This window comes from Eurosta solidaginis, chromosome 1 (genome assembly GCF_040869045.1).
Source record: "Eurosta solidaginis isolate ZX-2024a chromosome 1, ASM4086904v1, whole genome shotgun sequence".
Taxonomy (NCBI): Eukaryota; Metazoa; Arthropoda; class Insecta; order Diptera; family Tephritidae; genus Eurosta; species Eurosta solidaginis.
The window spans coordinates 263428720-263500808 of NC_090319.1; the positions used below are offsets into that span (position 1 = coordinate 263428720).

The 72089-nt window shown below is 36.5% G+C and overlaps 1 protein-coding gene across 1 annotated transcript; it reads right to left on the reverse strand.

Annotated features, from left to right (window-relative positions):
* Positions 1 to 6184: 6184 nt before the first annotated feature.
* Cyp12e1 (Cytochrome P450 12e1) lies at positions 6185 to 33604 on the reverse strand. The gene is made up of 12 exons (XM_067766693.1): positions 33309 to 33604; positions 33138 to 33237; positions 31978 to 32224; positions 31760 to 31876; positions 30310 to 30760; positions 29659 to 30243; positions 16402 to 16539; positions 16222 to 16321; positions 9239 to 9485; positions 9047 to 9163; positions 7087 to 7537; positions 6185 to 7030 (listed from the first exon to the last, which is right to left on the reverse strand). The coding sequence occupies exons 1-12, from the start codon at positions 33420 to 33422 to the stop codon at positions 6449 to 6451; spliced, it is 3249 nt and encodes a 1082-aa protein (XP_067622794.1). The 5' UTR covers positions 33423 to 33604; the 3' UTR covers positions 6185 to 6448.
* Positions 33605 to 72089: the final 38485 nt, after the last annotated feature.

Below are 72089 nucleotides of genomic sequence, written 5' to 3' on the forward strand. Positions count from 1 at the left end.
GTGTTCTCAGATCATATCAAAACTTTATACTCCAAGTATTTTGGCATTGAGCCTAAAAATGCTGAAAAACCATGGACACCGAACACTTTGTGTACATCGTGTCGAGTAGAATTGATTCAGTCGGAATCAGGACAACAAATAAAATTTGATACACCAATGATATGGAGATAAACTACTTGCCATTCAATATAGTGTTATATTTGTCAAACAAAAATACTTGGCGTTGGAAGATCAAGAAGAGTAACCTATGCCAGCGTACCTACAGTGACATTACCAGTACTACATTCAACGGCAGTTGCGGATCCAGTTCCATTGTCAACAGTAATATCTAAGTGCGGGGAATCAAGTTGTACTGAATTTCGCATGGGAAACGAGAGAAACGTTCTGACACAAGCACAACTTAATGATTGGTTAAGAGATTTGGGACTATCCAAGGAAAAGGCCGAGATCCACACTTCTCGTATGCAACAATTTAAATTTGTGTCATCCGATGTTAAGGTGATATATTCTAGAACTCGTCACGAACCATTTTCCAAACACTATACCAAGAAAGACAGTATATGCTACTGCAACGACATTCCTGGTTTATTCAAAGAGTTTGGTTAAACATATGATTCAAAAGAGTGGCGATTGTTCATAGACAGCAATAAACTGAGTTTGAAGGCTGTATTATTGCATATTGGTAACAAAAAGACTTCTATCCCGATCGCACATGAAGTAAATACAAAGGAAACTTACGAGGAAATGCAAAAACTACTCAAATTTATCAAATATGAAGAGCATGATTGTAAAATATGTTCTGATCTCAAAGTCGTTGCAATGCTATGCGGTCTACAAAGTGGCTATACCAAGCACTGCTGCTTCCTCTGCAAGTGGGATAGCCGAGCTCGTAAGGACCACTACGTCAGAAAGGATTGGCCGGAAAGAGTCGAGTTTACCATTGGTGTGGATAACATCAAATACACCCCTCTTGTCAAGAAAGAGAAAATCATACTTCCACCCTTACACATCAAGCTCGGTCTCATTAAAAACTTTCTTAAGGCTTTGGACAAAGAAGACGAAGCATTCGACTATTTGAAAACAATTTTTCCAGATATTTCTCAAGCCAAGATAAAGGAAGGTATTTTTGTTGAACCACAAATAAAAAAGTTGATCAACAATAATCAATTCAAAGGACTACTCTCATCAGTTGAGGCAGCAGCGTGGGAATCCTTTGAAAAGGTCGTTGCTTCTTTTCTCGGTAGACACAGAAGCCTTAACTACCAGCAGATAGTGAACGACTTAATCAATAATTATGCGAAAATGGGCAAATATTAAAGTCTTATTAAAATTAATTTCCCAAAATTCTATAACTTGTTTACTTAACTAATATTTTCTTTCCAGGCGTAAATATGTCCTTAAAAATTCACTTTCTGTACTCACATTTGAGCTTTTTTCAAATGAAATTAATTGAGAATCGATATCAAGGATTCTGGAACGTCATAATAGAAACCGATCCTAAACTGAATAAGCGTCAAAGTAGAACACATAATTATTTCGACTACATAGTAAAATCAAATTAAGATAAAGATAGTTAGAATATAGTATAAACATAAATAAATTTAAAAAAAGTTAAAAATATGGGTAATTCCATTCATAAATTGAACTTTTAACTAAATAGAGACAGAGCATAGCTAGATATTTTACTCTTCTTTATACCACACATACGTTTTGAGGTATGCGTTGAAATTGCGCAACCTGGGTATTTTTATTTGATCGCTTATAACTTACGTAGTTTTGCATCGATTTTCTTCGACGATAGCTTATCTTTTTTCTAATTAAACAGAGCTTTATGTAAAGAAAAAGTATCTGGAAAAAAGTTGTGGTTTTGGAATGCTGCCCTCGCAAAAAGTAATTTTTTTTATATTTTTTCATAAAAAAAAAAAACAAAAATTTGAAATTATAACCTAATATCTCGAAAAATATCTGGTTGAGCAAAAAATAATGTATGATGCATTTATAGCAAATTTTATCGTCTTTCCGATTCTGTAAACTCTTTTGCAATTGCTTGACCCTTTCGTGAGATATGCGTAATTAAACGGAGCCATCTTTTTGGTTTTTTCGAATAACGGTAAATTGCAAATATCTCAAAAACAGTACCATAGAGTCAAAAATGAACTCGATTTTCGAAATCAGGGGTAGCTTTACATACGAATTTCATAACGGGGTCTCTGGTAAATTTTGGCCGTCGACCAGTGTTATTGATGTGAATGTTTGTAGTTTACAGTCTCTCGCGCACACATAGGCGTATAAGTAAATGCATCTGTGTGTGACATCTCTCGGCTGCCTTATATATGTGTATACATGATTTGATTATTGACGTAAATCTCGCTTGGCATGGCCTTAGCATCGCCTTAGTGATGGTATAGCTTAGTGATGCTAATATCCGTGACAATATATATACATTCGACTATGCGTTGCTTTGGCGCCTACTTTCCTTCAACAGCTGATTTTGGACCCAAACGTCAAAATTAGTTGCTATGTTCCCAATAAGCAGCCATGTCACAGTTTCAGAGAACAACATTTTATCGGCATATTTACTAGCGGGTCAGTCAAAACTGCCATTATTAATATTGTGACGAATACTAGCAAGTTCGGTTCATCGCTTTGCCGCTAGTAAATAAATCCTGCACTACAACAACAATAACGCAACCAGGCGAAACAACAAAATTCTGCAGAAGAACAATGAAAGCAAATGAAATAACAACTAATCACACAGCAAAGATGTACATCATACCGGGTTCAGACACAGCAACTACGAGCGCAGTCAAATTAAGACGATGCACAGTGGCGCCTTTTGAGTTTTTTCTTTGCAAAAATCATAACTTTTAAACCAATGAAGATATTTTAAAAATTTAAAATGCAAATGAAAGCTAGTTATTTGAAGTTTTATTGTGTGAAAGCTCAGAATGTCACAGATACAGGGTGCTTCAAAAAAATTCGTCAAATTCGAAAATTTTTAGAAAAATGCAAAAACAAAATGTTTTTAGTAAAAAATAAAAAAAATAAAATGAGATTTGTCTTATAATGACGCATTTAAGCAATAAATAAGATAAACTAATGATTATGATAAGATAGCGTGGCGCTGCCTACTTATGATAAAAAGTTGTATCTAAGTAGTCACGTAATCAATAACTACCAAAATCGATAGATGTATTGTTTCTTTTAAATGGCAATACTCTTATAAAACTCAAATGTCCATTTTTGGTGCCACAATAACAAGGTGCTTCAAAATTCATCGTAAAATTTAAATATTTTTTTTTTAATTTACAAGCCAAATATGTATTTTATTAATAACTAAAAGTTATTGAAAGTGGTTCAAGGAAATTTTATTTGAGCTAAAGATTAAACAGCCAACGAATTTTGGAAAAAGGGAGTGGCACTGCCCATTTATGCTAAAAAGTTTGATCTTAGTAACCGCTTTGCCAATTTGTACCAAACTCGATAGACGTATTGATTTCTATAAAAAATTAATACTCGTTTGAAGGCGAAATGCCTAAGCTTTAAAATAAATTTGATAAACTTTAGAGAAATGCAATAACGAAAAGTATATATTTATAAATTACTAAATTAATTCTTTTTTTTTTTAAATAAAAAATTAACTTGTACATAGATATCTAATTTTTCAGTAAAGTAACAAAATTGATTAGTAAATCTCTTTTTCATTGTTGTGATAAGAAGTGGGAAACTAATTTTATCTTAACATAGTCATCGTCACTGGAACCATTTCTGAGCTATATGCATCTGTAAGATCTTTCTGTGTTCTTACATACCTCATAGATTATATGACTGGATCAGAAGAGATAGCTAACATGTTGAAAAGGTCTTCGTTTTGTCTAACTCGTGATACTTTGCAGGTGTTCATACATCTTTATCTTTTGTAGTCCTTGTTCTTAGATTCTTGAGCTTCTTCAGACAATTCTCCTATTGGTAAGCACTGGTACTCTATTAAATCTTTTCCATGTGCTAAAATTTTATGTACCGTTGGTGTAAGTTTCTTCTCAGGTTACTTTTGATGCAGCAACTCTGGAGTTTTAGATGCATATTCTCCAAATTTGGGCCCATTAACTGGTTCATGGCAGTTTAAAATATTTAAAATTACTCCCAATCTTTTCACAATATCTCTATTAACTCCTGTTATGCGAGCAGTCACTCTATCGTTTTCAAAAAATCTTCTTGAGGAGTTACCATCATTTGTTTTTCCGTATCCATATTTTGGACAGTCAACTCTAAGGCCAATCTCTTTATAGAATGCATCCTGATTTATTTTTTTCTCCTGTTTTGTTTCTCCTTACATGTTGTATTGTCGTCGAAAACTTCTCCTTGTTGTGGTAGTGTATAAGCCTGCTTCAAAACAAATTCCATACATCTTATCCTAGCATGCAAAGGAGATATTCCATACTAATAATTTAGTTCCTCAGTTATTGAATCATCAAGATTTTCAAGACTCCTTCTCGTATTTAAATAATATCGGGCGGCACAATATAATTGATGACGGATGTGGATTTTTCCAATATTCTGAAACTTCATCTTTGAGTCGTAATGGAACAATAGAAGGCATAAACATATTACTATCTGTAACTGTTTCATCGTCTACATTTATTCTTTGTTTATATGCACTTTGGTCCTGATGATCTATCACAGCCCCACTTAGTTATCAATGCTAGCTCCTTTGGCAGTGATTTCAACTTTTCTTCAGTAAAACTTTGAAGGAGTCGTGTAGACGTATGACCCATTAGGTTTTGTTGCTCAATTTCAGCTGATAATTCGGTTATTTTGGGACTTAGAGGAACTGCTTCTTTCTTGGCTTGAGTAATTTTTTTGTATTCAGGTAAAATATCGGCATTACGTTGCAATAATGACTTCCGCAATGTAATAAATTTTTTCTTCGTTAAACCGATATCTATAAACAGCGCCAAAGCTTCTTCGGGAGTGTATTTCCTAGGTAGCGCATTTGGTGGTGTGGGAAAGCTGTTTTTGATCCTCGTCAGTTGCACTGGACTTGCTACCGCAACTGCTTCTGTTATATGAGACTTCACGTTTTCTTCGTCTTTTTTATATTTAATAGCCAGTCCTTCTGAAAGATGAGTCGTGGCCATAGCTTTTGTGGTATCAGACAGCTTCTTTTTCCTTGTGTAGGTAGAACATTCTTCTATGGGTTTTGCTGGCCTCCCTCTAGTTGGATTGGTTGACGTGCTATGCGTAACTTCGTCCAAAAAAGTTTTGCCAGCTAGCCACTTTTCATGCTTACTTAGAAATTTTGAATTGTTACGATAAACGTCCTTCCATTTTCTTTTTATCATAATGTATTGTAAACCAATTTTTTCTTCCAGGCCTTCATTTTCTTTAATGCTTGTTTCACTCGCTAATTCTCTCATATAGCCTCAACGAAGTACCTCACAAATAACTACTGTTAATTTGACGGAGCACATATTTTAACATTTTTTTTTTCATCAAAGTTTTAAAAAGGGCCTAAAAATAGGCATTTCGAAAAACAGGTATATCCGCCAACTTTTAACAAAAAAAAAAAAAAACATTTTCTTGTTTTCAATCCTAAATTAAATTGTCTTTAATTGCTATACAAGAACACGACAACCGGCCGCCTTATTTACCCACAAAACCATTTTAAATACAACGAAAAAAAGAAAAATTTCAAATTTTTCCCAATGTTGAAAATTGTTCAACTTTGAGCGGCTCTACCTGGTAAACTATAATTTTCTGTGAAAAAGTAGTTGTATATTCTTGATCCCTGGAAACATGTATTAGATTTAGCGAACGCTTTCATGATTTTTTTGATTTTTGCCATGCTTTAACGGCAGAGGCGCCACTGTGCGACGTTAGATAAACTACACACACATATATACATAGCCATAGCGACAACGAGACACAGAAGAGCGAAATGTTAATGAGCAAATATTCGGGAAGGCGGTGCGCGATAAGTTGAGACCCTGCGGGAAAATAATGACGAAGCAACTGAGTGGTATATAAGCGGCGCAATTTAAGGAATCAGTTTATCAGTTTGATTTTAACACGTTTTAAGTTAATTACGCTAATACTTCAAAATGTGAATTTGAGTTTACTTAGTTTATAGTTAATTGTTGTGAACCTATAAAAGAAGGCAGAGAATCATCGAAAATTGCTAAAATTGGTAAAAATATGTATATTTTTTTTAACAATACCTTTAATGTATGACACTTTTACATATATACATATAAACAGTTCACGAAGTCTCATATTGGCCGTATGTGCTTTGCTTTAATCAAATTTTATATCGGAAACCATGGAAACAATTTAAACTTAAAAGTTGTACATCAATACGACACTCTTGTGAATTGTCCAATAGAGTTTAATAATAAAAATTGTTTTTAAAGAAAAATACTATCCCTGTTCACTTTTTCATATCACATTCCTACTCTTTTCTCTCCTCGAACTTAAAATTCAGCGGTATTGCAGGAACAAATACAAGTTTCGGTTTGAAAGCATTCTCTGTTGAATAATTGAATTCAATGTCGAAATTTCGCACCAAACGTGCCAAGGTAACCTCCAATTCCAAATCAACTATACGTTTACCCACACAAATACGAGGACCAAAACCAAAAGGTAGGAATACAAAAGGATTGTCCAATTGGAATTTTTTGTTTTCAGCATCCTTGCGTAACCAACGTTCGGGTATAAATTTGTTCGGTTCCACGATGAAATTCTCATTGCGCAACAACAAATTCGAGCTTATCGAGATATCAGTACCAGCAGGAATACGATATCCACTCAATACCACATCAGTGGGTAAACGGCGCATTGTACCTGCAATAATGGGATAATAACGCATACCCTCCTTGATACAAGCGCGCAAGTAAGGTAAATTATTCATATTCTCTGTGTTCAGTTTAGAATCCTTTGTGGGCATAATGCGTTTAAGTTCCTCGAGAAGTATAGCTTGTTTATCCGGATTTTTGGCTATAGCGAAGAGTATGCCTGTTAACGTGGAACTAGTCTGTAAATGAGAACAATTTTATATTTTGTATTGATTTTGAATAAATGATAATTTACTGTATCCACACCAGCCATCATCATATCCAATGCCATAACGACAGCAATCTTGCGATCAATACGTAGTAATTTTTCCAATACACTCTTCTCTTTACCCACAGCTGTTGTGAATTTACCATCATTATCCATATCAATTTTCTTTATAGCCTCATCAATATATTGATTACACATATCTGTGAGCGTGTCGAGTGAGTCCATAAGTTTGTAGAATGTTGGTGTTTTAATGATCTTCCAAATTGATGGCTTCACCTCCAATTCTTCAGAATAATCGAAAAAGTTGCGTATTGATTGTAAAAGCTTTTTACATTCGGGTGTATTACGATTTTTGTGTATCAAACCCAAACGAGTGTTGAGCGCAATTCCAACAACACCTTCCAAACTTAAACGATTGAGATCATCGTGAAAGTCGTCGGGCATTTCTAATGTTTTAGGATCGCGTATATCTCGTATTCTGGTTAAAGGAGAAATTATAGAGTATTAATATTAGTTGGGTGAAGTCGATAAAAAAAGTTAATTAATTAAATTCGATTCTAGAATTGTTCTCTCAGAGAGTGTAACCAGCAAAACAGAGCGTATTTTCCTCTTAACTTGTGAGAAGAAAAGGAATGGAAATAACTGGAAAGGAAAGGAATAAATATTTTAAGTCGAAACCGGAATCAAACCGGAAGGCGTGCTATCAATTTGCTTAAGAAGTGTTAAAGATTGGTTATCAATTAGTTGTCGGTTTGTTATAGGTGTGTTGTCGAAGAGCTATAGACGACTAATGAATTTGTTATTGAAGTGTTATAAATTTTCTATCTATAACAAAGGTTATCAATGAGTTACTGCCTTTTTATCGACGAGTTATCGGTTATCGAAAAGTCAACGATTTACAATCGATAAATTTTTGATACGTTGCCAAGAAGCTTTGACTTATCTATTTTCCATCAAAAACTTATCGAGATGTTATAAAAAAGTTGTCGATTTATTGTCGGAAAGTAATAAATTATTTGTCGGAATTTATCGATAAGTTATCAAGATGTTATCGGTTTTTCATCGATAATATATCGATATGTTATAGGAGTGTAACCTATTTGTTACAGGCATGCTGTCTATTTTTATCGAAAACTTATCGATTTGTTATGAAAATGTTATCGAAACGTTGTTGATTCATAGTCGAAAATTATAAATTATTTGTCGAAATTTATCGATAAGTTATAACAACGTTATCGCGTTGTCATCGGCATGTTGTCTATTTTTATCGAAAACTTTTCGATTTCTTTTGAAAATGTTGTCGATTTATTATCGAAAAGTTATAAATTGTTTGTTGGAATTTATCGATAAATTATCAAAACGTCGGTTTATCATCGTTAAAATATGGATTTGTTATTGGAGTGTAACCAATTTGTTATGGGTACGTTGTCTATTTTGAATCAAAAACTTATCGATTTGTTATGAAGATGTTATCGCAAAGTCGTCCATTTATTGCCTACAAGTTATAAATTATTTGTCAGAATTTATCGATAGGTTATCAAAACGTTATCGGTTTGTCATCGATGAAATATCGATGTGTTATCGGAGTGTAACCATATTGCTATAGGCATTGTCTATTTTTTATCGAAAACTTATCGATTTTTTATGTAAAATTTATCGATTCTATATTGAAAAGTTCTCCAAATTATTATAGGAATGTTGTATATTTTTTATCGAAAACTTATCGATTTGTTATGAAAATGTTATCGAAAATTTGTCGATTTATTGTCGAAAAGTTACAAATTACTTGTCAGTATGTATCGATAAGTTATCAAAAAGTTATCGGTTTGTCATCCATAAATTATCGATTTGTTATCGGAGTGTAACCATATTGCTATATGCATTGTCTATTTTTTATCGAAAACTTATCGTTTTGTTATGAAAAATTTATCGATTCTATATTGAAAAGTTATCGGTTTTTATCGTTTTGCTATATTATTAAGCCCACCTCTCTAAAAACTCTTCATTGATTTCCAAGAGCGTATTTAAATAGAGTCGTGCATTTTTAGGCTGCATCAAAACTGGATTCACAGCTGTGCGTATTTTTGCCCAATCCTCGCCAGCTCTAAGAAATTGAAAACGAAGACGATAAAAGAAAATTAGTTTAAGTTTAGTTTATGTACATGCTCCCTTTACATACGTCGTAATAAGCCCATGAATTCCTCGAAAAAAATCAGAACGATGTACGCTACGATGATAAATGAATGTCTCAAAGGCACGACGTTGAGGCCATATACCCTCGTTGCGAAATATTATAGGATAATCAGCTGGATTCATATTTACTACCATTTCGGGTTTACCAAAAAGGGATGGAAAACGATACATCGATCCATATTTTTCAGTTAAAATATTCATTGCTTGAATGAAAGGCGCTTTGTAAAATATTCCTGAAAGGTATTAAAATGTTATCATATTAGTTGTGACAGCGAAAACCCGAGCAATTTGCGTTTGAAAGAGTTCGTCCTTTTTGGAGTCCAGGACAGTTGAGGATCCAGGAGGAGCGAGGGGGCGATCGCCCCTCCGCTCTGATCTGGAACTTATGAAAATTATAAAAGTTTGTTTTAATTACATATACAATTTTAAAATTTTTAGCTTTTATGTATGTATAATCTATAAGATCGTCCTAATCGTCCCCCTGCCAAATCGTGCTGGATCCGCCCCTGGTCCAGCAGGTATGAGGAAGAGACTACGAGTTCGTTAAGGTCGTATTCAAAATATCATTAACTGCAACTTCACCTATACAGGAATTATCTTATCTTAAACATTTGTGTTACTTTGAATCAAAACAAAAATATTTGAAATTTCTTTGTTTGTTTGCAGGTCGACAGCCTTTGAATCAGAGAGGCTATTTTAATACTGAACTGTGATTAGAATGCAGATTACATACATTTTTTCGCTTATCAGTAGTCTAAAGCACTTGTCAAGATTTATGAAAATTTCTAAACCAAGGAAAAAAGTTAACATTATGTTATTACTAGGTTATACCCGTGGGTGCAACCCGACATTTCTATACAAATATATACAATTAATAAAACAAATTTATAACCTGCATATTTTACAGTTTTGTAAATGCGAAATGCTGAAAACCATAGGATATACGATATTTTTTGTAACATGATTTATATTTGTACTAAATATAAATATTTTTCGATGATATCGAGATTTTGTTAAAATAAACTAAGTTTTTACGGGAGCCATAGTTCTGAAAAATCCCATTTATAGGGCAGGTGCCACGCCTCCTTTTTCCAATTGAGCATTTTACTGGAAGTGTTACTACTTAACATCGTATATGTGGCTCCTTACCAATTTTCATTATTCTACCATCACAACATTCAGAGATATGCAGTACGAAATGTTCCATTTGTATGGGAGGTGTTACGCCCACTTCTTTCACACCCCACACTTTCTTGGTGGTGTTGGGGATTGTACTCATATGACTCCTTACTGAATCTAAATGTTCTAGCATGAATATTTCCAGATTTATGCAGTATCAAAGATTCCATTTGTATGTGAATTATTATATTATAAATTATTTTCAGCCTATGACCATCCTTTGACGGTTTCTAGTGGGTGTTTGCAGATTTGGTTATGATCGGTCGATCCGTTTAGGGCGCGACCCTATCATAGCTACATACATACATACATAATTTGAAATATATATTTATAGATACAACAAGTGATATGATCCCAACTTTCTTTCTTGGAATTATGCATCTTGTAAACTTTCTCCCGTAAAATGTTATTTATGTTGGCTACCCTAAAGTGGCTGCAAGGGCTTGATCAATATTTTGACCTTTTAATAGTAACAAATGAAATGTCAATTTATTTTCGGCAAATGTAACCATCGTTCGCCTTCCAAGACTCCGCGATAAAAAATGGAATTCATATATTTTTTTAAATTATATATCGTCGCCCACTAGCCAGAAGCAGGAATGTGCAATTTTTCCGATTTTGTGTTAAAGGCCTCTTTGGATTACCCTTTAGATTATCTAGGTTCTACTTAAATCTAGACCTTCCTACGTACATGGAAACCCCAATAATTGGCAATGCCATTTTCACGAATGCCCAATTCAATCACACAAAGTTGAGCCAGAAAAATGAATGTGGCACATTGTATGACACATTCGTTGATATCGTTAAACAATTTTTACAATTTTTGAAAAAACTAAGAACAGCACATATTCGTATGTTCAATCGTTCAGGAATACGTGCCTGGTATTCTTCAAAAAAAATATACCGATGAAGAATTTTTAATAGCTTAATATCCTAAAAAAATAGTTGTTTAATTGAAGGAAAACCGGTTTATTCGAAGCCGTTTCCTCTTCCCGAATTAAAACTAAAATACTTGGAAAAATTGTGTGAAAAACTGGTTATACCAAAATAATATAATTTTTTTTGTAAAAATCTTGAGGGCAACGTTTTTCACGAACCCAACATTTCAGAAGATTCTGATTCTGATAAGAATAAGATCTAGTTCTATGTTTGCAATAATGTCTTATAGGGTTTTCTTTTCTGGCTAAAGTGGTACGGTTTTTGTACGCCGCCCAAGGGTTGTTGTTCTATTCTAAAAAACAGGCAGCGCCTTCGCGGGGTATTTCATTCTTTTGCGAAAATTGTTGCCTGCTCGCAACGCAAAAGCGTTACACTTTTACCCTGTATAAAATGGCGGTGTGGCAGTGCAACTCTGTGAAATTCTCAATTCGCTCTTAAGTATATACTCTGTTAATATGAGTGAATATGGTGAGTTGAAATGTTCTTTGTATGCACTATAAATGTTGAAAATTTTCTGGGGTAGGAGTAACTCTATTAAGGCTTTACCGTTTACTTAGGCAACAATTTATTTGAGAAAAGAAAACGCTATTAAATAAAAACACATTAGAGTATATGAAATTGAATTGAATGTGTAACTTTTTTCATTTACATACATACTTTCGATAAGTCCCAGCCGCGGATGTTTTCCCAAGTACTGTGATGCTCCGAATCTCAATCTGCCAACGGAATTTGCCTAGCAGGTCTTGGCTTGGACCTAACGTTATTTAAAAATCAATCTGTAGTGATTTTTTTTACGTCTTTTGAGGTTAAGGACATACATTGACTAGTCGGGCCAATTCTTATAGCTTATTCGGATTCAGCGCATCAAAATGCATAGAAAGCATGAGCAGATTAACCTGATCCGCCTACTTTTAATTTTTTTGTATAGATGTGTTAACAAAAAATATATCAGTTTTTTAAATTAGTGTTGTGCCAGAAAAATTAATATGCTAAATATCGGAGAATAGAAGGGATGCGAGCAGAACAATTATCTCAGTTAAAAGAGATAGTGTGAGTATCTACTATATATTTGTGAAAGTATGTCTGTAAGTATGTTTGGACATGCAGCCTAAACCGCAGAATGGAATCGAACGAAATTTTGCCATGACATACCTCGAGTGCATCAATCTATGGTAGACTAGATAAAAAGCTTTCGTCAAGGGGGCGTGGCTCCTCCCATACAACTGGAATTTTTCGTTGTCAATATATCGGAAAGTATTAAGGCTAGAATACTGAAATTAGGTGAGTGGTTGTATGAGACTAAGCCCCACCCCCTCCGGAAAAACTGGGTATAGGGAAAAAGGGGGCGTGGCACCTCCCATGCAACTGGAATTTTTCGTAGTCAATATATCTGAAAGTATTAAAGCTAGACGACTGAAATTAGGTGAGTGGTTATATGAGACCAATCCTTACCCCCTCCAGAAAACTTGGTATAACGAAAAAGGGGCGTGGCATCTACCGTACAAATGGGGGTTGGGATTAGTCTAATATATTTGTCTATATAGTACTGCTTTTATTTATATCCGAACGACGTAACTTTTTACACTGGAAACTAATTCCTCTAATTTTGAGAGAGCAATAAACTTTGCAACTCGAATTCCCAACATTTTCATTTCGGCGACTATCTTTTGATATGTCCAATTTTTTTTTATGATCAAGCCAAAACGCGTCTTTTGGTGAGAGAGGTTTCTGCTGAGATTTTTCGATGCGTAGCAGCAGTGGACCGCGATTTCTCGGCTTTTGTTATCGATTTCTTATAGACTTTTAATCAAAATGAAATATATACGGATAAAACCTCAACATAATATCGGCGATTGCAAGCCGATAACTCGACGATAGCAAATCGCTATCGATAATAAACAGCTCAGTCAACGATAACAAATTGCTATCGATAACAAGCCGCTAATAAAAAACAGCTTGTCGGTATAAATTTTTACCGACACGTAGCTCTCCTCAAATATACCGAAATTGTTTCGGGTAATCTCTGTTGTTGCTGAATGTTTACACATCGAACTTCACCAGTTTTTGGTACACACTCCTTTTTATACTCAGCTGAGCAGAGCTCACAGAGTATATTGTTTTTGTTCGCATAACGGTACCCCGTAACGGCATAAACTAATCGAGATAGATATAGTCTTCTACATATCAAAATGATATGGGCGAAAAAAGAAATTCATTTAGCCATGTCCGTCCGTCGGTCTGTCTGCAAACACGATAACTTGACTAAATTTTGAGGTACCTTAATGAAATTTGGTAAGTAAGTTCCTGGGCACATATCTCAGATCGCTGTTTAAAATGAACGAAATCGGACTATAACCACGCCCACTTTTTCGATATCGAAAATTTCGAAAAACCGAAAGAGTACGATAATTCATTACCAAAGACGGATAAAGCGATGAAAATTGGTAGGTGAGTTGACCTTACGACGCAGAATAGAAAATTTGTAAAATTTTGGACAATGGGCGTGGCACGGCCCACTTTTAAAAGAAGGTAATTTGAAAGTTTTGCAAGCTGTAATTTGGCAGTTGAATATGTAATGTTAGGTTACACCCGAACTTAGCCTTCCTTACTTCTTTAAATTACATTTTCTCAACTTTATCGAAACTCTTCTATTGGTATTATTGAGTTTTGTCATAAGGCGCCTCTTGAAAGTGTATTAATTTTCTTTTGGTACACAGTGTTCTTTGTTATACAAAAATCAAAGTTTTCTGCCAACTTTTAGAAAACTCATTCTATACACAGAGGGGTATTTTGTTGATAAGAGTTGTTTGTATTGATTTATACTGGCATTGTTGAGTTTGTGGAAATATCACGCTAATGGAAATGCGATTGCGTGGATAGCGCTATTTAGAAATAACGTAAATAGTGTTACACAAACTATGAAAAGGGTATTATTATTAAATATATATATAGGAACAGTTAAGGTGAAATAGTACTAAATAGTTTTTTTCAAATGATTCACATTTCATTTATCGATCTTCATTAGGGTGGTTCTTATACGTAAATTTAACGATTTCTTCCAGTCTTAAATATACGGCAACGCCAAAGTCAAAAATATCAGGTATATATATTTGAGCCCGATTAAAGAGGGTTAAAGGGTGAAATTAAAGATTTTTCTATTGAGACTCACGGACTTATTCAGTCTATGTGAAGTCCTCATGAACCGGCAAGTTCAACTTAACCTCACAAGATTCGAATTTATTGAATTTTTGCCATAGAAACTTTTTATACGATTTTTTTAAAGAATGAAGATAAGATCGTTTATTACAAATATAACTGGATTTCCCATATTCAGTTTTTCTTCGATAATCGGTAACTACGAACAAATTCTAGAGAGGCCGTTTTGTTTTCATAGAAAAATACCACCTCTATAGTACAATCCCTAGTTGGAAGCACGAAATAATAGATAATAGAGAAAAGTGAAGATTTGACAGATAATAATCTAGTTCCTAGGGATGAAGAATGAATGTGCCACCCTAATTTACAAATTTGTGCTTTGGTTTTAATATATTGGTTCTTGGATTGGTACTTAATAAAAGAAGTTCTACTTCTTACCCACTTGAATTTCACAACGCAGGGAAAACGAGAAATGCCGATTCTCGTTTGAAGGGACTTCACGTATATTTAATTGATAGTAGCTTGTAAGTTAGGTGTAACGGCTTTTAAGCTTCAATTAGCTGGGATGGAATACGTCTTATGTTCATTTTGATTTTTAATTGGTTAAGCGCTAATTACGTTAGGAGGTGAATAAGTCAAATGTTCTCAAAGCCTTCCAATTTATGATATGCTACTATAGTCTCAACTATACTTCTTTTTGGCATTGCCTATTTGGAGAAGGTCACTCTGCTAGAAATGCACTTGAAAGGCAGAAGTGCTTTTAATGTTATTTGTGGAAGGGATTGCGTTCAGGACTATCTGTATAGAATATAAAACTCTGGGCCCTATAAACGGACCAAATAGATCTGGCGGTGAAAGAGGAAAAAATAAGGTACTTTATGTCATTGATGTCACCGGCCGTTGAAGTTATGTCAGCCATAGAGAAGACTAAATTTTATAATTAAGTCCTACTTTGGACCAAATTAGGCAATTGATAAGTCGTGGGGGTGACATAAGGTACACGGCCATAACGCCAAATGAACTTATGACCACTTAAAATGACCAGAGAGTTAATTGAAATTTTTATCACATGAAATAAGTACAACGCAAAATTTTAAGTGGTCACAATTGCTACGATATTCACGTGGTGATCATCCTGCTTTTCTGTAATGGTCATAAAGTCAACCCGTTTTTTCTCAGGTGGCCATAAGTTCAAAGAGTTTGTTTCGCACAACTGTTGAATTTCAGTAACGCTTTATTGTTTTCGGTATATTTTTACTCAGTCGAAAAAGAAATTTTTTACCTCAAATTTTCAAACACGGCTCTACTTTTCCTATAATTTGGCCACATCCTAGTGCAAAATCTAATAGAAAACTAGCCGTGGTCTGTGGCGCTACTTTTCCTGACACTGCTTTCATTACAGTGCAAAAGCTGATTATTTGAAAACTGTACTGAGTTCAATTAAAGGGCCAACCCATTCTGTGAAAGTCTTTTGATTTCATCTCAAGTTACTGTATACGGTTTTGGTCCTTTTCCGGAATGCTCATAAGGTCAAACGAAAATTTCCTGAATTGTTAAGAAAGGTCGTAAAGTCAATTGAACTTATGACCACTGGAAATATACATAATTGATCATATGGCCATTTGAAGTGGTCATAACGTCACCTGACCTTTTCATCGTTGACATATGTTACCCCACTTCAAGTTTCATACTTACCTCCTGGCATAAATCCGCGTACTATTTCATATTTACTTGGTCCGGGTAGCTCTGAATAAGGACGTGCATTTTCTAAAGTTGTCGCCGAAGTGGGTGCTTCCTAAATAAATTTTGCAAAAAAACATATTAACGTTTAAAAGTGTCTTCTTGTAAGGCAAAAAATGTCATCTTTTAAAAAACCTGCGCTTGTGGCACTGCAACGGCATATCCTCTCAATGACGTCATTGCACCTGATAGCACGCGTCCCACAAATACGTCGCATTGCATCCGATAACGTGATAACATTTTATTTGTACACTTTAAAAATTTAATTGGAAATTAATATAAAATACGTAAATAACATTTGCAAGAAAACCAAAACAAGTAAGCAACGAAGCTATTCGCTCATTAAAAAAAATAAATAACTTTACACATCAACGTTTGTAAATAAATTGAAACAGAATATGCTTTTAGATACTACAATAATATTATTAACTAAAGTGGTCAATGGGTTGCATGTGCAAATAGAATAATTTAAAAAGCTTTGTATCAAGCTTTTTTTTTCAATCATTTTCAAAGATACTCTCAAGGCAGGGCATCACAAACTTTTAATAAAGAAGAATACTAGACAAAATATTGAAATGAGACTGAAACTAAAATATTTTTAAAATAATTTTCTATTTACTATTGTTTGCTTATCGGCCTGCAATGGTAATATTGAACAAATTATCAAGCTCTAATTAATTTTCTATGATATTTGTGGGTCTGCTAATTTTGCGAGATTGTGGGTTCGAAGTCGAGATCGAGACCTAACAAAATTTGTTTATGTTTAAACAGTACAACCTAATAAGAGCCCTTTTGTTGCAACAACGTTTCTATGTTATGTTTCTTTAAGGCCCTGCCATACTTGCCATAGTCGAAACACCTTGGTCAAAATCATATTTTTTACTAAAAAGTGGAATAGTTTCATTAAAAAAGATGAAGATATCAAAAATTTCCAATGAAATACATAAATAATAAGCCTCGTAGCCGAAACGTATCCAAAACGAAAAGAAAAATATGGGTTATTCCGTACAAATGTCAACCATGAGCTCAGCTGTAAACTTTTGCTTAGGAAATCTTTACTTCACTTATATTGAAGATATAACAGATTAATCAAATATTATGCTAAGTTGCTAAGAATTTTTTGTTTTGGAAGCGAGCTTCAAATCGTCCAAAATATAGGCTTAAACTTAGTAAAATAGTGATATCATCCATAATTATATCGACCCCTGTGGGCAAAAAAGGCGTCAGAGCCATGTTTTTCGATCTTTAGGTTTTTACGGAAATCGGTACTTTATCATCAAATGTATCATTTCTCAACATTTTAAAGCTGTGGCATGTGCCGTTATAAATTTAGAGCAAAAACAATTTTGGCTAGAGTGCATGTTTTGTTTGTTTACAACTTTCTTGAGCACGAAGTGGCTGATACATCTTTTTTTATTTTTTGAAATAAATTAGTACAAGCGATTAAACACCAATATGTTTACTCTTAGTGCATATAACGTTACTTTATATACAAATATACTATACCAAAATGTTACTTTAGCGCTAAAATATTATAACGAATTTAGGGAAATTCCGCTTATTCCAAACCTTCTGCTAACGTTCGAATCGCTGAACAGTTCAATAAATCACTCCAATATTCAGTATCGCAATATGGTTTATATTTAGTCTAATTGGGAGTAGTACAATTATACTTCAATATCACGTACTTCACAACAGCGTGTTTAATCAAACTGATGGTCATTCCTCAGCTTCCTCTGCTTTTATACTCTCTGTTGCCTCGTCAGCATATTTCTCCAAAGGTCTAGACGTTTCACCTTCTAGAATCTGCTGCTTGGTTACTAGCGATATACATGTATATTTGTAGCTTATAGCCATATGCGTGTGTATGTGTGAGTAACTACTTCGGCTGATGTCTACATCTGTGTGTGTGAGATAGCTCTTCATCGCCTTCTACATAAGTGTTGTTAGCTTTAATGTTTACACGTACATAAGAGTGGCTGCTTCATGTTTTTGTTGTTGTGTATTTATTTAGTAGCAGCTTAGTGATGATAATATTCGTCACAATATTTTATTATAATGTGTTTATACTTTTTGTGTTAAATTTTTGATATCCATTTATAAAAACACATATTTTCTTGAAAACGCAAATTTTATAAATAATGTACGAATATCATTTTTATTACCGGGACATATTATGATGCCCGTTGACTCAATTTATAGTATCATCGAATCATTTGTTCGAGATAGGACAGTTTGGGGTCCAAGTGAATGGTACACTATTATACATGGCGCAAGAACTAATCCAGTACACTACGAACTTATTGTAATGAATCATTCAGACTTCAAAGACTGGAAACGCTATTCACAAGCACTTTTTCCTAGTTAAAAAAATATTTTTTAAAAATTTGCACTCGGTATCATTTGAGAAAAATAACCCAATTCTGAAACTAAAATACGGATACTTTGATGACTCTGAAATACAAAATTATGATGTGGACTCGGTTGCACGATCCAGGCAGTAAACGGATATAAGTAATAAGAAATGGACCACTTGCTCTGTAAAAAAAAATACGTTGAAAATTTCATTAAAGAAGTACATGCATTTAAAAAAAATTTGCGAAAATAATACAATACCTAAAAAATACACAGCGAATATTTATCTTTGCAGTGCTATGAGCGTGTAAAAGATTGCCTTGCTGAGACAGACCAAGAAGATGTTTTTTAGAAAAATAGCATTTTAAAATTAGTTTCTAATATTAACCTTACTTTATTTATGTTATATAATTATTTTATTTCATCGGAAAAAATGGAAAATAAATATTTTTTAATTTATTCAGTTTGCTAACATAATAAAAATTTAAGCATAATGCGAAACAATAAAAATAAGAGCGAAAATCAAACTTTTCCAAAAGAAAAATTTTAGCGCATCAGCCAAATTATTAAACAGAAGCTTGGTATTTTGAGGACAGAAAAGACGTATGCGCCAAAAACTAGCGACATGTTCTAATATAATAATATAATTTATTGCATCTTATAGAGTGAGTTAAATAAAGGCTGTGTACCAAATTATATGGCAGTATTTAAACTAGCCGCAAAGAAAATTAAAAAAAAACTTTCTCCTGTAAAATTTTGATTCTGGCTCTTACGTCTCGCACAGGGCTCGATATTTTCTTCGAAAGTTCTATGTTTCGTCGAATTAATAATAAAAGCCAATGATGCTTGTGACACTTTTAAAATATGTGATTTTTTGCAAGCTTTCGGGACCATTTTAAATTGTTTGTTTGAAAAAAGTGATTTTACATGTAGAAGTTTTAATGCCTACAATAGTTTTTATAATATTTACTCTATGTGAGGTATTTATTAACCAACCAGTTAAACCATAGTTTTTATAGCCAAAAAAGTATGCCTAGATGAAACGTCCGTAACGTTGAAAACAACAATACGTAGAATTTGAACACAAAGAAGCGGAACAGTTCAAGCTATCGATGAGGTATGTAAAAACTGAACATCTTATTGGTGGAAAGTGGATCGGTGGAATGGTAATTCGGTATTAAAAATAAGTACGATGTCCAAAGTTACTGGTGGATTGACATACTTTATCGAAGCAGCGTTTTCAAAATTTTTGTCCGCGTATTTAATTTTCACTTTAACGTAAGGCATGATAAACTATTTGAGAAGTTTACTAACTAGCGGTAGGCGTCTGCGTTTCAATCGGGCGGTGAGTACCATTAACAAATTGAGAATGTGTTAGTATACACAAAGGCGAAGCGAGTACGACAGCAAAATCAATGATTTTTTCAGTTTGATTGCAGCGCTTGTACAGTGCAAGGGTTTTATACGCATTCTTTAGTACAACATTTAATCTGACAGTTTACAAAATGTTTCGGGTTCAATAGGAACCTGAATTGTTTTTCTTTTAAATAGAGCCATAATTCTTGATTTTGCAGAAAGACGTTAAATGAAGCCTCTAAGCAAAGCTTAAGTCGACATATCAGTTCACTCTACATAAGCGTAAAAGATCTTACGAATGAAGAAAAATTTATTAAGTTATTCGAATTTAAGCTTGTTTGTTTTGAAATATCGAAAACTAATGACATCGAAGAAAATTTGTATGAAACACGATTGCAAGCTTCTTTCGTGGTTAGTTTTGCTAGGGTAAAAAAAGGCAAACCAATAGAAGATAGGACTTTTTTTTTAAGATTTGGCTATATGCGTTCTGGTATGCTTCACCGATTTTGATCCTTTTATGCTCTCGCAAGTGGTATAGGTTCATGGGCTAGCAGCTGCTTACTCACACCTAGTGCGCATCTGACGTTTCTTGCATTGGGTGGTGGTAGCCTGCTCCACCTACCACACGGTAGGCCCATGATTCAAGTACCCGGCAAAACAAAATCAAAAATTTTGAAAACACTTTTTTTATTTACACAAAAAGTTTATTTAAGCGGGGTCGCCCCTCGGTAGTGACTTCTAATGGAGTGCTTTCATGAACTTTAGTTATATAGTTATATAGTTCTATAGGTGGACGCCATTTAGGGATATAGCCATAAAGGTGGATCAGGGTTGACTCTAGAATGCGTTTGTACAATATGGGTATCAAATGAAAGGTGTTAATGAGTATTTTAAAAGGGCGTGGGCCTTAGTTCTATAGGTGGACGCCTTTTCGAGATATCGCCATAAAGGTGGACCAGGGGTGACTCTAGAATTTGTTTGTACGATATGGGTATCAAATGAAAGGTGTTAATGAGTATTTTAAAAGGGCGTGGGCCTTAGTTCTATAGGTGGACGCCTTTTCAAGATATCGCCATAAAGGTGGACCAGGGTTGACTCTAGAATTTGTTTGTACGATATGGGTATCAAAAGAAAGGTGTTAATGAGTATTTTAAAAGGGAGTGGGCCTTAGTTCTATAGGTGGACGCCGTTTCGAAATATCGCCATAAAGGTGAACCAGGGGTGACTCTAGAATATGTTTGTACGATATGAGTATCAAATTAAAGGTATTAATGAGGGTTTTAAAAGGGAGTGGGCCTTAGTTCTATAGGTGGACGCACTTTCGAGATATCGCCATAAAGGTGGACCAGGGGTGACCCTAGAATTTGTTTGTACGATATGGGTATCAAATTAAAGGTATTAATAAGTGTTTTAAAAGGGAGTGGGCCTTAGTTCTATAGGTGGACGCCGTTTCGAAATATCGCCATAAAGGTGGACCAGGGGTGACTCTAGAATATGTTTGTACGATATGAGTATCAAATTAAAGGTATTAATGAGTATTTTAAAAGGGAGTAATCCTTAGTTCCATAGGTGGACGCCGTTTCGCGATATCGCCATAAAGGTGGACCAGGGGTGACCCTAGAATTTGTTTGTACAATATGGGTATCAAAAGAAAGGTGTTAATGAGTATTTTAAAGGGGAGTAATCCTTAGTTCCATAGGTGGATGCCGTTTCGAGATATCGCCATAAAGGTGGGCCAGGGGTGACTCTAGAATTTGTGTGTACGATATGGGTATCAAATTAAAGGTATTAATAAGTGTTTTAAAAGGGAGTGGGCCTTAGTTCTATAGGTGGACGCCGTTTCGAAATATCGCCATAAAGGTGGACCAGGGGTGACTCTAGAATATGTTTGTACGATATGAGTATCAAATTAAAGGGATTAATGAGGGTTTTAAAAGGGAGTGGTGGTTGTTGTATAGGTGGTCGCATTTTCGAGATATCGCCATAAAGGTGGACCAGGGGTGACCCTAGAATTTGTTTGTACAATATGGGTATCAAAAGAAAGGTGTCAATGAGTATTTTAAAAGGGAGTAATCCTTAGTTCCATAGGTGGAGGCCGTTTCGAGATATCGCCATAATGGTGGACCAGGGGTGACCCTAGAATTCGTTTGTACAATATGGGCATCAAACGAAAGGTGTTAATGAGTATTTTAAAAGGGAGTGGGCCTTAGTTCTATAGGTGGACGCCGTTTCGAAATATCGCCATAAAGGTGGACCAGGGGTGACTCTAGAATATGTTTTTACAATATGAGTATCAAATTAAAGGTATTAATGAGGGTTTTAAAAGGGAGTGGTGGTTGTTGTATAGGTGGTCGCATTTTCGAGATATCGCCATAAAGGTGGACCAGGGGTGACCCTAGAATTTGTTTGTACAATATGGGTATCAAAAGAAAGGTGTTAATGAGTATTTTAAAAGGGAGTAATCCTTAGATCCATAGGTGGACGCCGTTTCGAGATATCGCCATAAAGGTGGGCCAGGGGTGAGTCTAGAATTCGTTTGTGCAATATGGGTATCAAACGAAAGGAGTTAATGAGTATTTTAAAAGGGAGTGGGCCTTAGCTCTATAAGTGGACGCCTTTTCGAGGTGACGCAATAAAGGTGGACCAGGGGTGACTCTAGACTTTGTTTGTACGATATGGGTATCAAATGAAAGGTGTTAATGAGTCATTTTAAAAGGGAGTGGGCCTTCGTTCTATAGGTGTTCGCCTTTTCGAGATATCGCCATAAAGGTGGACCAGGGGTGACTTTAGAATATGTTTGTACGATATGGGTATCAAATAAAAGGCGTTAATGAGTATTTTAAAAGGGCGTGGACCAGAACATCATCTGTTGGATACCGCTAATTTATTTATATATGTAATACCTGCCAAGATTTTAAGGGTTTTTTATTTCGCCCTGCAGAACTTTTTCATTTTCTTCTACTTAATATGGTAGGTGTCACAACCATTTTATAAAGTTTTTGCTAAAGTTATATTTTAGCATCAATAAAACAATCCAATTACCTTACCATGCTTCATCCCTTTTTTCGTATTTGGTATAGAATTATGGCATTTTTTCATTTTTCGTAATTTTCGATATCGAAAAAGTGGGCGTGGTCATAGTCGGATTTCGTTCATTTTTCATACCAAGATAAAGTGAGTTCAGGTAAGCACGTGAACTAAGTTCATTAAAGATATGTCGATTTTTGCTCAAGTTATCGTGTTAACGGCCATGCGGAAGGACAGACGGACGACTGTGTATAAAAACTGGGCGTGGCATCAACCGATTTCGCCCATTTTCACAGAAAACAGTTAACGTCATAAAATCTATGTCCCTACCAAATTTCAAAAGGAATGGTTAATTTTTGTTCGACTTATGGCGTTAAACGTATCCTAGACAAATTAAATGAAAAAGGGCGGAGCCACGCCCATTTTGAAATTTCCTTTTATTTTTGTATTTTGTTGCACCATATCATTACTGGAATTGAATGTTGACATAATTTACTTATATACTGTAAAGATATTAAATTTTTTGTTAAAATTTTACTTTAAAAAAAATTTTTTTTTAAAAGTGGGGGTGTTGCTTCTCCGATTTTGCTAATTTTTATTAAACGTACATATAGTAATAGGAGTAACGTTCCTGCCAAATTTCATCATGATATCTTCAACGACTGCCAAATTACAGCTTGCAAAATTTTTAAATTACCTTATTTTAAAAGTGGGCGGTGCCACGCCCATTGTCAAAAATTTTACTAATTTTCCATTCTGCGTCATATGTTCAACTCATCTACAAAGTTTCGTCGCTTTAGCTGTCTTTTGTAATGAATTATCGCACTTTTTCGGTTTTTCGAAATTTTCGATATCGAAAAAGTGGGCGTGGTTATAGTCCGATATCGTTCATTTTAAATAGCGATCTGAGATGAGTGCTCAGGAACCTACATACCAAATTTAATCAAGATACCTCAAATTTTGCTCAAGTTATCGTGTTAACGGACGGACGGACGGACGGACATGACTCAATCAAATTTTTTTTCGATCCTGATTATTTTGATATATGGAAGTCTATATCTATCTCGATTCCTTTATATATGTACAACCAACCGTTATCCAATCAAACTTAATATACTCTGTGAGTTCTGCTCAACTGAGTATATGTAAAAACATCAATCGCAATTTCTTCCCAACACGCACAACCGAGAATATATGCTATATATTTAGTTCTAGCCGAACCTAGGTTTACGTATTTTTTATCTATCTCATTAACTGTTTTACATAGTTGAAAAGATTATTTACTACAAAAACGAACGCCTGGTTCGCTTTGTTTTGTTGCAGTTCTAGGCTGGGAGCGTACGGAAAAAGGGGTGTTGCACAATAAACAGTTATAAATATCTTTTATCTTATACAAACACTGTCGATATAAAGTAAAATTGCAAATAAACAAATCATTGGTAGAAGTACGATATCGCATATCTTGAATTCCGAAATCGGTATACGTACTGCTGCACAAACTATGAAGAGGGGCCAACTATTTTACACAATGATTGCCTAGTGAAAGTCGCACCCATCAAGGCTGAAGCAACATACCTTTAAAAAACGCGCAATATTATATTTTTTAAAAGCTTCTAGTGCCGGGGTTTTATTTTATCGGCCAAGAAACATGCCAATTTTCATTTTATGGGGCCTTGACGAAATTTTATGAACATTTTCTCTATAGCAGGGGACCGCATTCCATAGCACAATTGTACTACGATTTCAAAAGCGAAGGTGCAATCACTTAAATTTTTTGAGGTGTTTACAAATTTTTTAAGTGAGGTTTTTAAAAAATTTTCATATGCTATCTGCTGTGGCGTAGTAAGGTTTTCTTGCGCGCGGGGAAAAAAATAAGTAATTCTAACAGAGCTTAATTTCAATTTCTTTTCTACAGCAAAGTAATATCTTTTCAGTCACATATTTCGATGAAAAGGTCTGTTCCATCGAAATCTGTATTATAAAACTCACCCAAGTTCTTTAAACTTTCTTTTAAAGTCGTTATTATCCCTGTTTAACAAATTTCCAACGTTTAAGATACGTTGGATACGATCGAGAACACTTTTCGTAACGCGTGAAATTTCACATTATGCGAAAAGACCAACATCTCTAGCCGATTCTCCGGGAATTTTGCGGCGCCTTCTTACACGTTTTACTTTATCAATATCCCATTTTTCACAAAAAGACTTCGCTTTTTCTATTGCTTCTTCACAGATAGTGTCCCGAGTTTCAGATAGTTCAGTCGCTTATGATTTAAGATCATGATACGCTTCTCTAAAATTCATCCCCGGAGCTTGTTATCTGAGCTACGCACGATCAATCCTCCTTAAGCTTTCATACCATAAATGAGCTAATGGTATGAAACTAAAATTTGGTATATTTTGCAACAGAACTGTAGCTTCGCTTCGTCACGTGTGGCGTCATTGTCCTCTGCTAATTGTTCTAACTGTTCTACTACATTCTCTGGTTCATTGACGATAACGCTAACCGCTTGTATTCTGGAGCTCCATCGTGTTTCAGATTCACGTTTGACAGTTTTTGTTGCAGCATTTTTTAATAATTCCCAGCGCAACGTTGAACGAGAGAAAATAAGATATATGGTTTCAATTTTTCCACAACCTGTCGCAAGTGTTCCGGATATATGCAAGGATTTTTTAGTGTAGAAAAATTTTTCCAGGGATCAGTTATAATAAAAAGACAAATTATCCACGAAGTTCTGCTTTGCGGACCAATTGGGGCCCCCTGTGAGTACCGCCCAGGGCAATATGCCCCCTCCCCTCTCACTACGCCACTGGCTATCTGACAACTTCAAGTTTAGTACTTTCCTCTTGGCAGACAAACAGGTATTATTTTATACTTACTTAGCTTAAGTATCTCTGAATACGGACAAACATTTTCGAAACTTTTTGATGAAGACGACGATTGCTAAATAATAATTTCAATATAAACAAAGAAATGTATAGTTTTGTTTAACAAAACTTGAAATTACATATACTACAAAAAATCCTCTTCTTTTTGTACTGCAACGCCTTATACTCTTAATGACTTCGTTCGACAAGTACGTCACATTGCAATCGAAAACATGATAACAATGTGTATGCACAACTTGTTAATCTAAGTCGGGAACAATAAGAAATTCATTAATTACAAATACTGAAAAATAAAAGCGAACAAGTAAGCTACTAAGCTTTTCACTATTCAAATCAAACAAAAAACAAATCTTCACACAACAACGTTTGTAAACAAATGGAAAAAATAAACATCTAGAATGAAAATATAAGTTTAAGTGCTCAGTGGGTTTCGCATGCATTGCGAATAATTTAAAAAGCTTTACATAAATCTACTCAATTTTATCAACAAATTAAATTAAGACACGCTTAAGCAGAGACTTACAAGCTTTTAATAAGCTGGAACATTGATTTTATACATTTCGTTCCATCGTTTTGGTATCGAAAAGTTATCGCTTTGTTATCCGAGTGCTATAAATTTGTTATACGCATATTATTAATATGCTATAAAGAAGTTATCGATTTGTTATCGGAAATCTATCGGTTTACCATAGTATATTTATCGATTATTTATTGAAAAGTAACCTATATGTTCTCTCTGTTTTGCAAAAAGATAAATCGATTTCATATCGAAATACAATCGATTTTTTATCGAAAAGTTGTAGATTTTTAATCGGAGTGCTACCTACTTGTTATCAGCGTATTGTCGATTTGTTATCGACAAGTCATAGGTTTGTTAAGAAACAGATACTAATAAAACTTCAATAAAAAATCGATGACAAATTTTTAACCCGTTGTTAACAAGATGATAAAAGCTCAAAAATAAGCCCATGGCTCGGCGAAAACTTGCCGATAACAAACTGATAAATCGAAGACGTTTTCCATAGTAGGCCAATAAAAATCATCATAAGCGACAAGGGGACGACTAGGCTCCTCTCAACTAGTCCGAAATAATTTCTTTCTAGTAGAGTTGCCTCTGTAGTGGGTTCACTTCAATGCGAGCTTAAGTTAACATAAAACTATTTGTTTTCTAGACGTAGACCTGTATGGTTACACATCAAACTTTAGAAGTATGTACACTGGCACCTTTACTTAGATCTATTGTGGTATCCCTTTCACCCTATTATTGTATGTGACTCTTCAGGCTAGAGCAACGCATTTGAAGAGAATGTGAACCATCGTTTGATCCTCCAGCTCACAAAAACGCCTGTTTTATCTACGTTATAGATTTAACTTACTTAGGTAATATCGTAGATTACAGTGTCCTGCATAGTACCCAATGAGAGTTCGTGGGCACTTTTTGTTAGATTAATGAGTTTGGTTGATACTCTAGTTGCTGAGGGTATAACGAATTTAACCTGTTTTTGGCTTGAGCAGTCAGTTTTGTTTCCCACTTACTTATGCACAACTAAGTAGTCTACCTGCTCATTAACTTAATGTCCCTGATGAACGGGAACCCATCCTAACAAAAGCTTGGTCATCTAGAACCCCAATTCGTTCATCCTCTAGCTTAAAAGTAGCTGCGTAAGACTAAAACTTCTCAAGGATAATCCTCTTCATAAACACTCTCTACCTCAACTTTCTATTGCATGGACTTCTGCCTGGTATATAGGGAAGTATTTGAATTTGGTCCATAGATACCATTTCCCGTTTTTCCGTCATTAAAATTCAAGAGTACTTGATACTCACGACTATTTTTTATTTGATATTTGTACTAAAGTCGGTACCTTGAGTGGATTCTTTTGGGAAATTTGTTTTCCTGGAGATATCGTCAAAATTCGTGGGATATTGTGGAAATTGTTGACAATTTTCCTGGTTTCCTAAACTATATTACGGAGCTGCATTAGAACATTTCTGAAGGTGCCATCTGTTTTTTTGTCCGACATACTCCATGATTTACATAAGCTTCCCCCTATAATTATCGCAAAAATTACAAATTCAAAGGTTTAGCAAATTTTGCGTCTTTATAAACCCATCAGTTCTCTGGAAATCAAACAAATATAGAGGGAATACAAGGGAAATAGTGAAAGAAGTTCGAAAAAATATATCACATGATGAGTGTGGTTAGATAAAGCAGGTGGTGAGCGGAGGACCACGTGGAAGTAATCTGGTTGGACGAATGTGCCGCCACCCTGAACTCACTGAGGGCATTCACACCCTCCTAACCCAATCTACCCTAGTTTGGCCATTTGCAACCCTCTAAGAATTCAATATCACCCTCATATTAGGGAGTGCCTTTCTCGTAAAATTTTGGAAGTCAAAGTATGCCTGACTTGGGCCCAGTTTTCAGTAAAAGTTCAATTCAGTTTGTCAGTTAAACTACGCTTAAACTTATTCTGCAGTTTTTCAGTCTACCTTAACTGAAGTTTAAGCTGAGCTTAAGCGGACAATCTGACAGGGTTAAACCCCGGTTAACCTATCGGTGTTTGCGTTCGTTCGAATTGGCGTCGAATATACCCAACAAGCATACCTGTAAAATCTCAGGAGTTGTTACGAAACAGCGGCTAAACTTGAGAATCATAATGTACTCAGCAAAAAAAGGAATTTTTTATAAAGCGAAAAATACATTTACTTAAGTTGAAAATATCTAATTCCCAACTTGTGCCGCTTTGACTGGACTCAAGTGTAAGATTCCAATAGTACAGTATTTTCACGAAAATAAAATAAAATAAAATATATACAATTTATTTTTGATAAATTACGCTTCATTACTGCTATCAATCAGTTGTTTATTTCTCACAATAAATAGCTGTTGGCTTTGATGGTACCACATTAGAGATTTTTTTTCAACTTAACCTCAACTCGATATCCAATGTAGGATATCAACTGGGGAAATGTGTTGAATATTCACTTGAGAACTGTACATTTCTCAAAATCTCTCAAAAGTTGGACAATAATTTGAGAATGCTAATAAAGTTGGAAATCAACTCGAGAACTATCAATTTTACAAAATTTCTCAAAGGTTGGATAGTAATTGGAGACTGAAGTGAATATCAACTTGAGAACTATCTCGTTTAAGAATAACTAAATAATGATGTTGGATATCACCTCCGGAACTAGATATATATTTCGCTGGAGAAATATCATTTAAATATTTGTTGGGTTAAGCAAAATCCAGTTGTCGTATCTACAAATTATATATATAGATAATACAATACCAATGTTGCCGTACAAAAAAGCCAACCCCAAGGCGGCCTTAAACTGTGACTGAAAAACTACGCAATAGGGTAACTGGAGTTTAAATTTGACTAGAGTTTAAGCAAACTTAGTTTAAGCTTAGCTTAACCAACTACTGAAAACCGGTCCTTACTGTTCAATTTCGTTTCATTTTATGAAAATAGTGTCGGCCTGTTGGTTTTTCTCAGCCCTTCTCTTAGTTTGTGTGTTCCTTCACGAAATATTTTCCATTACCGACAAAAAGAGACATTATGCATAGCGCCTGGCAATCTAGTTCACAAGTTAGAGTCTAAGAGTTCAACGTGAGGGTAACATTTTTTCCAGAAAAGAAAACGCCATTAGTTGTCTTTGAAAATTATTTATTTAATACATTTAATACATGTATATCATTCACATTTCTAGTTAAAAATAAAATTATTGTTCTAGTTTTAATTTTGTTTGCGCTTCATTAATGATCTCGCTCTGTAAATTTAAACTTTAACGGTATTTGTGGCACACTCATAAATTTCATGGCAAAAGCATTATCTGTCGGATAATTAAACTCAATTTTGAAATTACGCACTAAATACGCCAATGTAATTTCCAGCTCCATATTTACAATTCGTTTACCCACACAACTGCGTGGTCCAAATCCGAAGGGTACATACATAAATGGATTACTAATTTGGCCTTCCAAACCCTGAGCCGACTGATCGTTACGCAACCAACGTTCGGGTATATATTTATCGGATTTCGGTACATAACGTTCATCGCGCATTAATAAATTGGCGCCAATCAAAATGTCAGTGCCGGCAGGTATGCTATAACCACTTAATACCACATCACAATTAAGACGACGCACTGTGCCCGGTAAAATGGGATAATAGCGTATGCCTTCCTTGATGCAAGCGCGCAAATATGGTAAATTTTGCAAACTATCAATGGTGAGCTGGGAATCTTTATGTGGTAGTATTTTTACGATTTCTTCAAAAAGTTTTTCTTGTTTATCGGCGTTTGTGGCAAGGCACAGCAGTAAGCCAGCTAGAGTGGAGCTTGTCTGGAATTAAAAAAAATATATTTATAAGCTTTTACTACCTTAATTTCATTCTAAAGAAGCTCCTACCGTATCAATTCCAGCGATCATCATATCCAACGCCATAACTACAGCAAATTTCCTATCAATACGCACCAACTTCTCCAACACGCTTTTCTCCTTACCCACCTCAGAGGTGAGTTTGCCCTCACTGTCGTGTGCAATGCGCGCTAAGGCCTCGCCTATATATTTATTGCAAATATCGGTCAGTGTATCCAGCGTTCGCATCATTTCATAGAATTTCGGCGTTTTCACATATTTCCATATAGATGGCTTAATTTCCAATTCCTCAGACAATATAAAAAAATTACGTATCGCTTTCATGATAGTCTTAGCCTCGGCAGAATCTCGATTTTTATGTATCAATCCAAGTCGTGTGTTAAGCGCAATGCCAGTGATGCCTTCAAAAGCAAGTCGATTGAGATCGTCGTAAAAGTCGTCAGGTACCTCATTGGTGGTGGGATCTCGTATATGTCGTACTCTAAGGTTTGAAAAGTGTGGTGAGAAGACATTGAGAGTGAATCAAGTTATTAGTTTGTACAGCAGAGTATTGGAGGAAACCAACTTTTGGAAGCGATGTATTCATAGACAAAAACTTAATCTCACCGTTTCGGAAAACGTAGATGATGTGTTTCGAACTTCGAACATACTTTTTTATTTAACGTATATAACAAGTATTTTAAGAAGTCAATAGGCATATATTCGAAAAATTTTAATTAATCTAAGTCCGCATATCTTGTCGCGGTTTGGCCATAACCTCAAAAAATGATTCTATGCACCTGTGACATTTTTATTTTTTCAGAACAGGGACGGACCATGAGCTGTTGGGCTAATTCTGAAAGTGGATTCGGATTCGGCTGGTCAAAAATCATGGAAATACATGGGTGTCATTTATCGTATTACATTTTTTCGTAGATCTAACTATTGACCCCTTATAATACCTGATATAGAAATTTTGAAAGCAATGTTAAACAATTCAAATAACAAAAGAAGGCAGACCACGCCTACATTTTTACTTTTGAGGTCTTATATGCAGTACTAGAGTACCGAACAAGATTTAATGATCAGCTGTACAAGCTCTACGCAGATATCAACATAGTCCAGCGAATTACGAGTAAAACGAAGCGGCTACGCCGGCTAAGCCATTTTATGAAAATGGAAGCGGACGAAGAGGTCGGCCCCCACCCAAAACGATTTAAATTCCTTTGATGTGTCCAATCTGCGCCAGTTAGCCTAGCGAAGAAACGACGAGCGAGCCTTGTTGGATTGCCATAACGCGCTAATTAAGTAAGTAATTTAAAAAAATACATTAGGAGGTGCCCCACTTCCAAATTTGAAAGCCAATATCTAAGTTTTGGAGGCAAAATTCGAAAAACAAGTAAGCTACTAATTTTGCATATGGTTCAATCTCTAAAAAAATAGTGGTTTAGTTCATTGCCCAGTCGATTGAAACGATTTAAAATTAAAAAAGGACATTTACCTTTCCAAAAATTCTTTATTAATATCCAGTAGCGTATTTAAATACAATCGCGCATTTTTTGGTTGCATCAAAATTGGATTTACAGCCGAACGCATTTTACCCCATTTTTCACCAGAGCTATGGAAATATTAGAGATATTTTTTTTTTGTAGAGGGAATGATAACAATTTTTCTATATATTTCACTATTTAAATTCAACAAGAAAAGGAAGGTACTTACGTCGAAGTAATCCCTTCGAAACCTTCAAAAACTTCCGGTCGCTGTTTTTCACGATGATAGACAAATGTATCGAAATTGCGCCTTTCGGGCCATATGCCCTCATTCCGACAAATAGTTGGATAGTCATCAGGATTAAGGTCAATTAAAATGTCTTGTTTGCCAAACATGCCAGGAAAACGAAAAATATTGCCATATTGCTTTTCCATGTCAGTCATAGCAGTGAAAAATGGTTTCTTTGAGAATTCACCTGAAGAAAGATTATAAGTAAACGGAATTTGCATTAATAGGGCTACATATGTAAATGAAAAAATTTATAATATTTTGCAAACATAAATAACAAGTTAATATATGTTTTGTGAGCGCAGCGACAGGTCCTCAGAAGACTAAGCAGTGAAACAGTTTTCGCTTGTACTTGAAGTAGTATACCTCTCAGAAGTCACTTCTATGCTCAATAATTAGAACCGCGATCGCCGAAAATGAAACTGTGACTGTGTTCGTAAGAGTACGATCATTATAGTGGTGGTAGTTCAGTCGTTCATTAACGAGCAGTGAAGCAAGACATATGCACGCATATATGCTAATACTCAAAAAATATTTCGTAATAATGCTACAAAAATAATATTTTATTGTATGATTGTACCAAATAAGGTTCTTCAAGGAAGGTATACACTCGGAGGATTTTTAAAGCACTGCCTAGGGCCGACTCTTTTGAAAAATTTTCGATGTTACTTCTCTGATGATACTCGTATGAACTGAGAGCTTCGGTATGGTAGTATGATAGCCGTCCCTGATTACTTTTATCAGGTTCTTTGTCGATACCAGAAGCATTAAAACAATATTGAAATAGGCCGAAAATTAACTCAAAAGAGCTAATGGAATCGCTTAAAAATAATGTCAAAAGTTTTCCCAACCACTACCAAACGTGCTCCAAATGTTTACCGGTGCTCTCCCAAAATTATCGCTGTTATTATTATTAATATTTCGCATTGTTCTTTGCTTCTGATGACTAAAGCTTCTATCTGCCATGTCCCTATTGCTCATATCAAATCTTTTATGGCATAACTCGTTCACGCAAAAACAGAACTTTTCAACAAATATGGGGACACTTCTATTGTTACTAGTTTAAACCTGCGAACCCTATACAAACATTTTTATCTTACCACCAGGCAAAAACATTCGCACAATATCGAATTTACTGGGACCCGGCACTTCACTGTATGGTCGTGCATTTTCCAATTTGACGTCAGCTGTAGCTTTGCTCTAAAAAAAGAAAAAGTTGTTTCTATAAATTTGTAAACAATATTGGGTGTTTATGTTTCTACTACACCTACCTTAGGCTCTGCTTGCACCGCATACGTCCGGGCTTGTATATTAAAACAAATTGACAAATGACGCCAAATGAATTTATCACTTTGCTTTAATTTTCTGGTATGTTTCGATAACATGATTTTCTATTATGTCTATTTATTTTCAAATTATCTTACATCTGTAATAACTATTTAGTATTTGTAAAAGTTTTGTAGTTTATTATTATTAAATTATTTCTTAGATTATTAGCGACAAACTTAATAAAACCAACTAGCGCCAGAAAACGAAACACAATGAATGACTTGCTACTTATACTTTTAATCACCAGCAACTGGCTTTCAATTTGTGCTTTTTTTGTAGAATATATTTAATAAATATAAAGTCTGCATGTGGAAATACAACAAAACAAACACACGTAAGTGCATACACTGTACCCTGTAAAGCTCGCAAGCTCTTCATGTGCGCATGTAAAAAGTACTCCGGAAGAGTGTAGGAGCACTTCAGAGTTGTGGTTGCGATGTGGCCAGCTCAGCATGCCATCTACAAACGTGTACCTAATACACTTAGGTTACTGATTTCAATATTGTCAAATGATCGTACATCGAATAAAATTTCTAAAACCTAATAGAATAAATAAAAAATAAAAATTTGAGTGGCTTCCTCAATTTTCTTGAGAACAGAAAAAATTTGAATGGCCTGATTAACCATTGGCTAATTAGGCTGCAGCCTAGGGCGCGAGGATGGGGGGGACCGATGAAATCGCATATTCGCAAGCACTATAAATCTAGTTTAATTACATATACCCTAAATATTTCAACTAAACCGAGAAAAAACACTAAAACTAAATGCGCTGTAAATCGAAAAAGCTTGGGAGTGTCTGATTTTAACAATAAATTTTGAAATTTAAAAAAGCGCGCTGGCTAGTCACTCGAATCGGTCAGTGGTCGAAACGTGTGAGTGAGCTGGCAACAGCGCTGCTTGCCGCGCACAATGAAACACATCAACGACGTGCGGGGAATCCCCGGTATATAAATTTTATAAAGTTTATATACTTTTTTTGCCATGCTTCATTTATATGTGTTATATCTTTCATTAGTCGTCATTCGTCTCGTCCGTCATATCGCACGGTCGCGTATATTCGTTTTTGTTGACTGATATTTATTGTCCTTCCCTTAGTGATTGTGTTTTTTTAAGACCATGGGCAGTAACGAGAATAGTTCGATAGTAAAAAAGCCAAGTGGAGCGGAATACAGAAAAAAAGCAAAAGAAAAGGAAAAGAAGATAGAAAACATTTTAAAACATACTCGTAAACTAGAAGCATTTTTTACGAGCTCTGCTGAAAGGAACGAAACGGTGACGAATACTGCACTATCGCCAAAATTTTGTTTCCCTGGTCCCTCTACCGCGGTTTGTTCATTCTCCGTTTCTACGTCTAACACTAACCCTATAGTAGCGACGCCAACGGTCTACAACGAAGAAGAAATTATAATAGAAGAAAGGCCATTTATTCCGTTAAGTGATCCTGCACTGTGGCAAGTAAACGATGAATTACCAGATTATATTGTTAATAAAGAATTGCAACAAAACGAAGAATTAGATTTTTTTAGATCGGAAAGACAGTATAAAAATCAAAAAAGATTTCTCTGTAAAAATATGTTTGAGATGAAGCTTGTTAATGGCGAAATTGTGAGGAGAAGCTGGTTAGTATACTCAGAATCCACAGGTCGTGTGTTTTGTGGTGCTTGCAAATTATATGGAGGAACATCCGTGTTTGCCAAAGGTGAATTTAATGACGAAAAAATTTCTAACTTAATAACTGATCACGACAATTCTCCGGATCATCGTAAATGTTTGGGACAATATGTATGTAGAGGAAAATCTTTACAACGGTTGGATACGCAAATAGTCAAACAATATAATGAAGAAATAAACTATTGGCGAAATGAATTAGTACGTGTAAAGAAACAGTTAAGTTTTTAGCTTCTCGTGGGCTTCCATTTCACGGTCAAAATGAAATTATTGGATCTGCACTGAACGGAAATTTTCGTGGATGTATTGAGCTTATATCTAAATTTGATCCTTTCATGGCTGTACATTTGGTGAGATTTGGACAAAAAGGCAGAGGTTCTCCATCGTAATTGTCATCCTCTATAACCGATGAGTTAGAAGGGAGGCGATCTTTCATCATTGATAATTATTATGCAGCGATTGATTGTCTTAAAGTGCACTTACAAAACCGGAAAATTATTTATAATACAGCAAACACAAAGTTTGATTTGTTATGGAAATTGCATGAACTAGATGACAGTGAATTTATTAGAAGCAAAGCAAATGAGTTAAAACAACTATATGCCACTGATTTAGAAGAAACTTTTGCAGAAGAATGCGTCCATTTGGCGCAGTTTTTAAAATCTGACATCGAGGCCGAGCATTCAATTTCTGCGAGAACATCTAAGGGTTTGTTGCAGTTAATAAAAAGTTTTAATATTTCATGCATGTTCCCGAATGTGGAGATAATATTAAGAATTTTTTTGGCAATGAGTGTTACCAGCTGCAGCGGCGAAGGTCATTTCCAGCACTTAAAAGAGTAAAAAATACTTGCTCATCTACATAGAAAGTGATTTTTTACAAACTATTAAATTTGAAACAATTGTAGAAAGATTTGCAAACGCAAAAACGTTTCACTTGTATGATGCCTGCCTCTCGTCTTTTTTTATATGATGCGGCGCATCCTGATTATTAGCCTAGGGCGGTCAGAACTCTTGATCAGGCGCTGAACCCACTATTAGATTTAGATTGGTGCCTGACATCACAGACAAGTGCCCTATCCTCTAAGCTAACTCGCAAACATGTTATTGAGGCAAATATTTAAAAAAATATTCCCGACTTGACTTGAATGTCAAAGCGTGAAACATACACAGAAATATTTGTACCAATAAATTAATACAAAAGGGGTAATCTCATTTATCTTTTACATTTCATGTCAAGTCAACCTGCTGTAGATTTTTTTTAAGTTTAATTCATTAAACATTTGTTTGTGTTTATTTTTCTAAATGCAACCAGTTTACAAAAAAGTTACCGTTTCCAAAAATATAACCGGTTCCAAAAAATAACTGTTTCCAAGCATGTAATCGTTTCTAAGAAATAACTTGGCTCTAAGAAAAAGCTGTATCTAAAAAGTTAGCTGTTTCCAAAAAGCACCGGTTTCAAAAAAGTAAGCGGTTCCTAAAAACTTCCTAGATAAAAATCATATGAATTTTTCCTGAGTGTTTCATGTTTGCCAAACCCGTGCCGAGGGGCGACCCCGTTTAGAACAATTTTATTCCAATTAAACAAAAAAAAAAACTTTTTAAAAAAAATTTTGATGTTGTTTCCCTCAGGCCTTGAAATCTTGATTAATTAACTGGTTAAAAAAAAAATAACTGGTTTGAAAATAGTAACGGATTTCAAAATAATAATCGGTTTTAAAAAAGTATTAAAAAAAAGCTTTTTCATAAAAATGTTGATATTGTGTCTCTCAGGCTTTGAACCCTTTAATAAGTAACTGGTTTCAAAAAAATAACCGATTTCATAAATGGAACAGGTTTCAAAATAATAATCGGTTTTAAAAACGTAAAAAATTTAAAAAATGGAAACGGTTTCAAAATAATAATCGGTTTTAAAAAAGTAACCGATTTCAAAAAAAGAACCTGTTTAAAAAAAATAATCGGTTTTAAAAAAGTAACCGTTTTCAAAATAATAATTGTTTTAAAAAATTAACCGGTTTCAAAAAAATAACTGAAAATAGACCTTTAAATTAATTATAGGCTTTATACCAAACTAAAAGCAGTAAAGATGTTTTCTTAGTATTAAAATCCAACCAATTATACGCAAACACATTCGTGCCACCTAAAAATACGGGTACAGGTGTATATGCGTAACAGTTTTTTTTGGGTATAAACTTTAGATACATACAATACATAAAAATATGAGCGTATTAATAACAAGTAAAGGTGCCTAAGTTCGGGTGTCACCGAACATTATATACTCAGCGTGAGCTTCAATTGTATATTTCATTTCAGATAAATTACTTTTCTACATAACACGTGGCACCGCCCGTTAAAAAAAATGTCTCCTCATTTCCTCTTACACTAAAACTTGATAAGTGAAATATCATTGATTAAAAACTATTTTTTGCTAAGTTATAGCTTATTATTCTAGTCTACGACCCTTTTAAATTTGTTTTATATCTAAGTCTCCGTGGTCTTTAACTGATCCTGTCCATTTTTACTAGAAATATTTTCCGTTATAAGGAAAATATTTGTAAACAATTTCATTACGATATGTTAATTTTTCTTCGAGTTATGTCTCCCGAAACATAGAAAATTGCTTAGTCATAAAAGTGGTGGTGCCACGCCCATTTTTTTTTTAATTTGAAAATTTTCTTATTTATTGTTATAAATCCACTTGGGAAATGAAATACCATTGATATAAAGCTCTTTTTTGCAAAGATATAGCTTATTTTGTTCGTCCACGACCCTTTTAAAAATCTTTTATATAAAAGCGGGCGTGGTACTTAACCGATTTCGTAAATTTTATTTCAAAGAAATCTTTATAGTAAAGGCAACCTCTCTGCCGAATTTTTTTACGATAGGTTTAACGATTTAGGCGGCCACCGTGGTGTGATGGTAGCGTGCTCCGCCTCCACACCGTATGCCCTGGGTTCACACCTTGGGCAAAGCAACATCAAAATTTTAGAAATAAGGTTTTTCAATTAGAAGAAAATTTTTCTAAGCGGGGTCGCCCCTCGGCAGTGTTTGGCAAGCGCTCCGGGTGTATTTCTGCCATGAAAAGCTCTCAGTTAAAACTCATCTGCCTTGCAGATGCCGTTCGGAGTCGGCATAAAACATATAGGTCCCGTCCGTCCAATTTGTAGGGAGAATCAAGAGGAGCACGACGCAAATTGGATGAGAAGCTCGGCCTTAGATCTCTTCGGAAGTTATCGCGCAATACATTTAGTTGTTATTTTAGGTTTAACGATTTTTGATTTATGATTAATATTATTGGTAAAATTTATTTTATCACAAGTTGGCGGTGCCACGCCCATTTAAAAAAAAATTTTCAAATTTTTATCGATAGTCTCAATATCAGTCCACATGTCTAATTTCAACACTCTAGGTGTATTATTTACTAAATAAAATAAAAAATAAATGTAAGGCGCGATAAAAGATTTTAGACCGAGCTTCTCTTCCAATTTGCGTCTTGCTCCTTTTAATTTTTTCCACAAATTACTAAATAATCAAGTTTTTTGTGTTTTCCAAAATGTCATATATATATAAAGTGGGCGCGGTTTAAATCCGATTTCGCTCATTTTCAATGTCAATCTATTCTGGGTCCAGATAAGCTCGTGTACCAAATTTGGTGAAGATGTCTCAATATTTACTCAAGTTATCGTGTTAACGGACAGACGGACAGACGGACCTGGCTCAATAAAATTTTTTTTCGATTCTGATGATTTTGATATATGGAAGTCTATATCTATCTCGATGCCTTTATACCTGTATCCAGTCAAAGTTAATATACTCTGTGTGCAAAGCACGCTTAGTATAAAAATTAAAAACAATTTATTTAGGAAATATTTTCCCAGTTTAAGTCAGGTGTTTTTTCTCAGTGTATAACTTTGGCTGGCGTAGCGAAATGAACTGGTTCGCTGCGGCATGAAAGAGGAGTAAGCGTTGTTGTTTTGTTTGTTAATAAAAACAATTTATCTGTGATAATGCAAAACAGCATATGTAAATTTTGTATCTTTGTTTTCACTACTCGATTTACTTTGGCGAAAACTATTTATTATTAGATAGTTTTAATATCATAAAGTAATCCCATAACGCTTGTGAACTAAATTATAAAGATGAGCAGGAAAACACCCAATTAAATGCTACATATTGAGCCACTTAGGCACAACCAAAAAATTGACATGACATGTTTTGTGACGTCACCGAAGAAATGTAGATAAGTATTGTTTGTTTGTTTTATAGATATACTTACGTGGTTATTTCATGCATCAACTGCATAGATAAGCGACACCAAAAGTTGTTGATTGAGCTTTAGACATACTCACTTGCATTCATAATAACATGCACGCATACATACAAACAAGCAACTAACAATATTTATTCTTTTATGTCAATATTTTTAGCAACTTTTTGTTTTTATCATTTCATTTTGTTTGTAAACAAAATTCTTCAACGAATAGAGATGAATGAGAAAAGGCAAGTTGAGCGGACGAGAAACTGCTCGATCAAAGAGCTTTTTTGATGGTGCAACCCATGAAATGATTAAAACGAGAATAAAGATCGAACACTTTGCAGTGAATACATTAGGTCAACGCACCTCTTCACGGGCAGATACCACCCTGTCCTAACTGTACACGGAAATCCCACCTGCTTCAGGATGTGTACCTTGCCCCTGCCTTGAAAATAGGGAGAGTTTTCGACAATACAGCTCACTATAGAAATAGGAAGTAAAGTTCAGAGAGAGGATGATAGTTCAGCGGCCTATAAAAATATGAAAAGATGCTCTAGGTCTTTATTGCTCGGCCAGTGCAACGTACTTCGCAGAGACGTAGCCGAAGTTTCGTGTGCAGACGGCATTGTAAAACTAAAAACTTTATAATGGGTCATAGGGCCCCTCTAATTGAGCCTAGTGGGGAATGTGACTTTTTGTTACTTGCACGCTTTTATAGTATATTGTTCTAGTGCGGTTAAGTTCTGCAACTAGTATAATTTTCTCCAGCATCAAATTAAAGAAATCGCACGATAGGGGGTCACCCTGTCTGAAACCTTGTTTAGTTTCGAACGGCTCGGAGAGGTCCTTCCCAATTCTTACTGAGCTGATGGTGTTGCTCAACGTCATTTTGCACAGCCGTATAAGTTTTGCGGGGAAACCAAATTCAGACATAGCGGCATATAGGCAGCTCCTTTTCGTGCTGTCGAAGGCGGCTTTAAAGTCTTAAAGCTTCATTTACTTAGCATCAGACTAGTGATGTGAGTATCACTTAGCGTCACTAATATTCGTCACAATAAGTATTTGCGTCTACTTATCGATGATAATATCTTCAGCCCATGGTAAAAATATATGAAGGTAAAACCATTCTCTCTTCTCGGCGGCCATAATGGTTTTTTGATTTAAAAAAAAAAAGTTTTAAAATCTCTCTCAAAAACTCTGTGAAATTCCAAACCAAAGGAAACAAACAAAAAATTAAACATATTTGACTTTAACAAATGCCCGATAAAAAATAAAAAATAAAAATAGATCGAAAATTTGGTATGCATATTTTTTCGGTTCTATAGTTTTTTTCGGGTTTATAGTTTTTTTTTTTTTACTTTGAACGATATAACCATGTATAGTCATAATTTGCTCATACCAGCATCCAGCAGATGTTGAAGGTATTCGCAGCTGGACGAATCACCTAGTCCAATTGGGGATATTAATTTGTAGAGGCTACATTTTTCAGACACCTTACAACTTACATATAAATTATCCTGTTTATCATCGACAGAATTAGGCGACGTGGTCCTTTTCCCGTCCGTACATATATGGTTCTTATTTTTGTTGTAATACCTAGCTTGGGTTTATAGGCTAGAGCACTTAAGAAACTTTAAATAAAATCCTCTAACGGAGGTCCAAGGAATCGAGCAGTATCAATATGGTTTTACCAAAAAAAAGTTGCTATTATAGACTTTTGTTCCACAATAAATACGAATAGATGAGTTGTGCTATACATCAGGCTGGGGCCATACATAGAGATCGAAGTTGGGGCAGAGTAAGGCGCATATCTTTCGGAAGTGTGCATTCTTCTTCGGCGACGTCTTTTTAGCTGTTTTGGAGGCATCAATCAATGGTCTTTCGGATGCCTTGGTGTTCAGACGTCTTCAGAAGATATTCCGTGGCAGTTCTGAGTGGGAAATTTGGCAGCCCTTCAACTTTCTCCGTTGCAGCGGTTTGAGGTTTTAATGCATATTTGGGCATTGTAGGCAATTTCGGATGCATTTGTATTGAAGCAGAGACTGTGTTCGAACGTCGCACGTTTTTTATATTTCAGGACGAGGGTGGCAGAGTTATGATGACTTTCCCACTGTTATGATCGCTTTCCACCAAAATGATTGCACTCCAACAATTGTGATAAAAAATATTTTTCCCCGGGCACAAGAAAACCTCACTACGCCACAGGATGTAAGGTCAGAATTGCGCATGGCATGGCACCTTTGAGAAAAAGGTGATACTTTCAGAAATTCTTGCCCGAAAACTGAGTTGCTTGGAAATAAGAATGGGTATAGGAATATTAATATGAAGACGAATAGGGCTTCAAATTGGAATCGGAATGGGAATAGAAATAGGAAAAGGAATAATAAAAGGAAGAGGAATAGGAATAAGACAAGGACAAGGAAAGGAAATGGGAGTAGGAATAGGAATATTAATAGGAATAGGAAGAGGAACAGCAATATGAATAGGGATTGAAATAGGAAAAGGAAAAGGGATATGAAAACGAATAGAAATAGGTTCGAAGTTTAAAGCTCTTTACCTCCCATATCACGCTCCTTACATACTGTGACACTAAATCCCTTTTAATATCTAAGTGGAAAGTTATTATTATAACATTACTATTACTGCATCGTGAGTGTAATATTTTAAAAGCATTCTCCACGCATTTCTATTCTTTAGTATAAGTATGCAGCACGTAAAATATTCCACTTGAAATACCAAAAGACGAGTGCTTTGATTGAGGTAAAAATTACACTTAACATGCGATTTAGTGACAATAGACAAATAACAGCAAAACGCGTGTGTGTGCAAAGTCAAAAAATAAACACACGGATGTGCTTTTCACCACAAAACGTATTTGGCTTGAGAGTTCAGAAAAGCAGCACAGGAAAGATCAATACAAACACGTCCACATCAACAAACTTGAAATATAATTTTCACCCGCCTTTTGAGATGCGGGCGTTGATGAACAGAAAGTAGGGTGATCACTGAAGTGGCACTAGAGCCAAGTGCGGACTGCTGCGTGTTTGCACACACGACTCTTGAACTCTGGAAATTCTGTTACACGTGAGTGCATAAGAAAATTGTTTATTTAATTTTTTTTTGGTTTTTTTCTTATATTTTGAGGGTTAATTCTTTGTTGGCGTTATTTCTGACAACGACAGGAATCTTGGTCCATAGCAAATACTAAAAGTGCAAATATCTGCGGTTAGTTTCCTTTATTTGTGTGTACGTGTCCTTGTAGCGGGGATAATTTTCATTTCAAGTGTCATTCAAGTAATTTTCTTGCTTGTGTTACTGTCAAATTTTGTTTGTGTTATTTAGTTGTTGTCTGTTTGTTTGGCTGTATTTTTGCTTTTATTATTTTATTTTCGCGAGCACACAACATTTGTGTTGTAATGACAGTCGTCAGTCAGTTTGAAGTGTGAAACCGGAAAGTGTTATTGACAGGCGTGCCTCCTTCTCAAAGTAAGAGAATTCAGACAAGTGTAAGCATAATAGAGAGAGAGACTAAGCGAAAAAGATAAACAAATATATGACCTTCAGAAGCTGGTTGGTAGCTTTGCAAATAAGAAACTTCCTTAGGTTTAAGTTGACATTTTTGGTCATTTGTTTAAAGAGTGAGTGAAGAGATTTGTGAGAGAAAACGGTCCTTGGAAAATATATGAACTTTTGCGTCTTGCTGAAAATTTAACAGCACTATATCAGTTTGAAGACCGGGCTGAAAGTAGTCTGAGGGAATACATTCACATTATGGTGGGGTAACATAATATCAAGGGCCAAAGGGTCAATTGGCCTCATGACCACTTCAAGGGGCTTTGACTTTTTACCTTTCTTCATTTAGTTTTATGCCCATTATGAAATTTCTGTTGGACCTTATGGCCATTTTGAGTAAAAGGCAGTAACCATATAGAGTCATTTGTGAAAGGTACAAAACCAAAAAACTTCCGCAGAATGACTTAGACGTTTAGTTAAATATGTTTTTCTTGTGTCAAAGGAATTCTCACCAGTCCAAATTTTAATTCGATTTTGTGCAGTAAGGAAACTAGAATTAAGAAAATGTCCAAATTTGGAAACAAAAGTTGCACGACTAAGTTCTTCTTCTTTTCTCAGAGAGGACCACATTGTGCCAGTTTTTTTACCACAAACTAATATGGAAGCTTAATGGAACGGCTACAAAGCCTTCGTCCTTGTACTGTTATCGAGGGACATATGACATGGAGGCTCTCTCCACGGCTGATACATTGGCTGTAGGATATGATGGTCTAGCCGACTCCCTTCTATGATATTCTGGTCTGTTGGAGAAAACTAGACACTTCCTCCACGGTCAAAAGGTTGGATAAAGTGCAGCGATTTGCGATGGTTGGAATACGCAGGGCTCTCTGTTAAACACCTACACTGACACTACAGCGTCTTCCATGCGAAATTCCAAGCTATAGAGATGCCAGGACCTCGGCAACAGATGGCACGAGCAGGGACAGTCGAATTGAACTCGTCTCTTAGTGGAGATTTTGGCCTCTTCCTCTCTACTTCTAGACACCACTTCTTGCTGTGTGTCAAGGTCTCCCTGGCCGTTGTTTAGCCCAAGCGCTCTATGGAGGTATTATAATCAAATAAATGTCAGGCACGATAACCTCCGTAGAGATTTTTGGCTAAGCTTCTCTTCCAATTTGCCTCGCTCTTCTTTTAATTGTTCGAACAAATTCGCGGGACCTACATTTTTTATACCGACTCTGAACGGCATCTGCAAGGAAGATGAGTTTTCACTGAGTATCCTTTCATGGTAGAAATAAACACGTTTAAAAATTTTGATGTCGCTTTGCCCGGGGCGTGAACCCAGGATCTTCGGTGTGGTAGGCCGAGCACGCTAGGCAGTCGCTTCAAGGGAGTTATTGGGTTTAAATGAAAAATAAACGTTTCTTTAACCTAAACGGGATACATGATAAATAAAACCTAGATATAGTCAATAAGTTTTCGTAATATTTTAAATTAAACTGAATATTCTTTTTATTTGAAAAATTAAAACGCCAATGAAACTAGGTTCGACAAATAAGTCTACTTTCTATCGTTTAAAAAAATCAACTAAATTATATATTTAATATTTATCGCTGTTTGGGGAGATCAATTTTCAATTGGCGAGAGCTACGTATTTTGTGGCGACTCCAAACGACATCTGGAAATGGCATATGGTAATGAATTGCCGAACCACTTCCGAAAAGTGACCCCGATTAATAAACCTAAAAAAGGATTTTTCATCTAAGTTGTCTCGTAACTTGAACGTAGGAACTGAAAATGAATTTTCTAGGCGAGACTATCAATCTAAAGATGAAAAAGGTACTCAAAGTCAGATGGTGTCTTATTATAAGTCCTATTCAGGCCTGATTTCGTATGTGCAATAAGGCTTATAATTGGTTGAAATATATATGTACCTGGTTCATAAGTCGTATAATCAGGTTAATGTTCTCATGGTATTATCTCATTATAACGCCTTATGCAAGCCTGATTTTTAATGGGCTATAAGCCTTATATAAAATGTCCTAATAAAGCAAGTATTAGGCTATAAGCCTTTCAGAAAAACCTTAGGCTTGACGACATAAGTACAGAAATATAAGGAGGAGCAATACGCCAAAAGACTTGTATTCATTATAGATTTAGGGCCTGGTATCATAAGCATTTGGACAATTTAAATAAGCCTTAAAAAAGAGTATAATTTTTTGCTGGCTAAAGCTAATCTCATCTAACTGCCAGAAAATATTTGTAATAATATATGTGGAGGCTTAACACATTTCAATTTACATAGTATTACGATATTTACGTTACGATCAAATTATTTTTGCGCCTAAAAGTATGCAAGATTTTTTGTTGATCGTGAAAGTTGGCACAGTTTGAGGTTAACTGTATTTAAGCAGCGATGTGAAGGCAACAAGAAGGCAAGCAAATATTTATTTATTTTCTTATTAAGGCCCCGTTTTCATTAGTTGGTTAAGCTAAGCTTAAACTAAGTTTGCTTGAACTCTAGTCCAATTTATACTCCAGTTAAACTACTGAGTAGTTTTTCAGTCACAGTTTAAGGCCGCCTTTGGGCATTTTGCTTGCCCAACAAACATTTAAAAGATATTTCTGCAGCGAAATATATATCTAGTTCCGGAGCTGATATCCAACATCATTACCTAGTTATTCTTTAACCAGATAGTTCTCAAGGGCGGCCACCGTGGTGTGATGGTAGCGTGTTCCGCCTACCACACCGTATGCCCTGGATTCGAACCCCGGGCAAAGCAACATCAAAATTTTAGAAATAAGGTTTTTCAATTAGAAGAAAATTTTTCTAAGCGGGGTCGCCCCTCGGCAGTGTTTGGCAAGCGCTCCGGGTGTATTTCTGCATGAAAAGCTCTCAGTAAAAACTCATCTGCCTTGCAGATGCCGTTCGGAGTCGGCATAAAACATGTAGGTCCCGTCCGGTCAATTTGTAGGGAAAATCAAGAGGAGCACGACGCAAATTGGAAGAGAAGCTCTGCCTTAGACCTCTTCGGAGGTTATCGCGCCTTACATTTATTTATTTATTTAAATAGTTCTAAAGTTGATATCCAACTTAATTTTCCAATCACTATCCGATTTTGTAAAATTTATAGTTCTCGAGTTGATCTCCAACGTCATTAGCATTTTCAAACTATTATCCAACCTTTGAGAGATTTTGAGAAATTTACACTTCTCAAATGAATATTAGACATGTTTCTCCAGTTGATATCCCACACTGGATATCGGAAAATCTCCAAGGTGGTACCACCAACGCCAACAGCTATTTATTGATAGAAGTAATGAAGCGTAATTCATCAAGAATAAATTATATTTATTTTATTTTATTTCCGTGAAAATACTGTAGTATGGAATTTAAATTTGAGTCCATTTAGAGATCCACAAGTAGTTAATTAAATTTTTTCAACTTAATTAATAGAATTTTTTGCTTTAAAAATTCCTTCTTTTGCTGAGTACTCTATGATCCTCTAGCTGAGCCACTGTTTTGAAACAACTCTGGAGGTTTTAGAAGTATACCTAGTTATCAACATGAGCTCTAATGGTACACAAGCCCAAATGCTTGTTGGGTATATTCGACGCCATTTAGAACGAACGCAAATAACCGATAGGTTAACTAGGGTTTAACTCTGCCAGAACGGCCGCTTAACCCCAACGTAAACTTCAGTTTAAGTAGACCGAAAAACTGCATAATAAGTTTAAGCATAGTTTAACTGACAAACTGAGTTGAACTTGTACTGAAAAACCTTAGCCCTAGCTTAAGATCTGCAATATAACTCTTTGATCAATTAAGATAATAGCAGTTATTTATGAGGAAAAATACACGAGATATTAGAGAGGCTGGGATTGCATTCAGTGAACGTAAGATTTTTTCATATATTTTCATCTCGTTTTATTATAAATTGTATACATACCTAGATATGAGCGAATATATATATATGTGCAGAAATACATATCTATGAACAGGATGCCTACTGTTCTTTCACTTCCGTATCGCATGTCCTGTCGCTGCTTGGCTTTTGCATCTTATTGTGCTGCTTGTTGCATTATTAAAACTTTTCCATTTGGAAGTAAACGATCTCGGAATGAACTCTATAAATGTCAATTTCTCAGAGTTCCTCATGCTCAGCGTTTCCCTCATGTACTCACACACACACACATACAAATATATACACTTACATATAAGCTTTTGAGTTCATTCGTACTATTTTATTCAGCCATTTAAATTGGCACAAAACTGCAAGAAATGTCCTTTTTATGAAGAAAATTGTAGATATGCAGGAGAAAAAAAAAAGAAAAAAATAACAACAACAACAAGGTTCCACAAAAAGCAAACGTGACATTTAAAGGAAAAGTTTTGGTAGAAAATAGCAACAAACAATTGTTATCAGAGCAAATCGTAACGAAATGGTGGAAGAAAAGTGACAGACAACGTTGATGAGCTCGGAATATTGCAGGTAGTGGGCTTGCAAGGAGGAGATCCGTAACAAAGGTCGAAGCTGTTTGTATGCAACGGAAATTTATTGCATAAATGTATGAAGGCGTTGGCAGACGTCATCGGAGGAAGTTAAGAAGAAGTGTATAAAAAACTTAGAGGAAGTGCAGCAAACAGGATAGGCACTTGAGGTAAAGTCAAGGAAGCAGACAGACAGTACAGATAAACACAATGAATGGAGTTCATTACATGATTTGAAATGTTACAAGATACCTATGTATATTGATTTACACATAAATATGTATCTAATGACTGCATATCTAAGTTCAACATTTTACAATCCGGTGATGATATCACCAGTGCGCTAAATTTATTATTTCTTTCTTGAAACTTTCATCGCATTATTAAAGCCAGTTGGCCATTTTAACGAAATTTAAAAGTTGAAAAATAAATTTAAAACACTGTTTGAGCTTCCTATGGGCCAAACAAGTTGGTGTAATGACATCGTCATGTATGCTTAATTGTTGTGTCTAGTTGGTTTGCGTCGTGAATAGGATGGTTGAGAATTTCGTCCGTGTTAAGTTACATGAGGTGGATAAACTACAGATAATAGTTTATTTTGGAGCAGAGCCCTCTATGAAGGGACCGGGGCTATAGCCATTATGAGGAAGCAGTCTGCGAAGGTTACAATGGTAGCTCCATCTGGTGAGGAAGGAAGTGGCGATATGTTTTCCTAAGTTATACGAACCGCTGCATAAAATTAAAAATGAATACTTGGCGCGATTTAACTCCGAAGAGATTTAGGCCGAGCTTTTTTCCTACAAACTGGCTGGACGCGACCTACATGTTTTACTCCGAACGACAACTGCAAGGCAAATGAACTTTCCCTGAGGACCTTTTCATGGCAGAAATACACTCGGAGTGTTTGCCAAATCGCTGCTGAGGGGCGACCCCGCTTAGTAAAACTTTCTTCTAATTGAAAACCATTTTTTCAAAATGTTTGATGTTACTTTACTCGGAGTTCAACCCAAGACCTTCGGAGTGGTAGGCGGAGCATGCTACCATCGTACCACGGCGCCCGCAACAGACCCCTGCATGCAGTCAGATATAATGCGGTTCACCTCTATAGATCTGGGAAAGAGATAATCCCTTTATGTCTTATAGGGGTTGAGTCCGCATTCCAAAAGTTTCCTGACTACATGCGAAAGGAGAAATATTGGTCGATATGACTCTACTTCATTGGCTTATTTTGTGATATCTGACTGGACTTTCTCGATAAATATAGATATGATAGATATTTTGATGCTGTGTTTTGTCGGGTTTTAGTTGGACTTCACGGCTGATCATAACATATCCACGCCAACGAAAAAGTGGTTGTTTTTAAAGTCATCTGGCCCCGTCGGCTTGGATGTCGTATATGGCCACGTTCACTGCTGGAGATATATATTTCGAAGGGAAGTGTAGTTGACTTTCTGGAAATAAGCTTTATACCATAAAGCGAACCAAGTCCAATCTGATAATCTTGCGAAACAACTGTTTTCCTTGACGGTTATTGGCCTGAATGCAGCGAAAGTACGATCCGTAATTCTCTTGTAAAATTTTGAGTTAGCTATCCAGAAATGAATGGGGGTGTAACATTCTGATGTCACGCAATCGGCTAAACAGTTAATAGTGAGGAGTATGGTCATGTGGTCGAATGCATCATATTTGACGATGAGAGGAATTGGCAAGGAAGTCGTCATATTTTACCCTGCTGGGGCCGTCCCCTACTATTTCTAGATAAAGGTTTAACGACGCCCTGTACAAGCTTGCCGCAGGCAAAAGCATAGCGCAAAAAATCAAAAATCGCCATGGTTATATCAGGTTATGATACTGAAAGGGGATCCTTATGACGTTTTCTTTTCTCAAAATAATCTCACCCCTTGGTTTTTTGCCGCTCTATAGTAAGTTTGTGTATCTCTTTCACAAAATATTTCTTTTGAAATGAGAACAAGAGCACCATTACCCACATAGTCAGCCATTTTCCAGATCTCTGGGTGACCTAGTTTAAAAGATAGAATTTATGAGTGCAACATGAGTGTGAAATCTTTGCACAAATGAGAACGCCATTAGAAAGTATTCCTATGGGAATGCACATCCCTTGGTGCTCCCGATCGGCGTCAGTTATCACAAAACAGGGATAGCTAGTATGACTTATAACGCAACGGTCAAAATCGGTCCGTTAAGGCGATAGTAAATCACGATGATGATAATACTGAGGCGTGTAATACTTATTGTCTCTTGCCGGTCTCGCCATCGTGATTGCTTTGGCATCATCTCATCATATTTCGGCATTGTCTCATCATTGCTTCGTCATAGCCTTGTAATTACAAAAAAGCCACGTAGAGGCTTTGGCATCTAAAGCAAATTTTTACCGTAAAAGATCATTCAGCTCGCGCACCTATTCGGTTTTCTAAAATGACGTACTAGGAGCCCTTTGGGTTCACTCACACCATATCTAACCAAATTATGTAGTAAATACACATTCTCACAAAGATCTTAAAATTGACTTTCAAAATGTATCAGGCCTAAGAACCAAATCCGACTCACTCTTTACGATGAGTTCAACCCTGGATTATGATATCTTTCTAATAGTTGAGACTTGGCTTAATGATACGTTTATGGATGGTGAATTCTTCGATGAAAATTTAATAAAATTCAAGGTTTCCTTTTTACAAAGAAATGTATATACAATTTTTGAACGAGTTTAAATCATTGAGTAAAGTCTTGAATCAGAATTATATAAGAAAATTCGAAGAGGATACTGAACTGAATCCGAAAGCTTTTTGGCGTTTTGTGAAGTCTAAAAAATCGTATTCGAGTATTCCCTCTGTTGTATTTTACAAGGATACACCAGCTGATTCAGCATCAGTTGCTGCAAATCTTTTTGCGGATTTTTTTCAGCTCGAATTTTGATGCTGACTCTAATTTGAGTAGTAGTGATTTTTACAGTGGCCTTGGTGCTAGTGGTTCCGCGCCAAATTTTGGGGCTCTTGAAATCTCTTTAGTCGATGTTGTACTGGTGATTCGTCAAATCAATTTGTCGTCGCAGACTGATGTTGATGGTTTGTCGTCTCACCTCCTTAAGAATTGTTCAGCTCTCGCCTACCCAATATGGCTGCTTTTTAATAAATCTCTTGGGTAAGGTGTTTTCATTGATGCATGGAAAAGCTTCTTTATTACGCCAATTTTTAAATCTGGCAATAAAAATCATATCACCAATTATCGTCCTATTTCTATAATTTCGACTATCTCAAAACTTTTTGAATGTATAATAAAAAATAAAATTTTATTTGCCATTTGTCGCCTCATCTCGGTAGATCAGCATGGTTTCATGTCGGGGAGATCAACTACCTCTAATTTAGCAGTTTTCTCTGAATACTGCATTGAAGCTTTTAGTAACCGAGCCCAAGTTGACACCGTGTATACTGATTTTTCGAAAGCGTTTGATAAAGTTAATCATCGTATCTTATTATCGAAATTACAGTGTTTTGGCTTCCACTCAAGTTTTTTAAGCTGGATCAAATCGTATCTCTCAAATCGATCTTGTTCAGTTGTAGTTGACGGGGTGTTGTCGTACTCTTTCATTGCTTCTTCAGGCGTTACTTAGGGAAGTATTTTAGGTCCAATTCTTTTTGTGATTTTCATCAACGATATTACTAGTTGTTTTAAATTTTCAAAATGTCTCTTGTATGCTGATGACATGACGATTTTTAGTAATATTACGTGTTCCGCTGACTCGTTGAAACTTCAGAGTGATCGAGACAATATTGTAGCTTGGTGCAAGAAAAGTATGCTTCCCTTAAATATTAAAAAATGCTCTCATATCTCCAATTCCAAATCCCGCTCTACTATCCCTACTTCATATTATACTGCAGGCTCACAACTAAACATTGTTTCCAAAATTACTGATCTTGGGGTGGTCTTTGATTTGAAGTTCTCGTTTCAAAGCCATCTTAATTATATTATAGCTAAGTCTTACTCTATGCTGGCTTTTGTCAGACGTTTCAGCTCAGATTTCTCGGATCCGAATACCTTAAAACTTGCTCCCAAATTCTTCAGTTTTGGACTTCTACTGTGAAAAAAGGTTTAAAATGCTACTAAATGACGTGTTAAATTAGTTGGTAGTCTATCTAGAGATTAATTAGTAATGTAATTAGTCTGTAAGAAATGCAATAATTTTAAGACTAAATAAATATTATTGTTATTATTATTGCTGGCAGAATATGCTGCAACACACATATGATAGTTCAAAATGTGACGAATGAAATGCAGCTCCTGCCTAGAGTCGAGCTTATTTTTTGGGCTATGGCAGCATTAACGTGGGAAAAGATGAGCTCCACAAGCCCGATGTTATTCCATATCTTTGGGGAAATCTTCATATTTTAACGCTTTGGACGACGAGGGGTTGTTAGTAAGGGGGCGAATAAGTAGTTTCAAAAAATTATCTAGTTATAATAGCGATATCTCGTAATTGGCAAAAGCAATTTTTCGCTTGTCAAGCTTCTCAGCAGATCCCCTGCATATATTTTGAAGTTATGGAATTGTCCATCAAATCAAAGGTACATTTAACTTTGCGTAATTTGAATGAAATGCCAAGTTCTTTATTGTAAAATAATTAATTGGCAGACTTTAGCAACTTATATTGTATATTGGATTGACATTTCCAAAGCTCCCATACATTCTGTTTTGACCAAGGACCTCAAACAGAGTTTTAATTTGTGCATGCAAATGTGTGCGATTCTACAATATTACCACTTCCACTCAAAAAGGGGGTTCTCCTACAGAGTATTCCTTGGTTATAGTTAAAAGGAACATAACAACGACACATGACATTTCGGAGCAATCTTGAAGGTGGCACAACCAACACGTTGCATAAATTAAATGTCAATGGGGCACATATGCCATGAAAACCAAAGGTGGCTACTTTGAATGCGTGCAGTTCACTCACGTACTTCCCACCAAATAGTTACAACGCACGTAGACGAGTCAGTGTTACCGATGTGGTGAAGATGTATCAAAATTGGTGGTTTTATTTCCGCTTCCAAGTAGTGCGCTGAGCAAAGCACCCGTCACTTGAAAACATTTCGCATGCAAACAAGTAGTACTTGAATAAGAGCTCTCCTTTCTGATGACGTTCAACGAAATGTTTTGAGCTAACATTGTGGCAACCATTCTCGAAAGCTTATACTAATAGATTATGCTACTCTAGACAATAAGTTTTACATTAGAGTCAAAGGGAGGCATGCATGTCTGGATATGTCTACTCTAGACGTTGAGTTCATGGCTGTCTTCACGGATGACTGTATTCTTAATGGCAATTAGGGCAGTGGTATCTACTAGCTCGCCTTAAATGTCAGGCTGATGAAATATTTCTGCGTTTTTTAAGTGAAACTAAAAGCCATAAATATATTGCTCTATTTCTACTGTACACTATCTAAGAACCCTACGTTCGTGCTTATTCCCTCTGACGATCAAACAGCGATTAGCGCTCTTATACCCTAAATAACATCGAAGGTAGCAGTACTGTCAGGACTGCTCTCTCGGCGCACCAAAGCGGTGATACGGGTTCCACGCTAACGTTTGTGTACGTGGGAACTGTGCTGATGACCAAGGGCCGAGAAGGACCAATGAACAGACTGTATTTAACCACTGTTAGCTCTCTAATGTCCTAAATGGCATCGAATGTAGCAATCGGCTGCAGACGAGCTATCCTCTCGGTGCACCAGGGCGGTGATTATAGGTTTTCGCGAAATAGCACCGCTGCTCTTTATATGCCGACATACTGACTCGTGTCTATATTCTAAGTTTAATGAGGTAGACACTGGACCATCATTTGAGGTATCTAAAAAAATATGAACTCGCAAAAGTGGGTACTAAACTAGGTTCCTAATTAGTCCTAATAGTTTCTCCTTAACTCCATTCATTAGACCGCCTGCAGGATTTAAGGGAATGGGGTGGTTTGATAAGGAACAGGGAGCGCGACCCCATATATTCTAGAACCTTTTCTTATGGCTCAAAACCTTGCCTTGGGATGAAAACTCCGCGAGTATGCTTTAGTTTTCTAGGGTGAATAGAACCTACGCTAAAAAGCTTTGCGGATATTTTGCAAAGTCGAGACTGGAAAGCAATTAAACTCTATAGGAGCGATGCGCTCAATCTCAAGAGGTTAGTCTACGTGTCTCCTCTCATTGGATAGATGAGCTGCTAACAAATTATGGGATAGCTAACAGATCACTCCATCCGGTATAAATATTTGACAGTGATCAGAATATATTACAATCCAACCTGTCCGACTATCCTCTTGAAAGTGCTCACTGTTTTTATATGCCCGCTCTACCTCCTCTAGAATCTAGTATGGAACTACGAGCCCAGAAGTACAACAAGTACGACAAAGAATGGAGCATAACCTCTCAAAAGAACAACACTGAATTCTAGGCAGAATTGAGTTCGGGAGCATCGCTCGGTGTTATCGTGATAGAAAAGAGTCGGCTAGTTAATGAAAAAAATCAGCGACCAAAACTCTTTAAGGCGTGAAGCTCTGGTACTGATCAATTGGAATATTGGTTGAAATATCAACAAGAAAAGCAAGCGGAAGACGACAGATTTCACGATCAAAGCGAATTACAGGTAGTATTGATTTGATAGGATGTATATTAGTAGCTTTATTACCAATTAGGCAGATATTTGGTAGGATAAAATATTTCTTAGGGGTAACACTGGTTTAGTTATGCGTAAGAAAGTTGTATGACATAACCAAATTACCAGCACCTTCTCTTCGATATCCTATAGTTGCGGTTGAGTAAAGATGCTTGTGCGTGAGCCAACATTATTAGTTCTTCAAATGACCAACATTTTCGTTTGATTATAGTCGGACGAATATTTGAAACGGGTGAAGGAGCTTCATATTACACCAACTGACATTTATCAGGATCTCTTATTAACGAACATTGTGGATGTCACAATCGGTGCACATGTATGTGCCTTTGTGAATTTGTGCATGTATATAGTAGGGAGCAGAAGTTGCAGTATACCACAATTGCCTCCTACTTTACAGCAAAAGGCCTGTACAACTTGTACTCCATTCACTCGATAGCCAATGTCTTGCCAGGATAATGACACTTACATGTCGGATACTTTCATCAGCATAATGCCATTAGTGTTGTATCTACCACCCTTGCGCTCCATCTACGGAATGTAAAAGTACGTGGTATACGTGGAAGCAATCATACACGCATATAGTTCACACACATACACACACATTGATAAATATGAACAACTTGTAAATGATTTATCCTGTCACGTGTCAGTTGCTGCTGCTGCCTCTGTATTGACTCTGTTGCTGTGCAGTGTTGGAGGTGTTGCCCAAAATGTCATATCAAACGAGTTTGGCAATTGGACTTTAGTGGATTGCAGTAATAAGATCTCACAGCTTGAGAGCTTTTGGTTGGGCGTGTAGGCGTACACTGTCGCAACGCCCACTGAACGTGCTTTGACATTGCCATATCGGAAGCAGCCAAATACTTATGCGAAATTTGGTATCAAATCAAATATGAACAGCTTATGAGTAGTTAGATGTGGGAAAAAATTCTAGAAGTCAAAAAACTTCGAACTTATTGCAGTGTAAAATGATATCTACAACCTCTTTGCCCTTAGCGCAACTTTCAATTCATTTAAGAAAATGAAAAAAAAAAATGAAAAAATAAAAAATTAGTGCAGTATTTATGGGAGCTTGAAATATTTTTCTAAATTATGGATTTGGGCTAAAGGAATCATGGAGAAATATTTTGAGAACCTGGAGACAACCAACGAGACAGCAAGAGTTTAATACTGTCTATGTTAAAAGTAGCTTCATGTAACATAAAGAAGCTGAATGGATCATGGACAGTTTGCAGCCACGAAACTGTGGAGGTCTTGATGGAGAAAAAATTTCCGGAATGCAACGATGAGAACAGCATTACTATTTCAGAAATCATGAAAAGATTCACTCCTAGCGCTGGATTCACTCCTAGCCCGTTTTACCATGCCAATGCCGCTCGATTCCATGAGCCCACTAATAGTTGGCAGGAATTTACCAGAATCATTAATTGTACGACCCAATGCTCTACAATTATATAGATCGATTCTATGCTCAGGAATCGTCAACGCAACTTTAGGAGCTGGTCCAGTATGTAAAAGAGCTACCAAATGCACTCCTCAGGGAAGCCACTTTATGGATGCTGGTAGTTAATAAAATCTTCAGAGAAGAAGGAACGAGGGTACTTGCACACGCCGACGAACAGCTCATAGAAACTACAATTCGCGACGTAAGTCCAAAAAATGTGGAGCTGTCCGGTCCTGAGATCTCTTGTCTGGTGGAGGGCGCTAGAAAAAGGAGCAATGAGGAGAGGGTGGGGAAGGTACAAATTATGCTAGCATGCCTGATAATATCAGGAGCAGTAATCAGCATACCTTTAAAAAAGTTAAATTTAATTTTTCCCTTGATACCTTTACAAGTGTTTGTACAGGGTTTTGGCCAGGAAAAGCCGAATACGGGAAAGAGAAGATATCAAATGACATGGCAAGGCCAAGACTAAACTGGATCAGAACTCACCTAAGGTCCTTGAAGGGCCATATCACGGTGGTTGTTGACTTCCGCATACAAAAGATATTTTTTGGGAGAGGAAGGCCTAGACTGTGGTAGGGGCATTAAAATCAAATCTGCACCAAAGTTTCGCAAAGGGGAAAGAGAACTGAAGCTGGGCTGAACTCAAAGCATGTGCAGCTAAATCGGTAGTACAGATTTTCTTCTCAAGGTCCTTGTGTGTTCATGTTTGGATAGGATAGGAACTAGAGTCCTTCTCAAGCTAAACAAAACTGCATTGACGAACTCACGGTTGCAATCACAGGTCATTGCGCTATTGCACGATGCTCTGAGGGGGGTGAATACCAACAAGCTCCCGCTGCAGAACCTAACAGGATGTGGCGCACGGTTTTTCGACAATCTGGCAAATGTTTTACTCCTATTTAAGTTCTTAAGAGAAAGAAAGCGGTTCGCTGAGGGCCACTAAGAAGTAATCTGGTTGGACGAATGTGCCGCCAACCGACATTTAGTGAGAGCACTTACAATGTACAAATGTCTCCTGGTGGAAGTGTCGGAAATTTCCACGCACGCCCTCAATATGTTTTTAAGTTAACTAGAGGTCGGATAGGCCATTAAGCTTAATCACAACAGAGGCAACTTTACCAAAAAGAAATAATTTCGAGCCTTTTGAGAAGAGGATCAGTGGCATCTTATCGGCAAGAAGCGATACCAAAAAGCTATTGTTTTATTATCGCGAATTATTATCATCGAGTTATCGATTGGTTACCATCGGCTTAGTCACCGGCTTCTTTTTTGTTTCTTGTCGGCTAGTTAAAGAAGGTGTTAAAGATGTTTTATCGATTTTATAAAGGAGTCCTTATGGTAATTAATAAGATTTATCGGTTGATACATAAAAAACTGATGTGCCATCGATAAAAAGTCGATATTCCGTCAATAACAAATTTGTAAGATAAGATATCGATAGCTTTTCTATATCATATCCATAACTTTTTGAAATTTAGTTTTAAAACTTTTCGATAATATATCGATGACTTTGTGATAAAATATCGATAAGTTCTTGATAAATAATGGATACATTTTCGACAGCGTATTGAAAATTTTTGGTTAACATGTCGTTAACTTTTTACTAACATATCAATAACCTTTTGGTTGCAAATCGATACCTTTTTGACAGCAAATCGATAACATTTTGATAGCAAATCGGTAACTTTTCTAGAGAAAATAGATAAACTTTAATAACATATTGATACCTTTTCGCTAAATACTAGTTTTTTGATTATTCTTCGATAATAAATCGATAACGAATCAATAATTTGCTGATAAAGGATAGGTAAATTGAAAATGGTAGCCTTTGTTGTTGATAGTAAATTTACAATTTACTACACTTCGATTACGACTCGATATCTCGTACATACCTTGTCGATAACAATCGATAACTGGTCGGTAAAAAATGTACAATACGCCTATAACCCGTCAATAATAACCCGCATAGTCATCGATAACAAATTTCTAAAACGTTGCTAACAAACTGAAAATAAGCTTTGCCTTAATTTGCTGGCTGATTTTGCTCATATCAACTCTACCACATACCTTGTTGCCGCATTAAGCTGCAGTGTTGTGATTATACTTTGAAAGGCTCTAAATGTGTGATAGTCGATAGTATCTCATCTCTGTCACCGATGTTTAAAGCGCCGGTTTCTGGATCTCCAGAACTTAGGCTAACCTCACTTAGTATACTAAATTTTCTTATCTGACTTAGAAACATTGCGGCAAAATTTAAGTAAACCTACATTATTTCCAAAAATGCTTATGCATGAATATAAATAAATGTATTTTCAATAATATTAAACAAATTCTGATAATTTCATACCTTTTCACACACTCTGAACATATCGGAAGACTAAAATTTGTTTTCTTTTTAGGTCGGGACGTGTGTCATTTACCATCACACTCTGTAAGGCTATGTGGGTGTCCTGAATGGGTGGGCGCTGTACATACATCTACATAAGTGGTGCACACTAAAGCTTCATATAGCTTCGGTAAACTATTTGGCGTTTACCTACATGTCGTGTGTGAACACCGCAGAGATTCAGTAAAGCAAGCAGTTAATTACGTGCACATCAAACAATAAACATCTCAATCGCGAATTCTTTGCTCAAACATTCTCCATGTAAAAACATACTAGCGGTGGTTTTTTTATACATGTATATACATCTACATTTGCGGGTAAAAAAACGCTTATCATCACGTAGATAACGTTTAGGAGAATTATCTATCAGCAATTATTGAAGAGTCGCGGCAGTGGTTAAATAAATCGCTACGAAACGGATTGTGCATAATAGCGGAGATACGCACCTCTGTTCATAGTATATAACCTATAGCTCAATCAGTTGTGATGAATCGTGGACGCATACACTCTTTGCTCATAGAAGTGGATAATATTAGCCGTGCTTTTTTATACGCACGTATACGTTTACGTTTGCGCGTAAAAAAAACGCCTATCCTCGCTTAGATAATGCTTAGGAAACCCATCTAGCGGCAGTGGTTAGATAACTAGCTACAGCCACATGGTGTACCGAAAAGCGGAGGCAGAACCCTCTGATGGCCATAGGGTATAACATATAGCTAAATCAGTTGCGATGAATTGTGGACACACATAGAATACATAGAATTAGTGTAGAGTGTGAAACAAAAACACATATTTCAGTTACATCTGAGTATAATGTGTATTGAAATTTAGTAGGACAAATTTTATGCGCAGCAATTTCAGAGGTGTATTTAAAGTTTGTCGCTTAGCAGTCCATATAAAGTTTAAGCGTATAGACGATTACGTGTAAAAAAAAACACGGCTAGTGTAGAGATAAAATGGAGACGCATTCAGTTACAACTGAGTATAATGCATACAGAAATTTAGCAGTACTAATTTTCTGCGAAACAATTTCATAAGTGTAGATAAATTTATGCACTTTTGCAGTTCATATATAGTTTAAGTGCAGATGTATATACATGTAAAAATAAACACGACTAATATTACGAAAAAAATTGCGTTTGGCTTCGAAGCTCTGCCGGCGTTGTGCACCACTAATCTACATATATACCTAAATATAAAAATTTATTCATATAAGTATGTTTATCTATATGTTCGTATTTAAGTAACAGTAAATGCTTTTGTGGGTGGTTGATTGTGCACATCACCGTCTCATGCATACATTTCAGTGACAGGACATGATTAATGGTTGTCACTGCCAAACAAACACAAGAAATTAAAAAAAAAATGAAGCGAAAATTAAAAACAAAACAAAAAATGTAAAAACAAAAAAAACTTATTTGTTTCCTGCTGTTGCTACTGCTGATGCACACACACACACATAAGCACACTAACACCCCATCCATTCACTCGCTTCACTGGCTGCGCGTAATTTTGTTATTTTAAGCAAAGGCGCGTACGGTAAGCAAATGGATTTACGCATGCAAAAAAAACTTTAACAATGAATATAAAAAAAACCGGCAAAAGAATTTAAATAAGAAAATGTAAACAAAGATTGTGGGTTGAAAAGTCGACCGTGGCAGGCGAGACTCAGCCTCAGCGGCCGACAAAAGACTCCTTGCCCTCAGCAATTGCCAAGTTTCCTAATAGTAGCCGGCTCAATCTTGTGCTCGCGCTCTCGCCTTACCATTACCACATCCTGCATATCGTGCTGGTACAAATATTCCTTTTTCCCCTTCCATCACCGACCCCTTCTACCGAAGTTACCGCACCGTATCACAACTAAGCGTCATTCAGTCTTTGTTGGCATTACATATTTCCATTTTGCGGAAATTGATTCCGCGTTTTTCATTTTTCAACGCTTCAAGAAATTCCCCCAATGTCAATTTTGCAATTGCGTAACCTTCCGCATATCAAAGCAGTTACAGCAGCAGCAGTAGGCCGCCGTTGACAACGCAGCACCACAGGACATACAAACAAACACGCAAGCAGAAATAGCACAAAGGGATATCAGCAGCGTGTTTGGATTGTGGGTAAAGTGAGCTTCTCGGATCGGAATTTTAAAGCAATTTAAAATTTTTTTTGCAGGCGCTTATGTGGTGTTAATAGCATAGAGATGAATAAAGGCAAAGCTGGCTCATGGCTCGACACAGCGGCATTTTGGGTGCAGGACAAGTTTGTAAGTCAGCAAGGTTGATGAGAAGCTGGTAAATAAATTTAATTTATTATATCAAAGCATTGCTAATCGAATTGCATTTTAATCAATTCAATTGCAAAATCTCAATAACACAAACAACAAGTGTTGAGTGACCCACCGCATGTTCCCAAGCGATGTGAGTGGGTCGCGGAAATCAGTGTGTAGTATGCCTTTGCTGGAATCGTGAGTTTGAATTGAATGAGTTAATGGAAAAAGGAATAGAAATTAACATTTGAAATCGTTCGATGTAGTAGAAATTTAATTTAAATTAAATAATGAACTCAATATTGAAATTCTTGAAATCAACAGCGTAAATGAAGCCATAAGAAAAAATAAAAATGATTGAATCTGTGTTATTAATGAGTTTCATTTCTAATACATACGTACGTTCTTTTAAATTTGACATAATCGATGAGTTAAATTCAGCAGTCAAACAAAATCGAACTTTTTAGACAGCAATGTGCAATACTGCTTGCTGCGGGCCGAACTATTGATCGTTTCTATATCTGACGAGGTTTAATTCATAAGTATATGACGCCGGCAGTACGTGAACCATGAGAACGCCCGTAATGAGCCTGTAGTGTCCTTTTTGTAGGGTAGGCACCTTGTCGATAATGTGCGGGCTTACCCAAACTCCATAGCACCCTAGTATGTGGCTGAGCGATTAGGGGCTTGCATCCATTCCATACCGCCTAAAAGGTGGGAAGCAGGATTTCAGTGATCCTGAACAGCCAACACATAATCTAAACTCTAATCCAGGAGCTATGCAAATGGCGAGTGAATCCGAATAGAGAAATAGAGTGGAGAAGTGGTTCTAAAGATGTACGACAGAAGGACCCCATTAGCGTGGTTCCGACTACCTCGAAAGTTAAAAACCTGAAGGTGCAAGTCAGAATTAGGACGCTAAACGTCATGGTTTGCCAAAAACGGATATAGAAGTGGGTGATAAGCCAAAGGGAGGTAACAATAAGACTCTGCTCGCAAACATGAATTGTCTGTAGAAAGTTGTTCGCAATCTCATAAGGCAAGGTACGAGCACGAAGTTTGATTTGGTGGATAGAGCGCAGATCCCCACGATGTCAAAGTCCAAAGTGCTGATCCCTTGTTGATATGTTGCACACGCAGCTTGGAAAGATTTCCTTTGGCCCAGGCAGAATTTAACTGCAAGCCAGGAAAGGAGCTACTTCTGTACCAAATTTCAAGCCAATCGTAAAAATTTTTAAAACAAATCGGCAAAAGATTCGAAATATTAGATTAGTCGAATAGGAACCAAATTTAGAGTAAATCGCGCCATAAATAAGTTTTTTTTGAATAGTGGGCCCCTAGTCCATTTCCCGTAAGGAAAAGCACGGAATTTCAAGCTGATGGCCTAAGAAATAAGTTTGTAAGGTGGATTTCGACGTAGGCTAGGGTGGGACTTATTCAATCCAGAAAAGGGAAGAAAGGAAAGAAGACCTTTCTAAATGAATAGAATACTAACTATGTTGGTGGTCCAGACGTATCCTGGCGGATAATTGTATCTAACTGTAATATTGGAGGGGAACTGTTATCAGCCGCTGGTTGATGGAAGGGTTGACAGGCGTAGGATCGATGGACAGCGTTCGGCTGTTGGTGGTATCGTTGAACAGGCGCCGAAGCATAGCTCAACAATGTATCGGTTGACGGACAATTTACGGTTGCTGGTGAATAGCTGAATGGTGATCGGGTTTCATTGAACGGTGTATCGGTTAACGGTGACGCGGCTTGGTGTCGTATCGATCAGAAGAGGGAGGCTACGGCTATGATGGTGGGACAGGCGTTTGGTGGCCGTGATGACACATCGTTGGGTCAATTACCAAGCAACCGGTGGTTAGTGGAATCGATACCCGGTGAATTGTAGATGAGCCAAGCAATCGGTGGATCGGTGAATATATGTAGCTCTGATTATTGAATCGGCGATGCGCAGATTACGAATCGGTTGATCAATTTACAAGCAACCGGTGGCTGGTGAAATCGACATCCGGCTAGTCGCAGCTGACAAATCGGTGGATCGGTGCATGTCTGTGGCTCTGATTATTTAATCGCCTATGCGCAGATTACGAATCGGTTGTTCGATTTCCAAGCAACTGGTGGCTGGTGATATCAATGTTCGGCGAGTCGCAGCTGATGAATCCCAGGTTATTTATATGGTGGCCTTGTCCCTTAGGTACAGAGGCGGTGGACACTCCTATGTCTGAGAGAAGAAGGGGGTAGGAACTAGATTTATTCACGCTAAATTTTCGGACACTACTGATCGAAACTGACGGGTCTGTGCAAGATTTAAGAAATAAAATCTGTTCACGCAAAGTGTTTGCGGTCCATACTTCCTTTATCGTTGGTCTCGCCTTCGATGTCCTCTCTAAAGCAATTTGCTTCTACTTAAGTCTAAGTTGTTATAAATACTTTAAAAAGTTACTGAGAGTGACATTACAAGTTTTTTTTAGAATAGATCGGATTCAGGTTCTTTTCCTGGAAAGAAAAGTAAAAAACAAAAACAGACCCAGTGGTGGGCGCAAGGGTATTCGTTAACTGTTAATACTCAAACCCTTGCGCCCACAGAAAAATTTCATCAAAATCGGTCCCGTCGATTAGAAGGAGTTCAGTGACATACACTCGCACACAAGAAATATTTATATAAAGGATTCTGTACCTATTGATTAGGCCATTAAAGTTCCTACTAAGACGGCCCATAAAAATATTTCTTGTTAACTAACAAAATTTTGAAGTAGAACATTAAAAATTGGATGAAAAATACTTTGATTCAAATTTGAAAACTAAAAACTTTATTGAAAATATATGAAGTTGGCTGCTTTCCGTTACATTGGGTTCATTTTTAATAATTTTTAGCGGTTTCGAAAACTAAGCGCAAACTTTTTTATACCACCATGTGTAGCATTCTCTCCTCTCTACATCAGTATCAGAAAGTCGTCGCAGCCTTCACCGCGGTAGCGATGGTAGTTATAATAGAGGTTATACAAATCTTCAAATATATAAATTTTATGAGTGATTTTGGCTGTACTCGAATTAAAGTTTAAAAAAAGGACATTTAAGAGAAAAAAACATACAAAAATGTTCTTATTGAAGCACCAGCACACGCGTGTGACAAATCTAAAAAAACAGGCACCACTGCTCTTGGCATTATTTGAATGGTATATATACCTTCAAGGAACATGGCATGCTAACTTCGATCAGTATTATGTCGGAATGTGATGTGGATTAAACTGTATTAATAAAAGTTTTCCTATAAGTTGACTTCACAATACTTCACTTTCAACGAATTAAAATCAAACTAAGCAGCCGCTGCTGCTCGCTCGCCGCTATGCAATGACCATGAAGACAAGTCAAGAACTAGTGATACAAATTTCTGGTTCAAAACTAGCAGTAGGGGCCAAATAAGTACTAGTCCGTTAGTAGCTAGATTTTCGTCAGTTATTAAATCGACAGTTTGGATATCAATAATTTAGATTTAAAAAATATTTGAGAAATAGTCAACAAAAAAAAAAAACTGCTACCAGCTTTTTCTACACACTATTCCTCCAGTTCGGAACTATCGAACAAGGGAATGATATCGAAGCGGTCCGGCTCGAAGCCAATGAAATAGTACCAAGAAAAGAATTAGATCTTAGCTATACATTTTTAAGCTAGTTCGGAACTTTCGAGAAAGTGTTAATAAACAACTAGTTCCAAAAAGGAAATTATAGAGTCAAGAAGAGATGTGGACAATTTTCACCGCTTAGCCGGCGAATTTGGAGTGGTTCGGAATGCACTAGAAGCGCACTAGTTTTGAACTGGAGATTTTCCCTACAGGAAATTTCCTTGAGTGCTTTACTTTCACAACGCATCCAAATGATTCGTGTATTACATTGCATCAGGTAAAAGTCAACCTCTCAGTAAGCCCACTCCAACCATTGTTCCAGCTTGGGAATCAGTTCCCTCGCCAACTTTTGTGCAGTTTTGCAGCTCAATTGCTGTTGCCAGCGTCGGATAGTTCCTTTCTGTACCTGAACGATAGCAACACTTCTGCCTACTTCTTCTCGGAGGTGATAAATTTATTTTCTTTCCTTAGCGAGAAGCTGTGTCGGTATTGTTTCCGCATAAACAAGGAAAGCATCCATGACTTCATGACTTCATGACTTCATCCATGATCTGCGGAAACCATGCGGTAAGCTGAGGCGATAAGTAGCGTATTGAAACGTGATAATAACTGCTCGGTACTTTAGGAAGGGTTATGCCATCACCAGATTGAGGAGATCCTTTGGGGTACCGACAATCGATCAAAGATATTCAGAAGTTTGGATCTTGCTTGGAATGCTTTCATTCAAACCCAATCACAACGTAATCTACACAGGCCGATATTTCCTGCTCGTAATATTTTCACTCTGTTCCAGCCACAACATTAGCTATCTAGCCCGACATTTCTCTGGCGCAGTTTCTTACTTCAGTTATATTAACTCGAATTCATGTTTGTCCATAAACCAAATTTTTAGTAATTTTCTGTAGTGCTAGGGTCTTGAAACTTGCAAAACATACTTCAGAACCCGATGAAAATGCGTCATGAGAAAATCGAATTTTAAGCAACTTCCCGATAACTTAGAAGCTGAAACTTAAAAAAAAGCTTGGAACCCTATTAAAGTAACGTATTAAAGATAAAAACCTCCTCTAGTTAAGGCGAGAATCGATATATTTCAGGTCTTTGAAAAATCCATACAGATCAGTGCGAGTCTTGGGATGTATTCTTATGTAACTTTTCATTGAGCTGGAAACTTGACACCGTAAACTTACGTTCAGGTCACCATTAGGTGATGTACTTATCGAGATAATGAAAAAATACCTACGGGATTAGGAATCATGAGATCGTTTTCTAAGTACAGTCCTTTTGATCAGTGCATCCGCATGAATTTCAGTACAAAAGTATAGACTCGGAAGCGGATACAAGTAGCTTTCTTATATTTGGCCTGGGCCCGTCTATGTTTTGTTCAGTTCAGCTTTCGCAGTCGCTGAGAGCTTTGGGGACAAAATAAGGGAAAATCACCATTTAGCAAAATGAACCTAGGGTAACCCTGGAATATGGTTTTATGACATGGGTTGCAAATCGAAGGTATTAAAGAGTATTTTCAAAGGGAGTGGGCCATAATTATATAGGTGGACGCCATTTCGAGATATCGCCATAAAGGTGGACCAGGGGTGACTCTAGAATGTGCGTTGTACGATATGGGTATCAAATTAAAGGTATTAATGAGAGTTTTGAAAGGAAGTGGCCCTTAGTTGTATATGTGAAGGCGTTTTCGAGATATCGACCACAATGTGAACCAGGGTGACCCAGAACATCATCTGTCAGGTACCGCTAATTTATTTATATATGTAATACCACGAAAAGTATTCCTGCCAAGATTCCAAGGGCTTTTAATTTCGCCCTGCAGAACTTTTTCATTTTCTTCTACTTAATATGGTAGGTGTCACACCCATTTTACCAAGTGTTTTCCAAAGTTATATTTTGCGTCAATAAACCAATCCAATTACCATGTTTCATCTCTTTTTTCATATCTGGTATATAATTATAGCATTTTTTTCATTTTCCGTAATTTTCGATGGGAAGTGGGCGTGGTCATAGTGGGGTCTCAATTTATCGTGTTAATGGCCGAGCGGAAGGACAGAGGGTCGACTGTGTATAAAAATTGGGCGTGGCTTCAACCGATTTCGCCCATTTTCACAGAAAACAGTTATCGCCATAGGGTCTATTCCCCTACCAAACTTCACAAGGATTGTTCGACTTATGACATTAAAAGTATTCTAGACGAATTAAATGAAAAAGGGCGGAGCCACGCCCATTTTGAAATTTTCTTTTATTTTTGTATTTTGTTGCACCACATCATTACTGGGGTTGAATGTTGACATCATTTACTTATATACTGTAAAGATATAAAATTTTTTGTTAAAATTTGACTTTCTTTAAAGTGGGCGTGTTCGTCATCCGATTTTGCTAATTTAGCGCACATATAGTAATAGGAGTAACGTGCCTGCCAAATTCCATAATGATATCTTCAACGACTGCCAAGTTACAGGTTGCAAAACTTTTAAATGACCTTCTTTTAAAAGTGGGCGGTGCCACGCCCATTTGTCCAAAATTTAACAAATTTTCTATTTTGCGTCATAAGTTTGACGCATCTTCCAAGTTTCATCGCTTTATTCGTCTTTGGTAATGAATTATCACATTTTTTCGGTTTTTCGAAATATTCGATATCGAAAAAGTGGGCGTAGTTCTAGCCCGATTTCGTTCATTTTAAATAGCGGTCTGAGATGAGCGCCCAGGAACCTACATACCAAATTTCATCAAGATACCTCGAAAGTTACTCAAGTTATCGTGTTTACGGGCGGACGGACGGACGGGCTTGGCTAAATGAATTTTTTTTTCGCCCAGATCAAGTTGATATATAGAAGTCTACATCTATCTCGATTAGTTTATGCCGTTACGGATTACCGTTATGCGAACAAAGTTAATATACTCTGTGAGCTCTACTCAGCTGAGTATAATTATTATTATTATTGGTAGGGAATGAAGGTAGCTTGAAATTTCTGCGACCTTGCAATGGGCAAATGTTATGATTTAACCGGTTTGTCTCAAAACCAAATTTGACAAGGGATGACTGAAAATCGTTCCAATATTCAATAAAATTTTTGCATTTACATTTTTTATTAAAGTTAAAAACTCTTCGACATAAACGTAGGCAGCGTTGTCCTTATTTGCAATTTTTGATAATTTTTTGTTTGTTTGAAATTTCGTCTTTTAATATTCATCCTAGATGAGAGTGGCGAAATAACGCTTTAGCTGTTGCCACTGTCACTGCTGCTGGTTGCCGCATCACAGTTATTGCAAACTGTTTTCTTTTTTGCTGCTACTCTGGCTTTGGCTGTTGCGTTATACGAGATAAGAGAATTGTCCTGTCAACCGGAATGATATATGCGCCAGCATATTTAAATTGGGCTAACAGTAGCAGCCAACTGAATGTTTACATTCACACTCATAAATACGCTCTCATACATATGTACATACATACACACTGGATGTTTACGCCGATCACTTAATCGGCGGCGGCGGCGTACGCCGGTGTTCTTACTTTAAAAGCTTGATTTTTCTATTTAAAAAAATAATATTTAGGAAAGGTTTTGTTTATATGTATTTAAGGAAATCAACGTGTTGGACATTTCAGAAAGATCCGGGGTTTTTGCATCAAAATCCCGCAGACCGTTCAAAAATTTTCAGGAGTAGCTCCTTGCGAAGGGATTGTCCCTCGTTCGCTTGCTCCAGAGAGGCTTCGAACCTAACCCCGGTCTTTGGAATTGGTAATGCTACGTCTGGTGAAAAGAAATAGAGATACATAAAATAGTCACACTTTTGCTTGTATATCTCGTGCAAAGCGTAGTTTCACCTAGGGTTAACTCCTAATAATCGTCGCGAACACAATTTCTTTAAAGGCGATTTAGGGTTGCTATTAATGGTCTATTAATACTCATGACTCTCGTAGCACAGGGCGCCTCCAGCTTTTTCGGCTGTTTTTAAGAGCTACAATTTCCGATGTGCGAACAGCAGAAATCCCTACCACCAGTCGCTACCACGCCTCCTGAGCCTCACACCATATGCCAGTACAGAAGCTATAGGACTGCGACTTCGAACTCATACCTTCGTCGACGTCACTTTCCTAGAAGCTCTAGGTGTAGCTCCGAAGACTTTCCAACGGATGCTTTTGTCGCGCTATGCTGCCGAGCTACACAAGAGAAACACCTTTAAACGTTAGGGAGTGACTATTCGGCCAAGGATGCCGCCCTCGAAATCATAAGCAGTCTAAGCGGATGTCATTGCGTCATGGGTGAAAATCCGTATAATCCTCGGCGCATCTACATAATTAAAATTTTACAAGGACCCTGGATAAAATGTTTAAAATGTAGACCAAAGATTGCAGACGTTTGTGTTCACAACACTGATTTCAATAGTCTTCGTTAAATCAAATTTAGAATGAAAGTCGACGGATTTTAAGTTGAAAGTTGTTAGCTACTGTTTTCCGGCCTCACGATATAGGATCTCATTATGGATAACCGCGTAGCTTCAGTTTTCAGACAAGTACGAATATCCACTACGTTAGGGTAGTATCACACGCGGTCATTAGTTCCACTCTCTTGGGAAAGCTTTTGGTTCACCACTTTGAGTGTTCTTGCGAAGGACAAAGACTCACCTGGTAGAATATGTGCCTACGTATTCACATTTGTAAAAGGAGCTGTAACGTGTAGGTGATATTTAAACTTGGTTGATAGGCTATAATCAATGTGATTCACTCCGGGAGACTTGGGTGTTGAAGGATGAAGTGTGAAAATCAGAATTAACATTTCAGACGCTATTGTATAGTTTCGCAAATAAACAACAGATGTTTGAATGCAAGACTTAGTGATTTTTCAAACCGTTCTCATAAGTACATATATCCCCAACTTAAGTTTGAAGTAAGAATAATTTCAAAGGAGTGTTTATGCCCCTAGAACCTACTAAAAGATTTTGAATCACTAATTTCGCTTATTCTAGAGGACAATTTAAAAACATGTTCGCCTTGGGCCATTTTATTTGAATTAATTGTTCATTATTAATTTTTTCAAAAATGCAAAGTGAGCATATACATTTATTATATAACTTTTCTCTTAGTGGTTTGTTTTAATAACTTGCTGAATTGGGTGATGCAAAGTCCGTGTTAAGCTGACATTGAAAGCGCCTGTTATTTTAAATAACTTTTGAACAGTTAGAAAGAGTTAAATTTCGCAATTATTTCTTATAACCTCCAGTGATGCGCATCCGTTGATACCACTTTCGACCATATCCGACCAATTTTCGACATAAACAATAAATGGCCGGACGCCGCACCGTCGCGCCGATATTTTTGACATTCGGCGGCGGCGTGCGAAAAACGACCAAAATCGGCGGCGGCGGCGGCGTTTATCGGCGGCGTATATCTCTAATACACACTAACATACGAGTGAATTCTTGGTTACGGGTTAGGTAGTCGCATGAGCCCGCAATATCCAACAGGCAAAGTAAAGTCCTCTCCCGACGAGCAAAAATGACGCTTTAAAAGTGTCTCAACAGACATGTCGAGAGAAGTTGAGATGGCTTTTCGAGTGAGCTTTACTCAGACGTCATAGTGAAGCGAATAAAATTCTAAAAGCTTCCTTGGCTAGGTCATGTTGTGCGAAGGGATGAAGACGATTCGACCAAGAAAGCATTTCAATCGACACCGCAGTTTGGAAGTAGAGGAAGGGAGATATCTCAACAGAGAAGCAGGTGGAGCAAGATTTGAACTACTTTGGTGCTCCTAGTGAATAGGAATAGCGGGTGTGACTTATTATGAATAACTATGTCAATGTTTGCATAAAGCTCGTACCAACCATCACAAACGCGTGGAGGTCTTTGCAGGATCTTTTTTCTCGAAAAGCCCCTATAACAGAGCTTAATTAAAGCCCGGGTAATAACCATCCTGCCTTCAATATCCTCCACATGTAGAAGGGAATATGACATACAGACATTTTCCAGTGACCAACCTTTACTTAAATAGTACAACCCACGCCGAAAGGCTCTAGATCTTAGCGATGAGCCACATCAGCAGTTCAATGAAAGCGACCGAGGCCTTTCTAGTCTTAGACTTCACATAATGCTCTTAACATATTTTTGACCAGTAGTAATACCAAAATCCAAGGCAGCCTGAAAGCTGCTAGCATTTACAGCCAGTCATGATTTTGCCTGTCTAGTGAGGGAAAGAGTACTCCGCAAAATATAGCATGGGGTCTTCGAAACTTTTTCTTTTTATTTGTAAACAGGCACTCTGTATAGGCAACATCCCGGCTGCCACTGGTTTCGTATTCAATCATTAGTGAATAAGGCACTTCAACTTTTTTAGAAGATACAAAGAGCGATTAATTGATTTGAAATCATTTGGTGTTACGTGAGAGCACATTCCGGCTTTTAGTAATTTTGGGAATGTTCCAAGACGTCGGAAAAGCAATTTTTTACAAAGTATACCGAGTATACCGGTCTCTCAATAACAATTTTTGTTTTTATAACTTTAAGTGACATTGGACTTTATTCTGGACTAACCCCTTCGCACGTACATCGTTACCAATGCTCCAAAGGTAATCGCACTTTCTTCTGTAGCGTACTTTACATTTGCTCAACCAGCGCATCGCGTGTACTTTGGAGCTTTGTAGCCAATTTTTCATAATTTCTTATGCCTCATATTTCGGCACGTCGAGCTGGCAGGGAAATGCGCAGATGAAGGTCCTTCAGAGTGACAGAATTCTTCGAAATTTTTTTTCGCATTTATTTTTGCTTGCATTTACTATATCAAGAATTGGTGCGAAAATTCCAAAAGAGTTCGTTTTATTTAAGTGTTGTTGTTTATCCTGTGCAGTTTTTTCTTGAAATACTTTTTTTCATCGTTGCCTGCATTCGTTATGAGCAATTGAGATTGTTTGCAAAGGCGATGGAAAGGTGAAGTAAATGCCATGTGAAGAGATGACATCGAATAAATATGACATACGAAATCTTTTAGTTGGTCTTTATGAACTTTATTGCGATGCTACGTTTTAAGACTGTTTGAGGAGTCGCTAGACTATTTATTTTTATGTGACCCCATACATCCAATGCAAAACATCGGCTTTAACTAGTGGACAGCAAGATTTTCATGTTTTTACTTTGTATCATAAATAAGTAAAAACAATACATCGATGCTTGGGCGCCACCAATGGGCACCGAAGCTACCGATTGAGGTTAATTGATTCTGAAAAAGTCTAATAATATTTCTAAGACAATATTTCATACTTCTCCAAGTGTCATGTCAACCCCAACTCCCTTCCGGTAGTCTTAAAATAGGCATGCCATAATATGTGAAATGAAAGGTTCATGCTTGGGCGCCTCGAATGGAGATAATTCTTCAAATCTTGCATCATTACATTGCTTTATCCTATAAGACAAAACTTTAAAGCTCGAACGCTCAAATAAATATAAAGCTATGGAGCTAACGTGGTGCAGGTAAACTGTTATACAAGTGAAATAACTTTTTTCTCAAACGATGTCGTCATACTTCTCCAACAGTTTTTTGCTGCTATGCGATCATGTTTACAGCGTTAACCGCGAACAATTGGCATGTCATAAAATGTTAAAATAAATAATCCTGCTCGGGCGCCCCCACTAGCTTGTGTGATTCCTGTAAAGCGCAATGGGAATCAATATAACTTTACTCAGGCAATATCTCCACACTTAGTACTCATCCCTTAGTCTAAATAAGGCCTGTTTTAACATCCAAAAAAATGTACATGTCCAGACATCCCCAACGGAGATAGAGGTTCTATGCTTCCCGCTAAGATTAATAGTGTGGCGAATGTTGACATCACTATGCTGATAGTAAATAATCGTAGCAACAAAACAAGGCAACGAAGAGACGTCTCACACACATGTAGTCATCAGCAGAAGTTTTTACTCACACATACACACGCATAAGGCTAGTAGAAAGCATAAACTACAAATATACATGTATATAGGTGGTCGATGAGTGCTTACAGGAGTCCCTGTCTTAGAAGACCTACCTCCGGTTTAAAACACAGATCAATGTCCATTGATCTTCGGCCCAACAAGTTGGTGCCAATCGGTGAGCTGGGGTGTTCAAGTCCACCAGCCTTGGTTTGGCCGAGGAGGACTATCCATCCTCCTCTTCCATTTTCGGGTAATGGCACCCGGTTGCACGGCAACTCCGCCGCGAGTTCCGTGTTTGCCTCAGTTTCCCTCTTTCATTGATTTTATAATCTCGGGTATCTGATTGTCAGGTCAATCAGATCGAGATTTGTGTTTTTGTCGCAATTTAGGAATGTGACCAACCTTTTCTGTCCTGCAGTGTTACAACAATGTATAATACATTGTTAACGACGGAGCTGATTTTGCTCAGACATTGCTTGAGGGCGGCAC

Coding starts and splice junctions, on each gene's coding strand:
- Cyp12e1 (XM_067766693.1), bottom strand. CDS start 33,422: ATGTTATCGAAACATACCAGAAAATTAAAGCAAAGTGATAAATTCATT. Junction 32,225..33,137: donor GCGAATGTTTTTGCCTGGTG/GTAAGATAAAAA, acceptor ATCTTTCTTCAG/GTGAATTCTCAAAGAAACCA. Junction 30,244..30,309: donor TGATCGCTGGAATTGATACG/GTAGGAGCTTCT, acceptor TTTTAATTCCAG/ACAAGCTCCACTCTAGCTGG.